A 72,089-nucleotide genomic window follows, 5' to 3' on the forward strand; every position below is an offset into this window, starting at 1 on the left:
ATTCCGACAGACTTTTGTGGTTGTCCCACATTTAAAGGAAGACTTAGTCTTACTTGGAGATGACTTTCTACGCTCTTCAAAAGCATTTATCGACTGGGGTACAAACACGTTTTCGATCCAAGCCGAAAAACCACTCAAGGTTTATGCAACGACCACCCAAGTAGTACCGCCTCTTTCCCGGAAAGTCATCGAAGTCGTTCTGGAAGTCCCAGACGGCGAGACAAGTCGCGATATCTTTTACGTAACAGGTTCTCAATCAGCTATTGCAGGGTACCTGTTGGAACTGCAACCGACAGTCATCGATGCAGGAACAAAGACTTTCAAACTTTTGGCTACAAACTTTTCCTTGAGGCCATCCAAAATACTTGCGAGGGCATCTTTAGGATCAACAGAAAAGGTAGAAGCTGTTGAAGCGGTTGACTTGTCTCCCATCGAATGGGAATCAGTCCTGCAATGTTCCAGTTTTTCTGATCTTGAGAACCAGGAAGATGTGCCGAAAGTCCGCAACAAAACGCAGCAGATAATAATTGATGAGTTGAGCTTCAACGTGGGAGCTTCGCTGAACTCCGAAGAGCTGGAGGCAGTAAAACAACTCTTGATGAAATATCGTTCTAGTTTTGCAACCGACACTGCACAACTGGGATCTTGTACGATAGAGAAACATTCCATTTCTACTGGTGGTGCAAACCCGATTGCACAATACCCAAGGCGAATTTCACCGGCTCAAAGAGATTTGGTGACGGCAATGATAAAAGACCTAATGGATGCAAAAATTATCCAGCCCTCCAAAAGCTCCTGGGCATCACCACTGGTTCTAGTCCAAAAAAAGGACAAGTCAACAAGGATGTGTGTAGACTACAGGAAGCTAAATGCTGTAACTGAAAACGTTGTCTATCCACTACCACGAATCGATGATGCTTTGGCGGCATTGAGTGGGAGCAAGTATTTCTCAACATTGGACCTCCTTTCAGGATTCTACCAAATAGAGGTGGAACCTGGCGACACCGCTAAGACAGCTTTGTTACGCAGTGGGGGCTGTATGAATTTCTGAGAATGCCGTTCGGGTTAAAAGGGGCACCGGCAACGTGTCAGCGAACTGTAGATGCCATTATCGGTGATCTAAAGTATCGCAACGCACTGGTCTACATGGACGACTGCATTGTTTATAGCACAACGTTCCAAGATCACCTTCGACAACTGGATAATATTTTCGCGCGTTTTGAGGCCGCAAATCTCAAGTTCAAACCGCAGAAGTGCCATTTTTTTTTGCACCAGAGTGACTTACCTTGGACATATTGTATCCCAGAAAGGTATTGCACCTGATCCAGAGAAAGTCGATGCGTAACGCGATTCCCCGTTCCTAGAACTGCGGCTGAAGTTCAATCGTTCTTGGGACTGACGTCCTATTTCCGAAAGTTCATTTGGAACCATAGTGCCATCGCAGCCCCCTTGAGAAAGCTCCTGAGAAAAAAAGAAGCTTTCACATGGGGTGCTTCACAAGAACACGCCTTCCATGAACTGAAATCTGCCTTATGTGGACCTCCCGTCTTGAAGCACTTTTCAGAAGACTCTAAATACGGCCTCCAGGTCCACACTGATGCTTCCAGAACCGGCCTCGGCGCCATCCTCCTCCAGGAAGATGAAACTGGGGATTACAGGCCTGTTGTATACCTCAGCCGTTCTTTTCACGGAGCTGAAGAGAACTACATATCCACTGAACTTGAGGCCCTTGCAGTTAAGTGGTCCCTGAACAGCTACGTCCCTACCTAATGGGCAGAAAGTTTCATGTTGTTACAGATCACCATGCGCTCTGCTGGGTTCTTCGTTACAAGGAGGGAAACCAACGCCTGCTCAGGTGGTCTCTCCTGCTCCAAGAATTCGACTTTGAAGTTGTGTACAAGTCTGGCGTATGTCACACTGCCCCCGATTGTCTGTCCCGTATTCCAAGCCGCTTCTGCTCAGGGGAACCTTCGAGTACCAACGGCTCGGGAGAGACTGGGAGGACCCGCACTTCCGATGTGTTTGAGGTCAAAGAGCCCAACTTAACCTCCGAGCAGAAGGAGGACCCGTTCTGTACAAAAATCATAAAGATACTGGAGAAAAAGGCTGGTAGAAAGAAACAGCAGAAGAGAGCAAGTAAACAATTCGTGCTTTTTCATGATGTATTGTACAAAAGGGATGCAGGACCAACGCATGAACGATTTGTGTTATGCTTGCCGGCGACGAAGCGAGCGGAAGTACTTCACGAATTTCATAGAAGTCGATTCGGAGCACACATGGGAATCCGTCGCACATACGAGAAAATCCACAGTAAATATTTCTGGCCGCGACAGTATCTGGATGTCCAACGGTTCGTGAAAAGCTGTGACCTCTGTCAACGGATGAAGATGACTACGACGTGCCCTTACGGACTGCTGCAGCCAGTTGAAGTCGATGTGCCATTTCATACAGTTGGACTCGACATAATTGGGCCCTTCCAGGCTTCGCGAAGGTACAAGTTTGTCATAGTTGTCATAGACTACCTAACCAAGTTTGTTGAGGCGAAAGCTGTTCGTAACATTGAGGCTTCCACGGTGCAGAAGTTCATCGAGAGGAGAATTATCCTCAAGCACGGATGCCCCACAGTACTAGTTACGGACAGGGGCACACAGATGACTGCCAGATCAACTTCCGATTACCTCAAGTACCGTGGTATACGTCACGCAACGACTACAGCTTATCACCCAGCTGCCAACGGCCTCGTCGAACGAGCCAACAAAACGCTCAAACAGATGATGCGAATCACCACCTCATCTGGAGAGAAGTGGGCTGATGTTTTGCCCTATATAGTGTTCTGCTATAACACAGGATATCAGGACACAGTTCGTACTTCTCCTTTTTTCCTTCTGTATGGACGTGACCCTGTTTTCCCCTTGGATGTGGCTTATAACAGGAAAGAGCTGCAAGAACTGCAAGCAAGCTCCGAATGCGCGGTGCTCGTGCGTGAGCGCTTGAACGAAGCGCGTAGATTGGCCGCACGACACATCAAGTTGGCTCAGGAGAAGCAGAAGAGACTATTTGACGAACACCGAACTGACATAACGTTAGAACGAGACCAGTTGGTGCTGTTGAGGGCCCCGCCAGTAGGGCTTAAAAAACGGACAATGTACACTGGGCCTCATCGAGTTGTGGCCAAGCTATCGCCGGTGAATTATGAAATAGAGTTCGGTGATGGTTCAGGGCGGGACATCGTGCACGTAGAAAAACTGAAACCGTATCTAGAGCCTGTTGCAGAATTTTCACTCTCCTAAAACTGTTCAATAGAAGACCGTTTTATACTTGTACAGGAGTTGCAATTACCACGTGGACGATTTTGTCGTGTCGGTACTTGAATGTTGTATTATATGTGTACAGGACTTGCAATTACCGCTTCGGACGATTGTGTTTTATGTGGACTTGAATACTGTTTTATACGTGTACAGCACTTGCAACTATCGCGTGTTTTGTGTGTGCTTTAAGTGTCTTCATAACACCAGTTTCTTTGCGTGTTGTGTGCGTCGGGTCGACGCCTTTTTGAGGCGGCGGCATGTGACGGTGTCGCGTGAACGCTGGAAGAAGGAAAGGAAGAAGAAGATCGAGCTGGAAAAGAAAAAGAATGCCACCTCGCCTCAACGGAGCCGAACATTAAAAAATATATTTCGACGACCAATCGAGCTTCGTCGCAACGAGATAACAGCTCATTAGTATTGGGTAAACATGTCAATGTAGCCAAATGTGTGGCTTTCCTAACGCACAGAGACAAAATGATGCAACAGGCTTGTAATGAAAAAAACAAACAAACAAGATTCTTATATTGCGTAGAATGCTTCCCCAATAAAAAAATGACGTAGTTTCTCTTAATTGCAGGTTGAAATTAGAGACCGTTTTACCTAGAAACGTTTTTAAAGCGTTGTAAATATCTATGCCTATTATATTGAGTAACAAATTATGTACCGACGATAGACCCTTAAGTAAATAATAATAAAAAAAAACTCGTTTGCTCCATTCTAAGAAGACTGCGATATAATAAGACACACATTTAAAGTAAAAAAGAGTGGAACGTGATAGCGTAATGAGGCCCCGTTCACATCGCCTCCAAGATTCAGTAGCGTGTCCGGCCCGCAACCCAAGGGTCGTGTGTTCGAACGCCGCCTAAATTTTTTCTAAACATTTTCAAGGCAAATTAATTGCTTTATCAGGTAAAATCATTAGAGTTATACAACATTTAATGCGCATTACACGTAATGTTTTAATCACTTTAATTCCCCGCGTGTACGGCACGTTTCACGTGAGCCTTGTTGGCTGTTTGAAATTCCCGCTCGACGTCATGTGACCGTGACGTCACGACCCTTTTTTTTAATTAGGATTTTCGCGTCACGGACGCCAGCTTGTCTGCGACACGAGCTCCTTAATGTTATCCCGTAAAAATATCAAAATAGTCAAATATGCTTTATAAAAATCAGCTTCTAAAAACGGGGAGAAGAAAAGAAACAAACACAAACGAAACTCCCAACTAAATTTATAACTTGAAACAAAAACAGAAGAAATTATATAGACAAATCATATCTTCATCCGATAGTGTCCTTCGGCACACATATACACACATACAAATCATCCCGGCTGTTTTTTATCAGGCAAAACGTGACTTCAAGTGACATCAATATTACCGGACACTTCATTGAAGGCGCCAGGCACGAAAGCTCTTCTCTAAAAAATGCAAAATATGTCTGTCTTCCCCCATTGACAAATCTCAATTGTATGAGAAATGTATGTCTAATAAAGGTATATGAATCATACAAGATATATAAGAACATATACGAATTATATAAGAAGTATATAAGATCTATACAAGACATGTGGGAACATATAAGAGCCATATAAGAAATTTGGGAGAAGTTTCTTGTAAATTTCTTATAATGGTTCTTATATGATCTTATTTACCTTATATATTTTATATGATTATTTTATGGTTCTTATATGTTCTTATATATATCGAATGATTCAAATATTTTTATCGGGCACAAAAAAAATTATGATATGTCTTTTTGGCAAGGGCCACAGCTAACCCTCAAACATGAAATATAAAAAAGCCTCAATAATTTTACTTGTGCCCTCCCAGGACCCTCACAACAGCGAAGAAAGGCTGGCACAACCAGTTCCTACAATGCAAAGCCAAAAGGCCACCCACAGTTGCTTTGAGCCAATACGTGTGCTTAATAAAGTTTAATATTAACCATCCTGCCCAGTTTACTTCTTTCTAGTCAATGGAATTAAGTGTGTGCTTTTTGAAACGTAATATTATTAGACGGAGACGAAATTTAAATGTTTTAATGAAAAACATGGCGACTTAATGTAAAATACTTCACTTCATTAAAAAAAAAGAATCCAAGATGTTTTGTTGAATTGCGCACTGAAGTGGCAAAACCTTTTCATTTGGACATGTTTGCATTTTTGTAAATATTTTATTTATAAACTAGGACAAAAATTACATGCAGACAATAAAATTTTATGTCAACTTTAAATGAAAAAAATATTAAATGCTATATCCTAAAAGACTAAGAATGAATAAACCACAAATATAGCGTAAACACTTTGAAGAAGACATGCTTGCATATTCTTGATACGCGATATGTGGCCTTCATAATGGATGAAATTGTGAATATTAGCACTAGAAACAACTATCTTTATAAAAAAATTGAGTTTACTATCATTTGTTCGTTAACTACTATGAGCCGTCAAACTTGCCTCAAAAATACACCTGATATTTTCCAATAGGTAGGTTCTGCGATTCTAAAAGTATGGTTTTTGAGCTTTTAATAAAAGGTTCAGACACACCAGAAAAGAAAAAAAAAAGAAATTGGGAGACTTATAATGACAACAAAATATATAGATATTGAATACTGCTTTAGGTTATATTGGTAATACATTTTTACCTTTTCAGGAATGTTCCAGCTTTATCACGTGAGAGCCAGGCGTGCTCTAAAGTATATTGCTTACGAAGTACTAGATCCAGAACTATTTTTTTTATCTTCACGCAAGCTTCAAGACTATTGCTTTTTCTGTTACCTCAAACAGCTTTATGGTGCATGAATGATTTTCACATTGGTCTATATAACTTTAGCCTTATTTTAAAATATTCAAGTCTTTGCTCTTATATTACTTTGTTCAATTAAAGTTTCTGCTTCATTGGCTAATGTGTTCCGATGAATACGTGTAAGCTTGACAGCATTTCTGGCAAAGCTAGACCACTGCTGGGTGTGTAATATAAGCCCCCCAGCTGTGAGATAAAATATAGAGTCCTATATTAGGTGAGCTTCACAATACAGCTTATACCTTAAAGTGAATGTACCTTAAACAAACATACTATGTGACTTACAGGTTAAAAAGCTTGGGGCGTGGTTTAATGTGATCACTTTTTTATTCAATTCTTCTTCACGTTGGTATTGGCAAATGCCGCAATCTTGTTGGTTGTAATGCGATAAGGTCATCGGAAGAAGCCAAGCCCAACATTCCTTAAGCTCTCGATGAGCACATATTCTGGTAATCCAACAGCTGAATAAGCAATGTTCATTCATATTCTTCACAAGATCATAGGTAAGATATCTGCTTATATTAGAGGACACCATATATTAGTTATTTCTCATAGCTCTGTTTACTTCATCAAGTTTTAAAGATAACAAGTAACAAGAACCTTAATATATTTGTAGTTTAGATAATAAAACAAGTAACCCAAAAATACTTTTGAAGGCAAGACCAAATCGCTTGATTCCTTTTGTAAGCCGTCCTCTGCCTTTTAAATTTCCTCATTGTTAACAACCCAAATTTAAACACAAATACAATGAACTCAGTTTAGCTATGTTTTAGACAAGAATGAGGCTGTAAAACTCGTGCGTTTTTTTTTGTCTTGCAAGGGCAGTTTTTTTGTATAAAAGTGAACAATGCTTCGACGCCGTTTACCAAATGTTCTTCCAGCTGTTCTAAAAATCATAATTTGTTGACTGTAACAGTCAAATTAATTTCAGCATGTTATCATCATAATCAGAAATCCCCCACTGGTTCGTTCGTCTGCCAAAATGGGACTAAACAAAATAGGACGTCTGGTGCTCTTCTGAAAGAGAAGACGTGTTCATTCTGGGATTTCGCAAAGTATTTTCTCGATAGAAATGTTCCAACCATTGCTACTTTTTTTTTGCTGTTGGTCATGCCAACAACTAAATCATGGTATTTTACTTTAGCTTCATTTATTATATCTAAACTTATTTTGTCGGCATCCGTTGTGATCCTGAGAATAGATTGGGCTCAATGTTATTCTGCCAGCAAAACTTTGGGATCGCAAACCCAAGGGCTGTCTTACCGTGTCTTCGCATCATGTTTCTTTAGTATTCGGTAATATTTCCTGCGAAATTTCTATATTTGTGAGCGTCGTTCAATGTTGATGATTTTCTTTTGTTCATGGGAGTTACCCAATTTTTGAATCTTTAAAACAATCTAGCTGTTGGCCCATATTGAGATTTTTGGTTAAATCGTACTGCCATTTAATTGCAAAAGAGCGCACAAATTTTAATTTTTTTTTCATGGTGTAACATGGATTGCGCATACAATTCATTTTGGCATGCACAAATCAAAAACGCACACTTGTATTTTGTTTAGAAGTAGCTTCATTGGTAGAATCTAGATGTGACATGTCATGGCTTAAGGTTCGAGTTATAAAGGAGCATAACACAATTGTTGTGAAAATGAGAAGAATGGCCACTTTTTAATTAACTGTACGTTACTTTTGCTTTGCATATATGAAATTGTTTTTGTTGCCTTTTTTGTTTTGTAAACTGCCACCATGTATATGAAATTGTTTAGCTCCTTTGTAAGTGCGAATAGCGGGTTCCACCCATTCCACATATATAATGGCGAGAGTTTTAAATTGCTTTCAATGAGGGTTGGTCGTATAGGGCACTCCGAAACCATACAACATAGAGCCGGGTTAGAGTGAGAGAGGTGATTTACAAGTATATTCAAGTAGGCAGCCCTGCATTGCCAGCTGTCGTGTACATGAAACTATTGCTTCTCGTATGAGATAACGTTTTTATGTCTGGCAATTTCACTTACTACCTACCATATACCAAGACAAAAAAGTTTATCCTAACCCCGCGGGGCATCTGTCTTAAAAAATGAATACACATTAAGCATTTGAGTATGGCACCTTTATGTGCGTTGGTTCAAAATCTTTCATACTTACTACTCAGATCCTTTCAAGCAGAATACTACATATACTATACTCAGGTCGTAATAAGTGATACAATATAATAAATATTAAGAAATTACTAAATCAATGATTTTCATGGTAAAATATTCGCCACGATAACTTTTATAAATTTACTCCTCAAATAAAAATTTAAATCGTAGTATCATGGCCGTTGAGTTTTGGTCTCAATTGCAAACCTCGCTCTAGGGTAATTCGCTCTGTCGGATTAAAAGATATAAAAGTAATAGATGCCCTGATGTAGTAACATCATGCTGACTACGGCAGTCGCCTAATTTTATTATACTTAAATAAAGCGCTTAAAAATGAATCGTCACTATATGTCGCAAACGAGGAACATAAGTAAAGTTTTGGCCATATAATAATCCTTAGTAAAAACAGGCGTTTTTGGAGATAGTAGGTTCATCTATGATTATGGACAGTTCATTTTTTTACGAAGGATTCAAGTAAAAGAGTGGCCAAGGACAAGCGGTTTTCGTTTTACTGCTTTACCTTCGTAAGTTTAAAATTACTGAGCTGTCCACGGTGACTAAAATTCTCCGGTTAATTTGTATCTATATCGCTTTTTTTAGATCGCGTCGAAGCTGAAACTCATTCTAAAAAAGGTTTTATTTTAAATTCGATTTATGTGTGTATCTCCCAAAAGCAACAAATGAATATAAAATTTCCTCCTTGGAATCCTCAACCCAATGTTTGCGGAACTCCACTTTGACGTGTCGGCGGATATTGATTGCATTAAAATCGATGCCTGCAGCCTGCCAGAAAAAGCAAAATCTGAGAAATGTTTGACAAGTCTGCAAGTTTGCCTTTAGACTAGCTCGAGTTTCCTGCCTCTTAACATCTCATTCACTCGTGTTGACTGAAGAGAACGCTGCCGCCAGTCACATCCATCGACTATAAAACAGTTACGAAATATACGAAAAACAATATTCAGAAGCTCAATGCTACAAGTTTCTGGAACAATTTAGAAAACAATATAATTGAATTTGTATCCACTTCACACACGATAGCCGGTTTCGGGGGTTAATTACATGGGTTATCTGATCATGTGCTTCGCTTTTCAAACTCGTGCGTTTGGCCGTGGATCTCCGATGTACTGTCGGGTATTCGGGTTACATTGTTTCAGAAGTTGTTCCAGTAAAGTTGCGCCGCAACACACTCACAGCACCAGCGAGGGATATGTTAAAGCATAAAATGCCTCTTAACGAAGTTCACGGAATCCCCAATCTATTATATCTCTTGTCCGTCTGCCCATTCCTCCGTTCGTCCGTGCATCTTCTGCTCAGTTTAGAGGATAAATGGAAGCACTCAGATGAAGATTTGGCGTCATGTGATGGGACGTCACGGGACCTATGCATCTGTAAACTTTAGGCGCTAAATTTGGCAGGTAAATTGACGCTACATGAACTGTACACCAATTCAGTTCCTCGCCAAATTTGGTTGCAAAACCAAGGAAAAACACAATTTTTGTTTTCTTTTTTACTTTGGCTCAGTTTCTTCTGGTGAAAATGCGACTTGGGAAGTAATCCGTTACAAGTAACGGATTACTTGTTATCCGTTATTTTTTTAAAGTAATTTGTAATTGTCACGTTACTTCTTTTTTTGGAAGTAATGTAATTTTGTTACAATACTGGTGAAGGATTATTTTTACAAAAATTAGCATAATACAGTAACTGGAGCAATACGAGCAGAACATTCATAAGCATAAAGAGAGGAAGTTTAAGGAAATAGAAAAAAAACACCAAGAAGGGAAGAATAGTCGAAAAGAAAACACGATTTTTTGTTTGACCGGTCACTAGAACTATCAGAAAACCCGGTCAACTCTCAACATTAGGGGGGGGGGGGAGGTTAAGACATCTAAGGAGTGCTGACAGAAATACAGAGAGAACGCGTAAAAATGGTGTGATTCTGTATTGTTTTTTTGGTGAGACCGATGGCCACCACATGCCTCGCTTTCTATGCCCTCCCGTCCCCTGGCCTCCGTGAAAGTGAAAACCGATAAACGATCCATAACCCGTAACCGCAACTTTTTCTCTGACTGGTCAAATTTTCGATCATGGAGTGTCGGTCTTCTCTATGGCATTTCTTAATGAGCTGTTTGATGTTCAGGGCATTAAGGAAAGTGAAATCCTAGAATATCAGTGCATATTTTGCTTGACAAAAAATAACAAAACACGCAGACATTGTTATCAGCAAAAATAAATACCTATAATTTACGGAAACAGATCAAAGTAAGATGGCACACCTGCATTTTGCATTGGTTATACATTGTAGTATTAGAACAAAGTTGTTCTTTTCTTGTCAATAACAGGCGAAATGCTCGAGTCAAAAGGGAGCTTTCGTGGATTGCTTTCTTAGCTTCGAATCATGTAGCGGAGGTAGACGCTGCCACTGGGCATGCGCACCGCTAGCATTGTCTGCACAATTCCAGGGATCATTTTGGGAGGCCGTAAGCAAGCGGGATGGCGGGTGTAGTTGCAGCTTTCGGGGCCTTGTCAGCTTACAGGTGAACTAAGTGCACCTACACTCTTTCTCTTAAATGCATTTTATTTTTACAAGGACTACCATAATACGGGCGCATAAGTAGTGTTGCAAAATATTTTTTAAAAATATCGATATTGTTTCTATTGTTTTCTGGATAATTGTACTTAAAAAGTAGCGTAAAAGTGGTTTGTAATGTAACGAGTAAACTAATCTGTTACTTTTCAACGAAAGTAATTTTAACGGTAATCCATTACACTTAAGACTAGGTTTTTTGTAATGTAATCTATTACAATTTTTAAGTAACGAGCACAAGTCTGGTTGATACTAGGTTTTTTTTTTCAATTACACATTCACAACACTTGAAAGTTTATTTTTATTTTTATTTTATTTCATTTTACGTGAATAAAAACAACCATGCAGGTCTTCTCTTTGGTGCACAAATATATAAATATAAACGGAAAAGAAAGAAAAACTTTATTGCAGGTTTTAAACACAAAGAAACAAACACACAATATTTAAAGTTCGGCAGCAAGCACTTTAACTTGGTTGCTGAACGCTTTAATGTCACTGTGCATATCAAGTTCGACATTTCCAATATTGATAAACAGAGAATATTAAATCCTTGACAGAGCAGGTGGTTTACAAACGGTGCGCATGTTGACTGTACTGCGGGTCATAGTCATATATAGTCATATAATCATATAGTTGAGACGTCTTTATCGTGCGCGTCTCAGCTAGAAAGCATGTAAACAATCCGAGAAGGCTCAACGTCAGACCGAAATCGGCGTCGCACGACAACAACTTTCAAATACCTATTTGTCAAATTTATAGCCGTTATTCACAACTTCCGACAATAGATCTGTGCTGGAAAAATTACTATACAGGTAAGGTGTTCAAAACATTTTCTTATTTTTTTATCTGGAGAATTGGGTAAATATAATATTTTTGTATTCGCGTGCATAATAGCAATACACTAAGAAAATATGTGCGTCCGGGGACAATAACCTTGCGCATAAAGTATTTCAATATTCCTTAAGCTGTTTAATATTATTGTTAGACTATCTTCACTCTGTTGTCTTCAGTGTTCTTTAATTTCAAATTCAGAATGCCCGAATAGTTATTTCCTCAGAAGCGCAGGTGCACGACCGGCAGGCGGCGTGCCTTCGGTGGCCAGAAATTGTTTTCGTTCGGGATCAAAGTAATGCGCGTTTTCCCGCCTGTCTCTCGAACACGTCCGTTTCGTGGATCTATTGGACGGCTAAAATACAAATGTAAGGCTCCGCAAACAGTAAGTTCCGAATAGGCAATCTGTCTTCGTTGTTTTCACAGCGCATGAATAACAAAAACATCATCTGCAGGCGTACGAATTTGCTTTCGGGCCGTTCTTCGATTTCAATTTGTTTTGCAGATTCTGACAGGCAGACGGCGACGTTCAATAAAATGCTCCCGCTAAATTTGGCAGCATACGCCAGTTTAGCACAGCTGGATGTAGGATCCTTGAGATCTCTTGGTTTGTTTTACGGTGGTAGATGTGTACGATCCGTGATGCCAGCCCACCGGTGGTGTGCACTCGTCGTCTTAACCGGGCGGTTTGGTAAGGTAATGGAGGTTGATAGAGAGCAGCGTCCCCACAGACGAAAAAGGGTGCAGCTCGAGTGACCTCACCGCGCTGGAATGCCACGCAGCACCTAGTTGGCGGCGCGTGCTTCACATGACTGTGGATGAATTTAATTGCGCAGCCCGCCGCTTGCCAAGGCGAATTCTAGAATGACCTAGGAGTTGCAGTGAGTATAAAGAAGGAAAGCATGGAGTCAACGCAATTTATCATACAGCCAGTATGTCGCAGAACCAAGTTCACGATCCGTAAAAAAAGTCCTACAAACAATACCTAAAAAAGTCAACGCTGATTTGCCGGGCCAACCAAACGCCTGTATAGGAGGCCACTCGTAGTGAATGTAGGAACTTAGTGCTTAACTTCATTGAACATGTGGGCCTGTGATGCTGGGTTTGTGGTGTGGTTTTCGTTTGAGACCTAATGGTCGGAGTAGATTTTCTGAGGTACGAACATGCGATGTGTAGGAAAGCAACGCGGTGACGGCCCCCCTGTAGTTTGCATCATACGGCAATGAACTTATCAATGTATTGTCTTTGGAGTACAGGATAGTTTGAATCGAGTATCACACATGTTGAAAATTTCTGCTAACAAAAATAGCCTGCACTGAGGAAAGATCAGTGCACACATCGATAACCTGTCTAAAACAAAATTAGTGTGAATAATACTTAGCACACAGGGAAAGAATATTAAAATATCATTAAATAAATCTAAAAAAGGAGTTATATGTTCTCTACTTCTATAGCTAGTGCTTATGTTGAAAGGTGCTTAAGTCTCTGAAAAAAGTGTGGTAATAATAACTACAACTTGAATAGTTGTACAATATAGTTTTTTGGTATGTTATAAAATCTATTTTAACGTGCACTTTGTTAGAAAGAAACATAACATCGGTTGTATGTTACGAAACTGTTATTCCGGAACCTTTAACTTTATAACCAAATACGGAATAAAATACATCTGTAAACAATATCTGTGATATGATAATACATGGGGGTAACTCACACCTTGCATACCGATGCTTAAAGTTAAAAACCCAAACAATATTGTTTTACTACTAGTAATTCGTGTTTTGTTGGTTGGGTACTACGATCAAACTTCTGCATTTTTTTATATTGCTATCTGCTTGAAAGCGACATATACAAAGAAGCGAGATGCACATTTGGGTGGAATCCGTTGTCAGCTTGTGATAGCGGCCGGTTTGGTTCAAGCAACAAAAAAAATCCCAAATTAGAAGAAATTAGGCAAATTGAAATTAATTTCAGGTAAGTCGTCGTTATTGTTTTAAGTTGTTTTCAATAGTTTTCTTTTATGTGGACAAGTTCTTGATTGCTTACTTGCCTTGTCGTATTATGTGCCGTCGTTCAGAATTCCTCGGAGACCACATATCCCAAAAGGGCAGTCAAGGTGTGCCCCACGTTTTGGAGATCCGTAAGGTCGCAGTAATGAAGACCGAGAACTAGAACACCTAGCTGTAACTGTCGAAGTTGCACCCCCCGCCCCTCCCCCGGCCCCTACGCTTTTTTTTTCCTCTCTGGTGTCTTAAAAAAAGTGTTCTTGACACGTTTCCCAAACCCACGGGGAAATGAGCGAAAGTGTCTCCCCATTTTGAACTTCTGCTTTCGCGTGATCTTCGAAGCAAGCTCGGCAAAAAAGAGCACGTGTGTTTTGTAGAACTTATTTTCTCCCAAGGTCTAAAAATGAGGATAGATGTTGTCATTCGCTTGAAACATTACCGTCGGAATCACCTGGAACATGCGCGCACATTTCGTGCAAGTACGCGATTTGGATTCAGCGCGGTACTCGAACACTTTCAGATTGCGTGCTTGCCTGGGAAGAAACAAAACGTTTACCAAGAAGTTAACCTCAGCAGAGCAAAAAATGAAATTGGTTTTGCAATAAACAACGAGGCCGGTTGCAGCTGTCCCTACCCGAGACCTTGGAAGAGTAAACGTAATGATGATAAATGAGGACACTGACAAGTACAAGTGGCAAACTTGTTCGGGTGGTAGCACTAAGGAAGCGTAATTGAGTTTTTCTTTGTATATAAAACAACCTATACACAATGACAGCTTAACAAACGCACGGCGTTGATTATATTGCCCACGCTTCTCGCCTAGAGATTTAATCCGGCGTTCTTATTATTTAAGGCTGACATCTCACTGGACGAGAAGTGATAGTAAGACGCTCGGGAGTTGAAGCCACCCGCAATTTTTAGTTTATCATTAACCATTAAAAAAACATTTTACTGAAAAGAAAACAGTTATATCCAAAACTTCTGTTTTCTCTATAATTTTACGGAGCCTTTACTGACGCGATAACGACAAGGATTTTGTTCTCTTCAAGAAGGTGTGTCTGAGGCTTATGTCGGAGCTTCGCTGCTCACAATTCGAAGACAATTTGAAAAGGGTACGTGAATTTTTAGTCGGTGATAAAAGAATCCAAATAAAAACATCGCCAATTTTATACCAAACTTTAATCATTCTTCCTCTATGCCACATCCCCAATTGGAACGACACGAGAGTCTTTAGGAAGGGATATTAGTTTCATTCTAATGTAGTGCAAGCGCATATATATTCGCCCAAATCAAAACAACCAACTATGCATAAAAAACAAAAAAAATCTGCTCGTAAAACAACTCTTGTGTGTTTTTCGTCTTGTTTATTTTTGCCCCCCTAAAAAGGTATTTTAAGGACCCACTGAAGGGATCTTCGTTAAAAACCTATAAAGGGTTCTTTAAAGCTCATTTTTTGTGCAAAGTGTTTTTGTAAAATACTTTAAGATGTTTTTGCTCTTTTTTTTTTTTTGAGAAATCAGTTTTTTATGAACACCCGTTCAAAAGTTAATTTAATCACCTTTTATAAAACGGTTCTTCATCAAAAACCTTTGAGAAGTTATCAGCTTGTTTTGCAATTAATCAAGTCACCAAAAAGAGACCTTATGAGTTTTAAGATCTTTTTAGGGAAAACTGCTCTTCATAAAAAGTCTGAAGAGATATTATAAGCTTTTTATCATAAATCAGTTCTTTGTTAGGCACACTTGAAGATATTTAAAACAGAAAACGCTGGACAAAAGGGCAGAACACAAGTATAGCTAGCTGGGCCAGTTGGTTTTGCATCATGGTGTAATGCGCCGAAACAACATGGGCGAAAATGAAGGGAGAACTAGGCAGGACGCGGCGTAACTTACAACTTAATGGTTTATTTCAATGACAGAATTTTAAAAATAAAAAAGCAGTCACACTTGGCAGAACACAGAGATATAATTTAAAAACACCCACCTCCCCTCAAATGCCAGCTTCATCGGTTCTCCAAATAGTAGAATTCGTTATCAGATACGGAAAAAGAGGGTGCGCTTACACAAGAATTGGCGTAATGGGACTTAATCAGGAGGGCTTCGTGAATTTCTCTGGCAGTTCTTGTTAACGGGAAAAATAAAAAAACAGAGTCTTATGCCTGAAGTTAGATTTATCGATCTTAGGGAAGAAAGTACTATCGTCAAAGAAGGTCCACCTGAAAGTTTTTTTTCCATAGCTAAAACTCACAAGAGTGGGTTTTAGGGCTATAGTGGGTTTTTTCAGTTACGAAAAAGGATTCGTGGCAGGTGGAAGTTGGGGGTTTTCTACGCAAACACTTGTCTGCGTTGGGGCTGGGGTATTCTTTCCTGGTCAGGAATACTGAAGAAAATTTAGAGTTCCTACAGGGAGGAATCTTTGAGGGGACAATATGTTTTTGAATTGACGTGGAGGACCTTTTCTATTCGGTCCCTCATGAACATCTTTTCTAAGCTGTCTGATTTTGTTCTGCAAAAATTTAGAGGTCTCTTTTTGCAATTCGTGCGGTCTCTCAGTCGAATGTTTTTTGGAGCTGCTGAATCACTGCCTTAACTTTACTGTCGTTTCCTTCAAGGGGAGCTGTTTGTGCAGAAACGTAGCATATGAATCGATTCCTCTGTAGCACCGGTACTGTGTAACATTTTTCTCGCAAATTGTGACAAGCGTATATCTGAAAAAATGCAACAGAAGTAACATGTAGAAGTTTTTCGTTACGTAGACAATTATTTTGTGTGTGTCCCGCCCTGTAATTGCAGATGATCAAGCGATCACGCGGTTTTTAAAACTGTTCGCAAGCTGCACTTTCGGATTAAAATTCACCCACAAGACGTGGGTTTGTGGTCAGCTGCAGTTTTTGGATGTTGGGTTCTATTTCGGTGCGGAGCGTTGAAATACAACCCAAGAAAATCGCCATATTTACCGGGCCTATGAGCCTCGTTCCAAGAAAGGAATGTTGTCGCTCAGCTCGGTGCACTCCAAGTTGGTGAAGAGAGGCATTGCTTCATCGTGCCTGGGGACCGCGCTAAGGAAATCTTGCCCACACCGGATTAAAACTGATTTCATTCTCAGCTCAGCAGATTTGAAGAGGCAGGGTACCCCGGTATGTTCTTCGAGATGTTTTCGAGACCTTAGAAAAAAAGATTAAAAAAAGACAACAGCGCAATGTGGGAAATGGCTTCCAGGAGGGTAGTTACGCCTGTTGTCTTGTCTTACATTTACAAGACGTCCCCTAATCTGAAGAAGGTGGCCCATTGCTTTGAAAGCCCAGTCGTTTTTTCTTCACCGAACAAACTATCTTCGCTGTGTAAAAGGATTAGCAGATTGGGAGAGGAATCGGTTGTACCGCAAGATTCCTGCAAAGAACCACATGCAACTAAGGTCCCCGAGAGCGCCTCTAGCGTCACGTACAAAATTACGTTGTCTTATTGTTTAATTAGCTACAGACCACCAGCGTACCATCAACCCTATCGGTCATACATCTCCAGACATAAATAAACCTGCGCCAACGGGACCAGCCCTTATTTCCTAAAGGGGTACTCCAGCGTTTTCTTCATAGTCGCCGATTCGCCTAAAAACTTGCTAAACACACTATAGTAACCAGCGAGAGATGGCACCACCTCTGTCTCTCCGCGGTGCCGCGAAATTTTTCTTCAGGAGTTCGAGTTTCTCTCTGTGTTCCTCGTTATCAAATGTGAAGGTAGTGTAAATTCGTCTACCTTCTTCTCCGATGCAGACGATAAGTGTTGCTGCTTGCACCATGTCAGGTCGGTCTATCAGGTGTGTTGCTACCGCAAGCAGCTCGATATCCGTTAGCCACTTCGTCCATGCGTTCCAAGGTTCGCTTGCAAGGTCTAGCAATTTCGGCGGCGGCAGCACGCTTGTCTTGGTGTCGCTGTTAGCTCACTTCAGCGTTCTTCGCGCTCGGCCAATTTCTCATGGCCTACTGTCCAGCGTTGCTTCGATTCCTTGAACCGCTACGAACTAATTTGGCTTAAATCGCTGCCACCGTGTACGAAGCAATATGCATCAGCCAGAATGGAGATTCGAACGTTTCTCGGAATGATCACATACTTGTCGAGCTTCATACCACGATTTTCCGAGCGTGCGGCACCACTATGAGAACTGCTGAAGAAAGAGATCGCATGGGTATGCGCGGGAAAGTGAGCGTTGAGCGTCACCATCAACATGGTTAGGGTATCTAATTTAGGTAAACGGTCAGCTAGAACGAGAGGGACAAACACAGACAGGGAGAAACAGAGACATACACACCGCTGACTATCAACTAAGACTTTAGATTTCTTCTTCATCACTTCGACCCACAGATTCACACCTAAAGTAAATGAATGATCCTAAATCCTTACAGTACACTACTAAATCAAAATACTGATTAAATAATATGAAATTAAAATTGAAACTAAATAATTACATTAAATTATTAATTATTAATTTTGGTCCAACCCACAGACCACTGCCGAAACATATCCCTCCTAGTCCCTTTCACGGCGCCGTGCCACACTGCAAAAACTGCCTTTCTTTCTTGCTGACCGTGATGGAGGGCATGCTCACGCAGTCGTCGCCGGTTTGCTCAATGGCCAGGGCCTCGAGGATCTCGCGCGCAAAAGCATTCCTGTGTCTGTTAATAATGGAGACGCTACTAAACCGTGGCCTGCACCCGCACGTGCGGCAATGGGCAGCAAGGTGCCCAGCTCCCGTGCCTTGCACCGACGCCGCGTGCTCCCTGACTCTGTCGTCAACGCAGCGTCCCGTCTGCCCAATGTAGCAGCTCCCACATGACATAGGAATCTTGTATACCACACCGGTCTGGCACATGGTGAACTTATTCCTGTGTGCAGTATTGCAGGTTGGCTGGCAGTTCGTGGCCCGATTTACTTGGCGGCACATAGAGTTCCCTCTGTTCGGTGCCGAGCACACCACCCTGACGTTTTGTCGCGCAGCGATCTTTTTGAGCCGGTGGGTGACACCGTGGACGTAGGGGACTACTGCGAAGTTCGCTCGTGAAGTCTGTCTGTCTCGCTCGGTACTGGGTGATCCTCTTGAAAAGTTCCTGCAAATTGCCTCACATACGGCTCCAAGGAGGACACCTGGGTACCCGGAGTCACGAAGCCGGGCCATCTGCTTCTGAAAGCTGGCGTCAGCTTGATGGTTGCATGACTTGCGCAGCGCTGACACGAGTGCCGTGTTGGCAACACTCCGTTTTACGGTTTTCGAATGGCAGGATGCAAACGGAAGAAAACCTTTACTGGAGCGAGGTTCGTACCTCCAGCATACATGTCCATTCTTAAACTCAAGTGCGAGGTCCAGGAACTTAGTAGACTTTCCCACGGGTAGTTCATGAGTGAAGAGCAGGTCGGGGCAACATTCGTGGAATGTTTTCATGATCGTGCTCCTGCATCCGTTTTCTTCATTTTCGATGTCTGTGCTGCACGCAGCACAGCACATCCAGCACGATGTCTGTGCTGGATGCAGGAGCACGATCATGAAAACATTCAACGAATGTTGCCCCGACCTGCTCTTCACTCATGAACTACCCGTGGGAAAGTCTACTAAGTTCCTGGACCTCGCACTTGAGTTTAAGAATGGACATGTATGCTGGAGGTACGAACCTCGATCCAGTAAAGGTTTTCTTCCGTTTGCATCCTGCCATTCGAAAACCGTAAAACGGAGTGTTGCCAACACGGCACTCGTGTCAGCGCTGCGCAAGTCATGCAACCATCAAGCTGACGCCAGCTTTCAGAAGCAGATGGCCCGGCTTCGTGACTCCGGGTACCCAGGTGTCCTCCTTGGAGCCGTATGTGAGGCAATTTGCAGGAACTTTTCAAGAGGATCACCCAGTACCGAGCGAGACAGACAGACTTCAAGAGCGAACTTCGCAGTAGTGCCCTACGTCCACGGTGTCACCCACCGGCTCAAAAAGATCGCTGCGCGACAAAACGTCAGGGTGGTGTGCTCGGCACCGAACAGAGGGAACTCTATGTGCCGCCAAGTAAATCGGGCCACGAACTGCCAGCCAACCTGCAATACTGCACACAGGAATAAGTTCACCATGTGCCAGACCGGTGTGGTATACAAGATTCCTATGTCATGTGGGAGCTGCTACATTGGGCAGACGGGACGCTGCGTTAACGACAGAGTCAGGGAGCACGCGGCGTCGGTGCAAGGCACGGGAGCTGGGCACCTTGCTGCCCATTGCCGCACGTGCGGGTGCAGGCCACGGTTTAGTAGCGTCTCCATTATTAACAGACACAGGAATGCTTTTGCGCGCGAGATCCTCGAGGCCCTGGCCATTGAGCAAACCGGCGACGACTGCGTGAGCATGCCCTCCATCACGGTCAGCAAGAAAGGCAGTTTTTGCAGTGTGGCACGGCGCCGTGAAAGGGACTAGGAGGGATATGTTTCGGCAGTGGTCTGTGGGTTGGACCAAAATTAATAATTAATAATTTAATGTAATTATTTAGTTTCAATTTTAATTTCATATTATTTAATCAGTATTTTGATTTAGTAGTGTACTGTAAGGATTTAGGATCATTCATTTACTTTAGGTGTGAATCTGTGGGTCGAAGTGATGAAGAAGAAATCTAAAGTCTTAGTTGATAGTCAGCGGTGTGTATGTCTCTGTTTCTCCCTGTCTGTGTTTGTCCCTCTCGTTCTAGCTGACCGTTTACCTAAATTATGTACCAACTAGCTCAACTTCAGCCAGTTAGGGTATCGCTGTGATGGCCTTCAGCGGCACCGCTGAGAGAGGTGGCGCTATCTCTCACTGGTTACAACACACCAACAAAGACCGCTGGAATAGTAACTCAAAATATTTGGCCAAAATAATTTTTTTTTCGCGAAGTTATAAAATTCGTAATTTTTGGTCCTCATAGTGTTTTTCAAAGTAAAAAGCTCTACTGGCAACATTGAAAAAGTGACTTCATAAGAAGGCAGGGGTTCAGTCTTTGGGCTCTAGAATTTGTTCCCAACTGATTACAAACAGTTTCATGGTGTCAAATAAATGCTTTGGAAGGTCACTGCAGCTCCCGCTCAGCAGCACGAAACAAATGCTCGGCATAGTTCATTTTCAGACAGCCCGCTCGAGCCGGAAGTCTGCCATCCCGTTACGTCACCGCAATGAGAAGCGCGGGTATATTCGCATCTTGGTTTTGGCGTCATTTTCATTTGCCGATTTCACACTATCGTGAATTTCGCTATACTAAATATCATACCGGGAAGAGTGGCGGTTTCGAGAATATAGTTTGGAGGGGTGGATAAAAAAATCGCCAGAGTACTGCTTTAAAGGGGCCCTGCAAGGACTTTTTTCCTGGTTTTTAATTTGCACCGAACCTGAGCGCACTGAACGTAGTAACATAATGAAACCTTCTTTTCATAAATTTTGCGTTACTTTGAAAGTTATAGGCAAATTAATATTACAAAACCAAGCAAAAAATAACGTCTTTCATGACGTCCTTTGTTGCTTCTGTGGGCGTGAACTAGAGGAGGGGTAGTGAGCTCAGCGAGCGCTCACGGCTGCCGCACTCCTTGTCGATGGCTCGAGAGGGCGCCACTAAAGCATGTTCTGGATAGTCTGTATAAAGTGGGCAGCCAGAGCGGCTCGCATTGTAGTTGCTTTGCGAGTAGACACTAATTTGGCACGACACTTTGTTGGCCACAAACGACAGCAAACACGGGGTAAAGATCAGTTCAGAACTGACGCCACTTCGCGCTGCCATGCCGCCAAAGGGCCAAACCTCAAGCCAAAGTTGCTCGCCGAAGGCCTTAGGAACGCCCGGAACCGATCCGCGACTGCAGCACCGCCGCGTACTTCCGGGACATTTCTACGCTCGCCGCTCGTCGGTGGCAGATCCCACTAAACCTTTGCAGTATGCGCCGTCTTTTCCACCGCTTGTTGGCGGGTATGTCGACGGCTCATTTCATGTTTTCGTACTTTATAAACTGCACTTGTTCCTTTTCTGACCTAAAATACTGAACAAAAACTACTTTTATAAATAATTGAAACGGCTCGCGCCACTTATCTGTTGTATTTCGACTAAAAAGACGCTTTTAGCGGCTCTGACCAGTACTAAGCCAAGGACCAAAGATGTCACAAATCGCGCGCTTTCGGCACCGCGAGGCGAAGGTGAAGGAGGTTTCCGCGTCGTCCGGCTAAAATATGACGCACTGATATTTAATTACTCTCCGGGCCAGCTGGCTTGCCCGAACCCCAAAAGACGTGGAAATCGCAAAAACGGCAGACGCTCAAATATGATTGGAGGGCCCCTTCAACAGTGGCATTTGCTAGAGAATTGAGGCCCAAAGACGCCATATGCTAGCCTAACTACCAGACTGTGAAGCCTAAATCCGACAATTGTTTGGCAATGTGAGACCGTAGAGCGAAACGATCAGCGAACGTTTATGCAGGAAGCCTCCCTCTTGAACTTGTTAGACGATTGAGGCCCAGAAATATCAGATTACAGCAGATCTACCTGGCAATGAAGTATAACTTTGGCACAGGTTTGGCTATCTGGGCTCAAAGATGCCAGCTGGGAGGCGAACCCCCAGGTGGTAAGCCTAACTTTGGCACTTTTTCGTCGGCTTTGGACCATAGCTGACAGATGACAGCAGCACTAAGGAAGTAAAGCTTAAAGGGGCACTGACACCCCAAAGGTCGTATTTATTTTTATTGTCTAAAACGATGCAAGTTGTAGTCATAAACACGCAAAAAAAAAAACCGCATCGCGAAAAAAACTTTTCCCGCGCGCGCGCGCGCCTTTTTATTTTTGGCGTTTGATTTTCCCGCCTCCCGCCTCCTTGCTTCTTTTGATCGGTGACGTCGAAAATCAGGAAATTTAGAAGCTTTGTAGGCGACATCTCTATAACATTTAATTACGGCAATCTTAAAACATGTTTTTTAACGCAATTGCGAACGCACTACGGCCCTTCTTTTTTAAATACCAAAAATCGGGAGGTCGTTGTGGTGCCGTCTCCTGGATTTGTATCCTCCAACGGAAAACAGGCGACACCGCTCAAAACCGGTCCGCCGCAACGCCGGCGCTAGCCGGCGCTCGCTCCTATCCTCCTCACTTTGGGTCGCCATGGCAACAGCAGGGAGTGGTGACAGGAAAGTGGACTCTCAGGTCTCTTCAATTTTTGACGTCAAGGCACCGGCGCCGATCGCGCGGGAACTTCGAATTCGGCATTTGGAAATTGTTTTTTTACTTCACGAATACTGAATTCCCAAATCTCAAATTTTGAGGGTAATGTCCCGGCATCGTTTTCAATCGTTTCGGATAATAAAAAAAATATGATTTTGATGTGTCAGTGCCCCTTTAAGTTTGGCGCTTGCTTTCCTTTTCGGTTCAAAAATGCCTGATGACAGGATAACTACCAAAGAGTGAAAACGAGCTCTTGCACTTTCTTTGCAGATTATGGCCAAAATATCCAGTTTCTTGCCAAAGAAGATCAGATATGGCTCTATTTTGGCTTCTTCTCAATGCCCAATACGTCGAGACAATTGCATCACAATTGTTGGGCAAATAGGCATAGCATTTGTTCAAAATTTGAACAACTGCGCTTAGTCAAAGCTTTTCATTCGGCATTATTCGCATTTTTATTACGGTGTTTTTAGGGTTTTTCATTTCGTATAACGAACTTAAAAAGATAAAAGACCGTTGATGTGAATGAAATTCTGCCAAAGTGGGGAGGGACAATCCGGCATTTACAAAGCAGAAATTTCTGTATAAAGCACGGTCTCTGAACTAGTCAAAGCAGAACTTCTGAAGTTAGAAGCGTGCTACAAGTTCCGAGTATTTCACAAAGTGAGAAATAGTGCAGACATGCCTTTTGGGCTAAGCTTAGATGATTTTCCGACTGAAGTGGAGCATGGTCAAAATGCGCAACGACAGAACAATTAGTACAGATCAGTGCACGTGGTATTTTAAGTAGCACACGTATGCTCATTTTCCGTGTAGTAGACGCCATCTTGAATCGTGGAACTTCCGGTATAGGGAAAATAATGTGGAGCGCAATATCTACTGCTTCTTCTGCAGGCGTTATGGTGACGACAGAACATTGAGCTCTGACTGTTTCTGATTGAAAGATAATGGCTAGACTGCAAAGCAAGCTGCCTCGGGGTCTACTCACTATCCCTCAATCAGAAACAATCAGAGCTCGGCGTTCTATCGTCACCACAACCCCTGCAATAGAAGTGGACGAACTTGCGATCCGCATTGTTTTGCCCACGTCAGGCACCTCGAATGAGTTCACGCTTCTATCATCCTTGCCAGTGCTTCTTGACTTGCCTTTTATATATTTGTACGTGTTCCAGGTTGTATTTTCTTGTAATGTCTTTGCTTTTAATTGCATTATAATTGTAATGTCTCGTTAATTTTTCACCTGTAGCGGTTAGATGAACTACGTGAGTGAAGAGTAAGGTAAACAAAAAAATGTCGATGGGAAATAAAATTTACGTTACACTTCACTGCCTTAACGACAGCACGAGCTCGAGGCACAAGCGCCATTGGTGATTTATCTCACATGAGTCACAAGTAATTAAACTATTTCGCCGTAGACTCGTGTCTTAAATGTGTGCCTGCACCACCCTCATTTTGGCGCAAATGTCCAAATTGTAGACCCTGCATTATGGTATTACGTTTGGTACGATGTTTAAATTGCGGTACTTGAAACCTACTAACAGATAATGAGTCGCTGGTTGTCCTTTTTCTTTCAATTGATGATCTCAAGGCCCGGGGTCACTTATATGTACTGTAAGTTTTGTGGATTTAATTTTAACGTGAACATTGAAGTAACGCAAATTGATATAAGATGACTGCTGTGATACGATAGAAGAAATAACTGCTTTTGCTTAGCACCGAGTCTCTTGAAAAAAAAAAAAAAATTATCAACCCAGCACCGTCGTCCACAGCCGCCACATTTTGGAGCGTTTTTAAACTGTCCATTCATTTCTCGCCTTGCTCATTATTTTTTTTTTCTTCTTTCAAGTTAAACACTTTTTGGGAGATCAATCAGAAATTCTCCGAAATTCAATTTATTCCCGTCATGAAAACACCCCAAGGGGATCCATGCCCCTGCGATGTGGATGCTGTTTATAAAGATCCAGCTTTCTTGGAAATAATTTTTATTACTTAGTTTTCGTTACTATAATATTTTCGCGACTTGAGGCCCCATCATTAACAAAGCTATGAAGTCATTCGTGGTATTATTTTCACAGTGTTTACTTTTGTTTTTATATGCTTTTTAAACTTGATGTAGTCTAGAAGTACGTTAAGTGAACCTAGTTTGGGCCTATCAGAGACAAAAGCGATCTGAGAGGTATACTCCATCATGAGTTGATGACATGTGCCACAAAAGCGCTTGACACTTTAAAGTGCTGCTGTTCATGCCTATTAATTTCTTAACAAAATACAGGCATCTTATATTTCAGTTTTTTTCAAGTTTTTGTTGCGTTGTAATCATTAGAAACACAATTTTCTTTAAGAGGAAGTCTATAGATAGGTTCATTTTAAGCGTTCTATAGTTAGGGTTTATACATAGTATGATCTAGGTCGAAAACTCCTAATTAAACCAGCGGATCAAAAACCTTGACACTCGCAGGCAGAAAGATCATTTTCACCCAGTCAACTAAATGTTGTAATATCTGGATTAATTCAACAAACAACCTTTTTTTTTAATCTAGGCAGGCTTTTCAAGTGCCAAGTAAACTCTTCATGGAAACACACCAAGATTCATGTAATTATTAGCGTATCTCGCTCTTATAAAAAGTGTTTTGCTGATATAGCTATTTTAGTAATCATTTTAGAGATTATAGTGCACATTTGTTAATAATAGTGTACGTCCAGCAGCGAAAAGTCAAATGCAAACTCGTTAATGTATTGAGAGACAAATAAAAGGAGTACATGCATTTGACCTAATTGCTGAATACCAACCTATGTGGGCGAAATATAATTAATTGGAATCACAAAATATTCATTTTAAAGGTTTGTTTCAAGCAGCACAATGAGGCACCTTGAGGCAACCTTCATTTGTTTTATTAATTGTTCAAATCATTTTGTTTTGCTAGTAGTTTTCACCAAAAAAAATATTCAAATAGATTTCTAAAATAAAATGTTTAGTGTAGAACAAACCTGCACGTTTTGTTCTACAGTAAGAACAAAAAGGGTCTGCTAGATAAAGTGGTGCGATTTAAATATCAAGTCCTCATTTATTTATGATCCTACGAAATACGTGTTCTTGCCTGGGAGCTCCTTCATTCTTAGCCAGATTCAAAACAATATTGGTTTTACTAATAGTTTTCCTAGTTATACATTTTTTCTCAACATTTCTTGCCTTTTATTATCAAGTAATTTTTGTCTTTTCTCGTTCACATGCAGTTCTAGCTTCCGGCAGGATGGACTTATCTATGTGTGGAACGCAGAGCTCATGGGAAAGTTCGTTTCCATATTACACGTGGATTATATTTTCGAGAAGGTGTCTGTCGGGTGCAGTAAAGTAAAAGGGAAACTGAAGAAGCCTACACGCAGTCGCTGCTGACCCCCCCCCCCCCCCCCCCCCGACAACGGAACAGCATTGGGTCACATCGGACAACTTCAAAAACCGTAACCACCTTTTCCTCCCGCACACCCGAGCAGGACACAAGCCGTCATAAAAAATGGCGGGCTCCTACCTGCTCCTGCAACGCAAGCGACGTAAGCGCTCCGGAAATGGTGTATTTTGAACAATGGTTTAGAATGATTGCGTGCCGTCTGTGCATGTTCAACCATGTGTGCAGTAGAGTTTAGCAGCTTGGCTGTCACTTCAGCTTACTTCCGGCATTTGACAAAAAACCAGAATTATTATATTTTCCTCGTTTTGTACTTCTAGCGAATTTGCCTTTATTCGTGTGCTATTTATTAATCGTCCTACTTACTTTCATGACATTTCAACCTGAGATTTGACTGCAACTCACTCACTCATCTTCTATTAGCTTGTTTGCTTACAACTGTGTAATCTATAGCGAAATTAATAGCGAATCTGATGCTCCACTACTCCAAACCCATTTACATGCAGTTTTCAAGCGGTGTAACACATGATGCGTTACTCTTAGCCGAACCAAGTGTAAAGCAATGCTTGTAACTCAAAGTAACTTGTTACCACCGCATATACTACCGCGGTACTTCTTCCTGGCAACTCGCAACTTCGTACAAATATCTTGATGTTAATATTTCCCATAACATGTCATGGAACGTTCACATTAATCAAAGATCACTGCTAACGCCAACATTATATTTGGTTACTTGAAATAAAATTTTGCATTAGCCCCCGTGTCATTAAATGACTTGTATCTAAAACACTGCTACGTTTAGGATTGAAACACGCTGCAGCAATCTGGGATCCTGGTCACTCAACACTTTTACCTAACATTAAGGCCGTCCAAAATGGCGGCGCATGGTTTATATTATTCTTTTGTAATTATCACCGTACCGCTAGTGTCTCGTCTATGAAACCTAACTTGCATCTGCCTCTTCTGTTTTTGCGTCGCAAAGACTCTCGTTTGTGTCTTTGTCATAAAGTGTATTTCTTGAACCCTACTCTAGGACAAAAGTTTTACCTTCCTCCCCCGCATGTTTCTGCTCGCCTTGACGATCAGTGCAAGGTAGGATTTGATCAGTGTCGTACCCATGTCTACATAAACTTCTTCATACCCAGATTGTCTACCGAGTGGAACCACCTTCCCGCACCTTCAGTGTCCATATCACCACCTGATTTGTTTAAAACTGCGAAGTCCAATCAACTTTGTCGATAATAACCTTGACGGCTCATGTTTTATATCTTTTGCATGTGATTTCGCTTTTTACTTAGTTTTGTCCTGCATCTCGCACCTCCTCTAGTGGCGCTTAGGGTACTGACGCATTTAGATAAATAAAATAATCGTATGTAATTTTGTACTGTGTCGCGCCCCTTCCCTCTCCAATACCCTAGTGGCGCTGAGGATACTAAAATAAATAAATAAATAAATTCTGTGTAATCAATATTTAACTTCTGATATCGTTTAATATGTATTGAACACTTTCACTCTGTTCGGAACACGCTTATGACAACCACTTTCTCAACCTAAAGCTTTTCAGTTAGACTTCATAGGTGCCGAAGACACCCTTGTTAAGACGAACTGGGTATCACTGTTTACATATTTGTCTCAATAACGGTAGTTTATAAGGGGTATTCACTGGACGCCATATTTGAGGGCGGTATTTAGAGCGTATGCTCAGAACGAGCTCGCATTAATAGGCTGGTAAGACCGACATTTTGGATAATGTAGAATGCACGTTACAAAAAAACTGTGAGAGTTGACTGTCATGACGCGCTCAGCGGTCGCGCCCACACATATTGCCACCTAAAATAAACCCTAAAAAGAACTGCAAGCATGCATCGCCGCAGGGGTGCCCTATACGTGCAATCATGTGTAGCGTGCGCGTGAACGTAGCTTTGGCATGCTTGTAATAGCACGCACTTTCTCGCACGATCAGAGTCACGGCAACGGCCAGATGCCTTGCTTGCAATCGTCTTTAAACCCTTAGGTTCTGGTTTTCTACAAAAAAGACACGACAAATTTTTTTAACCAGGAGCACAGCTGCTCAAACATCATAAAAAAGACGGTCTGCAATCGCGTCACCGCAATACCTGTGGTTCGAATGCATCTTATCAAGTTTCCACCTTGAACTTATTGCCATGCGGCACTGGAAGCAGGAATCTAGCGGTGTCTCGGGTTTAGATCTGCATGCAGACTGTATTTTCTATGGCGTATAATTGGTGTGACCTCGACATTAGGCCCTTCGTGTATCACATAGTACACAGGTAGTGAATGTGTTAAAGCTTCGATTGCCTTTCAACCTTATCCCGAAATTCCAAAATTGCGTCCGTCCGTCCGTTCTTCCGTCCCTGCATTTCCCTTTAAATCTAGATAGAAAAACGATGTCACCTTACGTATAAATGGCTTTAGTTTTCTCGCTAAATTTAGCGGGAAATTTGATGTGACAATAAATGTAGCAGGAAAATTAAAACTTAAAGAAATATAATGCATTTTATGCATCCAGCAGTTTAAAATAAAAGTCGCGGCCATTATTGTTTTTCGTTTTTACTAAGTCAAACGCGAAATGCTTTTAAGGCAAGATATCTTTATCAGCTGAATTTTATGCGAAAAGATTTTTCTATTGAAGGTACGGAACAACCGTTACACGCAGGTCAAAGCGACATGAAACATGAGGAGCTCATACCAGCGAATATTAATGCATTAGAAACGTATAGAAGCATACTCAGACAATAAGTGAAACTTTTTTCAAAATTATCAACAAGTACGAAGAAGCGTGGTGTGAATGAGACTGAGGAGAGCACAATTCGCAAAAAGACCTCTCCGCCCGGCGCAACTGGGAGAAGTAAAACACGAGAGCAATCATGCAGCTGGGCAGCACACTTTGACTGGTGGATTGGTAAACCCGCCAGCAGTAGCCGACTGTCGTCGAGCGCAGTTACTACCCAATGTCAAAGCCTAGCTGTCCGCGAAATCGCACGATTCACGTGGCCTGAATACAGTTATATTTTTTATTATAATTTCTTTTATCAACCCATGGTGGGCAGGAGTGTGTTGTATGAACCATCACCGAGGGTATAACAAACACCGGGCGAGTGCCTGGCTTACAAAACCTGTTGCGCTATCTAGCGCAAGAAAACATAACTATTATCGAGGCTTAAGAGGAGGTAACGTTTTGTCACTTTCCTCTTCAAATGAAAAAGTCTTCATTTGCTCTCGCTGAGTTCATGCTGATATTGCCTTATAGAGAGACGTTCCGCGACAAAGAGACAAACTCAAGCGCGACCCAATCCACCCCGTTGACAGCTTCGACAACTTGTTTTGGGCGATTGAGGATCGGCTGCCGGAATGAAGAATGATAAGTGGTTTTGAGATCAGTTCACTGAGCACTACTAATCCCGGTGTTGGAGCAGCAATTTTCTGAAAACCAAGTGGAGAGGAACGACAAAAATATAAAAGTTTGTGTAATTCCGTTTGTCACACAAATGATAACTCAGCTTTCTTCTGTGAGATATCACTAAATGCAATGTGGGAAAACAAATCAAGATGTTTTCAACCGGACCATTTTTAGTATAGTGACATAAATCAAACCTTTCACGCCGAAATATTGAGAAATATATTTTGATTTAATGCATGACTACCATTCAATTAATTTATGGGCATTTCATTTGTATTTAAATCAATGAGTCATAAAGCAAGAAATATATGTAATAGACTGAACACGAGCACTAAGCAGTGCTATTTTGAGTACACATGGCTCGGGGTACTAACGCTTATCATCCAAACTCCCGCGGCCTTAGAACAAAATCGAATGAAATTATGTCAAATCCTATAGGTACCGATTACGATATTGTCATATTGTCAGAAACATGGCTTCCTGACGGCCTTGCAAATAGTGAATATTTTAACCTCTCTTTACCGTGTTTCGTAGGGATCGTGATTATACTTGCGAGATAAAATATAAAGGTGGTGTGCAAATAGCTCGCAAACAATCACTGAATGCACATAGGTGAAATGATTTGGAAACCTACCAAGGATCCATCTGGGTCGTAGATATACCGTCTGGTGACAGGTTCAACTTTCTTATTGGAGCTTATTATTTCCCTCCTGCCTCAGATGCTTCTCTCCTTGTAAGCCACTTTATTTTTATTTTTATCTTAGGAAATGAAATAGACACGATTAAATATCGCGTGCAACAATATGGGGATTTTAATCTATTGAACGTTGACTGTATTTATGGTCGCATTAATACTGAAAGCTCCTGCACACGTCAAAAAACGTCCGGTATGTTTAACTTCATACATTTTAACGATTTCACGCAACACAACATGTTCAAATGTTCACAACAATATACAAATATTTCGAACGATGTGATTGGGCTAATGTCTTACAATGCTCCGATGTAGACTCCATGGTGGATAGTTTCACAGCCGTGGTCAGTGATGCCATAAACATGTTTGTTCGCCAGTGCACCAACCGTCAAGAGAAGTACCCTAAGTGGTTTTCTAAAGATTTGCGATATTACTTGGGATTAGAATTACATTACTACAGCAAGAAAGGCTCGGCTAATACTATAAAAAATGCATCTGTTGTGAACTAACAACAAAGTTGTGACGGCCTGGATCTGAGCCAGTTGGTTCGACATGCTTCCTTAAATGCCATTTGAGCGTAGAGGAAAACCGAGGGAGAGGAGTAAACAAAGAATGCTTCCTTGAATGCCAGCAGTGTGGGTCTCTGTTTTCTGCTCTCTTTCGCTTTTCCTCTACGTTCAGCGGGCATTCAAGGCAGATGGAGCATAAACTGAACAAGTGACCCGAAGAATTCTGAAGCTATGGGAAAAAGCACACCGCAAAAGACTCTAACACCTGTATTGAGTGAGAAATTTAGACATAATTGAGAGTGTTCAACGTAGATTCGTTCGTATTTGTTTGATTTTTATTTTCAACCGAATTATTTTTATAGTTATAGGATGATCTGTGAATTCGTGAAGTTAGACTCGTTGCACAACAGGAGAGCAATTTTTGGACTGACCTATTTGTATAAGATTGCAACTGTATAATTGATTCACCAGAGCTACTCAGTAACATCTAGTTGCACGTTCCTCGTAGGCCCTATAGACTTTATCTTTTGTCGTACCCTACTGGTTTTTACGATGCTCCGCCTATGACATGAATACAACTTACGTATAACCATTTAGAACAGATTTCGCGGAATGTTAATCTGGATATTTTTCATGAAGAGTGTAAATTTCGAAAGTGGGTTTAGACTATTCTTTTTTCTTAACATTTCGCTTTTATGGCATTTGAAATTTGACTACTAATTCACTCATTGATAAGTGCTCCTCTAAGGAGGCGTTAAGTTGTTAGTGGTAACTTAAAATAAAAACAAAACAAAACAATATAACTCTGTGCAACGGGTCAGGTATACCGAAACGCCCCCAAAATCTGTTTTTGAGTTGAATTTGCATAATTTCAGTTCATGGTTTTTCAATTTTAACACCCATTCAACCGAGACATGTAACAATAATTTGGGTGACTGTTTACGTTTACTGGAGTTACAGTTCATGAAGTGCGTTCAGGTATTGGAAAGCTTAATTAATTCTAAAATTTCCGCAGGTTCAAATGGTATTCCCAACATTATTGTAAAAAGCTGTGGCGAATGTTTTGCTCCTGTTTGTGAATAAGTTTTCAACTCATATAAACTTTGTGGTCATATCTTTTTTGATAAAAAAAATATTCAGTTGTCGTCCCGATTTTTAGGTCAAGTAATTATTGTTATCTTATGAATTTTCGTCCTGTTTCCCTTCTCAGTGCACTTTTAAAGGTGTTTCAGAAGATGGTGTAATATCGTCTGTATAATTCTTTTAAAATAAAGTTTGTTCTTGTAGAGCACGGATAAGGTTTCGTCACAGGCAGATTCGTCGAGACAAATATCTGCACATTTTCGAATTTTGCTTCGCCAATTATTCAGAGTCAGGCTCAAGTAGACAAAAAATTATCTGGATATATCGCAAGGCTTTCATAAAAGTCATGCATGAGTTGTTTTTTCTGAAACGCAAGGACTATGGCCTCACCCTGTTGGAAAATTTCGATGATGGAAAAAAGACGGAAAAGGCTCATACAAGCGTAACCGTAATATGGGACATCCTATACAAGCGAAAAAGGCGGCTCCAGTATAGTGGAATAAGGCGGAACGATACAGGTGGGCGGAACCATACAAGCGTGTCGTATTATGGGACATCCTATACCAGCGTAGTGGATATAGGCGGAACCATGTAGGCGGACGGAACCATACATGCATAACGTAATATGGGACTTCCTATACCAGCAAAAAGGTGATACCAGCATAGTGGAGCCATATGGCTCCAGCATGTTGGTTTCGCCTTTTCACTGTTGTAGAGGGCGATTTAGTTTTAAGCTTTACATATATGTTTAGAAAGGTCGTGAAAGCTAAATTAATGCGGTTTGTGCAGGCGAATTATACGGCCAGGCGTACGTAGTATAGGGACCTAGTCGTAACGATCAGTCAGATAATTAAATACAATTTGTTAATCAACTTTTTAATTAGTGAAAATGAAAATATGGTTTCAATTAGAAACTTGCTGAGTCATTGAAAGCCACAAAATCAAGTTTTTTTAGAAGGATATAATGCAGGGGTAGCGTTTTATGCGTTCTGTAAAAAGCTTTATTTGGACGAGTTTCTAGGTTTCAGTTTCTTATCAGAGCTCATCTCTGCGCCCACGGTCCTGTTCCCCAGGGGCTTAGACAAGCAACACACGTGCGCCTTGCTTCCCTTCATCCTACGAGGGAGGCGAGGGGGCGGCTTCGCACTGCGGCCACCGGGCAGCTGGACCGCAGGTGCAAAGATGCGCTCTGGTAAGAAACCGAAGTCTGGAAACTCGTCCTAATTGACCATTTTTTATAACGCCATAAAATGCTACTCTTGTCTTATATCTTTACAATGAAAATTGATTTAGTGTGTTTTGATGATGCTTAGCAAGTTTCTAATTGGAACCATGGGTCTATTTTCACTGATTAAAAATTTCACGAACATACTATACTTAGAGAGAGGCTGAAGCAGTTTTGTATTTGAGAAAACACTTTTAAATCTTCTTCATTCGACCTCCAGAATCTCAAATATCAAAATTACTTGCTAATTTAATTAATCGAGGCTGCATAGTCATTTTTAAAGCGCTGTGAAAGCACATCCCTAGAGAGCGACGTCACAAGAGCAGCTTTCAAAATCTTTGTTCACGCATCTTCAGCGCCTATCAAAGCTATGCATGTACATGCTATTTTTTAAAAGGGCAGAAAAATGTGTCACGACTGGTGCCAATGCCGGAGAATATACCTAGAAAACTTGCGATTGGACGCACGGCCCTTAAGCGACACACGCTTGGCGGCCGAAAGGTCTTCTTACGATGTCACTGTTGGTAGGATGTTTTTTGTGTTTTCTCACGTTTAGTTATATCTTTGAGGAAAACGAAAGGGATATTCAGATTCGCGGGATAAAACTACGCTAGAATGAACCTGCATCTAGTTTTCTGAAAGGAGTCTGGCACATCTCTGTAATAAGCCGACGGATCATTACAAATTAGCCTTTTATACTATGCCGCCCTGGCCATATAACTCACGTGCACAGACCGCATAAATGTAGCTTTTACGGCTTTTTTAAAAAAAATATGTAAAACATTGAAAAAAACACTCTGTAGAATGTCCCCCAATACGATACGATTGTATGGTTCCTTCCCCGCTTGCATTGTTCAAGAAAGACTTGTGGACATCCAGCGTTTCATTGGAATGCTGGATGTCAGCGAGTCTCTACATCAGTGAGTGGTTTCAAACAAGCAAGATGTTTGCACACCAGTAAGCTCTTATCCGAGGCTCACCAGGACCACTAAGAGCAGAGGCGAAATGTCGTGACCTGGTAAATTTGATTGCAGGTATTTATTTTTACAAGGACTGCATGCAGCAAAGCTTAACTTTGCTTAAAAGAAGATTATTAAAAATTCAATACTGAACAATGGTGTCCCTTGAGCTGTCAGACCAAACTCCCACTCTTGCCACTCAGGAGTTCCTAACTTGTGCGTAGAGGATGAGCACAACCCAGATTTGTGCTGTGAGCGCACCTGCAATATAAAAGTTGAATAAACATGAGATGAAATATGAGACGTTTACAATTCTCTGTAGCGTGAAATTAGAGCACAGATCTTGAAGAGGAGGATGGGAGGGTATGCCCCTCCCCCCCTCCCCTCCTCCTCTTCTGCTCCCTCCCATTTAGCGGGAAATTTCCCTGAATTTAGCGGGAAAATTTCCCCACTAAATTTAGCTGGTTAAGTTTCCCACTAAATTTAGCGCAGAAATTGATGTCACATGACCTCAACAGAAATGCAGTTTTTCCGCTAAAAGTAGCGGGGAAAATGACGTCGCATGACCGTGTCACGTCATCCATAAAAAAATTCAGTTTCTCAGCTAGACTTAGCGGAAATATTAACGTCACATGACCACAACATTAATTCAATTTCCTGCCAAGTTTAGTTGGGCGGTTACGCTGACAGCGACGCCGCGAAACGCGGAAACGGGTGCTAAGAGCTGCGCTAAAAACTAAATGCATCAGGTGAAATAAAGTGAACATTAGAGATACTGTAAGAAAAAGAAGAGAATCTAAGATACCGTTCTCAGATCCTTCCTTTTGTCCGTTCTCAAATGTTTTGATTTCAAGAAATGTTTATCTCTTTATTCATACCCAGAGAACCCCTCCCAATTTCAGCATGAATGCAATAAATCAATGCAGACTAGACCTTGTAAACTATAATCCACATGAAAATGAATGTTTGCCACATAGTCATGTATGAGTCAGTGGCTCAGATCTCTAAATACATTTGTATTGAGGAACATTCTTGAATAAAACTTCTGGGCTTCGAATTCAACAGTTTGTACTTCCATAAGGAACACTGTATGGCACTGATTTTTTTTTTGTGACACTTTAGAAACAGCACAGCACTGTCATCCTCGCATACCTAACAAGAATTTGTATTTTTTTTAGCATGGCATGTGCTATTCTAATGCCCATACAGCATCCTTAAACAAAATTTTCCTTTGTAGAGCTTTTTATTGGTTCTTATTTAGCTCGCACGACAGATTCGGTACCTTGAATTCTCACTCGGCATCAACAGTTTTATATATTAATGTAATAGCGAAAGACAAGATGTATGGACTTGACTACGGCTCAGCAAGCACAGATGTTGAGAAAAGTACTGAAGAAAACTCAAATGTCAAAATAAAAATAAGCTGGAATGTGGATACAATTATGGACATGGTCATGAATACAGTTAGCAGATTCAATATGAAGAATATGTGTTAGACGCACGCTCAAAGAAACCTGTTGCATCTATATTCATTAAAATGACTTTGCAGAACCCAGCGCAGCAGTCTCAGGTGGGAGTTCGCTGAATGAGTCTACTGAAAATGAGTGTAGACGGAAAAAGCAGTTTGATCTGCGATAATGAGCATTACATAAGTGACATGTCATTATTACTGTTACAGTGCCGAATGTTTCAAACTGTCAGTCGCATCATTCTGTGAGTTCCCTCCATACATTACAGGGTTTGGCTCTCTCGAATGCTTTGCGGGGAAAATGATGAACTGGAAATATCTAGAGTAGTTCTAGGAAAACTATTTCCAGAATCATATTTCAGCATCGCAAAGAATATAAAAAGTTTCTAAAGACAAGGTTAGTGCAGGAGTTGAATAAACTAAATACTTTGTTTTTCGAAACCATCTTGCCGTAGTAAACGTATGAAGTTCCCCTAGGTAGAGCTAGTCATTACGGATGATTGTGCCCATTGCGTACCATAAAAATTTAATTTGCGACCTACAATATTTACAAACTCAATTAACTCTGAATAAGTGGACCACTTGGCATTAAAGATTGGCCTCACCATGACTGTCTGCCAACATCTACATAATAATTTCCATGAACCTATGTATTTCAAGAAAATATTTGGTGCGAGCTGCTTAAAACACAATAGCACTTCTTAACAAGTGCTGATTGTTGGGCAAGTTGGTACGGTACGTTAGAAAACATGACTGTGCTTTGAAGAAGGGGACATAGGAAGGACAGACACCACAGAGTGCTAACTTTCAACTGATTTAATTCAAGAACCTCGGCGTAGAAACACACTGCGTCACCGCACCACATCTCAACCAATCCGTGGCCCTGCCACGGACCGCAAGTACGCCAACTCCTTATCCGCCAAGTCAATTGACGCCACACTGACACAACACGTGCCGGAACTATTTATAGCATCAGCCTCCATAATCTCTCTAACAGTCATATCTTTGTGCCTAGCAAGAACAGTAGACTGAGCAAATAATGGTTTGCACTCGCAGTCATGATCTGTCGTGTCACTGTCATGACTGCGGGTGCAAACCATTATTTGCTTCGTCTACTGTTCTTGAGAGGCACAAAGATAGGACTGTTAGCGAGATTATGGAGGCTGACACTATAAATAGTTCCGGCACAAGTTGTGTCAGTGTGGCGTCAATTGACTTGGCGGTTAAGGAGTTGGCGTACTTGCGGTCCGTGGCAGGGCCACGGATTGGTTGAGATGTGGTGCGGTGACACAGTCCGTTTCTACGCTCAGGTTCTTGAATTAAATCAGTTGAAAGTTAGCGCTCTGTTGTGTCTGTCCTTCCTATGTCCCCGTCTTCCAAGCGCAATCATGTTTTCTACCGCACTTTTTAACACTAATAGAAAGCCTGTAGTGTGCCACAACTTAAGCAGTTTTCACTTCATTATAAAGAGCAATTACACATATGTGAACCATGAATATATGCCTGCACTAAGTTTTTTTTCTTAAGCTGAACGTGCTATGCTCTGTTTACTATATAAATCTTTGCAGAGCTGACAATGTGCAAGTTCCTGTTTTTTTTATATTTCACATGTCCCGACTGGTGGGTGTGGTGGGGACATAAGATTGATGACACCAACGAAACACAATGATTATTTCAAGAATTTGTTTGGGTATAGCACGAGCAAGGCGATCTGCGGGAAGTTATTTCTGTGACACCGTCAAACCTACATCCGCGGGCTTTAAGTTCACATGTTAATCATGTCTGCAGACTCCTTTTTGTAATTGGAATTTCATCCAACCCAAGATTTGAATGTTTTTTTGCATTTTAGGCTTAGTAGTGCTTTTGCTGTTCTATTAATAGGTAAGAAAAATGCTTATTTCAAGTGGCATACCTAACACCTGGTGGCACGAGGACTCCCCTGTCGTGACGCTGATCGAAAGTCACAGGCAGGGAGATACTGCGATGCTCTTGTTGCTGGGATTACCTCCCCCATGGTCCTGGCCAGACCACAGAAAAAGATTGAGTCCAAGCTTGTGGCCACTAGGATCTCCAGATCTTGAGGCACCCAAGTAGCTGAAAATAAAAACAAATCACAATCAAGTACTTGGCAGGGCTACATTAGAATGGCTAGCATATTCTTTCGTGATCAGCACATAGATCCTCTTATTTTAGTCATAGTCACCCCTTAGGACAAGGCTACGTAGGCGTTAAAGTGATGGGTACCGAATTTAGGCGAATGATCAAATGCATTCATTTAACCCCCTTTCGCCCCAACCTGAGAGACTTCTGTCGAATATTCACATTCAACTGTAAAGACTACAAATAAAACTACTACTGCAATGCAAAGCCGTATAGTGGGAGAGTTTAGCCAGCGGGTGTGGCAACAAAGGCGCCGGGGAGGAGGAAAGGGAGGAGAACGCCGAAGGAGGGATAGAGAAGGCAGCAAAGAGGCAAAGAGATGACCGCCATTTTGACGCAAAGCTGTCGGCACGGAGCACTGTTGAGGCTATGAGTCGTCTGCTACGGGCTTACTTATTTTTTTTTTGGCCTAAATAAAAGTGCGTTCAAACATGGAGGAACTTCTTTCTTTAGGTTTTTAAGCCACCGAGGAATAACACTATATCATTTTATTGCCAGAGCCTGCCAAATAAAAGGAAAGAACCGAAATTCGAATATCGATCTCATGCCGGGCGAATGAATGAAAATGGCGGCCCTCCCCCCTCAGCTGGGAGCAGCCTAGAGTTCACGCGCATGCGCTCACGCCTCTTGCTCTGTGCCGCGGGCTGATCAGCTCACTCGGAAGGGAGACGTTACGGCAGCGAAATCATAGACTGCCAGACTCTCCCCATATATGGCTCTGCTGCAATGGAAACATTTTCCTACCCTCGTGCTCAGCGAGTGTCGACTGTGGATACAACTCCAGTTCATACACTCGCTGAACATGAGGGTAGAGTGTACCAGCAGAGGGCAGGTGTCTGTATACAAAGAGTTTAGTTGGCACACCAAGAGGCTAACGAATGAGAATGGGTACTACTCTGAGCAAAATGCCAAAAAAGCGTGGATCTCGGCTTGACACTAACAGTGGCACACAGTATCTATTTTACTGACAAAGGGGTACTAAATCATTATTTTCAGCTTCCTAACTAAACTAAATATTCTTCCCGGCGTACTTTTTAGGAAAATCTCTAAATTTACAAGAACTAATAGGACAACGGCTCAAAAAAAAAAAAAAAGCAATGGCAAAACCAGCAATCGAATTCGCCTGCTCTCCAGTAGCACGACATCTATGGCAGGCGGACCTGCAGAATGAGCAAGCAGTTTAAAAAACAGAGTATGTCCTATGTATAATTTTTTTTTTATGCTGCAAAGCAAGCGCTGGAAGGAGGTTTCACGACATTAACGAAATTTCTTGAAATCAGTTGAGAACAAATTACAGCAGTGAACTTGTCCTTGCTTCTGGCATAACGTTTTGGTGTTGCCCATGGAAACTCACATAAATTTGTAAATAAAAACAAAAAAGACTAACCTTCATAAAAAAATGCTGTAACTTTGGCAAAGAAAAGTTACCTTGAACAAAATATGAACAATACAGTTGTACAGTGTCCATTTGTGTGCTTAACCAATTTTGAGGCAAATCGGCGACAATGAAAAGAAGACGTTTGAGTACAATTAAGGGAAAGACAGAAAGGATGCATACCTACAACAAAAAAAATTTAGAACGACCACGGGCAGGAAACTCTGGTGAGGCTCTCGGAGCGACTCCCTGATATGGGCCTGCGCAAACCACAGAACAAGATCGGTCAGAGCTTGCAGCCATAAGGTGCTTCATACCATGAAGTTACAGAAGCGGGTGCAATTGGAAGCAAAGTGCATTTCATTTCTCTGAAAAACAAAGAGTTTAATAGCTCGTATGCATTCATAAGGTGATACAGTCATGAATGCACAGACTTTTCAATGCAGCGCTATATCACCAACTTGTTAACCATGCCGGGCAACACTAAAAACTGAGAGCATTATTTTAAACTATCTCAGCTTAAAGTTAACCACGACAGAAGCTTCAAGCCATCCTTGCAAATTCAGTGCACAAAGCAAGCCATGTGACCTTCTAGTTGGACGCCATGGTACGTCCAGCTTATAATCATGTGTCATGCTGTTTTAGCTGCAATGGCTTGTAGTGTCAAAAGTGGTCCAGCTTAAAGAGACTAAAAGTATAGACGTTTATGAGTGGGGCCCTCACCTCGTCTGCAGCTAAATTGCGAAATAGGACGTTCCAACCGGGATGTTTGCTGCCTGTAACCACACGATCAGCTTGTGCCCAGCGATTGTTCCGAGCTGAATAAATATCCTCGACAGTGCCATTATTTGACAAGCATTTCTAAGAATGTTAAACATGATTGACTTACAGAGAGACTCCATCTCAACGACCAATGACTTGGGATACCTAACTGAATACTGATATATCAACTAAATGCAAAACAATTACCTGGCAAGCATTAAATTTTTCAAGAGGCTGGGTCGACTCTGCATTAAGTTGAGGGAGTCGATGAGTAATAGGACAATACAAACAAAAATATGCCTTAGAATTCCTTTTGCACCCCCAAAATGATGTGTTTTTGAAGGTAAGGTACACAATGTTCTTGATTTAGAAAGTGCCTCAGCTGTACAAATGCATATGCAATAAGGGCACTTGCCAAGCCTATTCTACTCAGCTCTGTGCAGGTTAAGCTAAGTTAGAGTATAGAAGTACACGCTCACTGACACCATCAGAAACGCAGGGAGAAGTCTCCGTTGTTCCACCTCCAGCCCGTCTGCTACCTTCGATGACGTTTCAGCGCCTGATGAGCCTGGAGCGAGCACATCTGTCCAAAGTGGGGTGAAAAGCACAGGCACGTCCTGGAGGACGCCCAGCCATTCTCTTTTTGTCATCGGCTATACTACATATTTTTAGGAAGACATATTTTTAAGTGAGGAAAAGTACTGCAAATATGCAGTCCACCTTAAAGATAACAACAGCTGCCATTCACCATTTCCCAAATAAGTGCTCCCACCTATCGTAACATCTACACATATGGTACGTGAGTAGGTTCAGGACTGAGAGGCTAGAAAACGAAGCACTCACAAGGCTTGTCTGGCCCTTCCAACCATGCGGGTACATTCGTTGCAAGTTCCCGATTTGTAGACAAAATGATTTAGAATGAGCAAATCTTGTCTACGCCCGAGGTAGAACATTGAATTGCGATTCCCCCATATTGTGCGAACCATCCTTCAAACTGCGGTACCACCTGCAAATTAACTATGTTGTGCTGCGGCACGCGTCCATGCTGCCTGCTTCAGAGGAAAACCACTGCTTGTGTTGAAGACGACATCCCACAGTGTACAGGCAACAATGTTTAACGAACTAAAACAAAATTGATATCATTCAATAGACACAGATAGGCTCACAAAGTGTCGACACCATGATTGTTGTTGTTGGTTTTACTCTTGCATACAAACAAAAGTGACTTCCTCCCTCCTCCGATGTACAGTAAAACCCCCTTATCTTGGTGGCCCCTATTTCTTCTCGAATCGGTCACAGAGGACATAATCGCAGCCACAGAATTCCGCAAAATTACAGGCCACGAAAATTAAAGGGTCGCCAACATTAAGGGGTTTACTGTTCTTCTGAGTGTCACATGATGTTAACATTTCAAGGAGGCTGAAGGTATTGCTTTAAGAAAAAAATTGACCTATGAAAAAAAATGCCCTTCTCCAGGTTAGGCACAACGAGGTTCTTTTGCACTACCTATAAGGCGGCAAGTTTGTTTCTTTTGGTAAAACGGAGTCACAAAAGCAGCTATACTTGGCGTCAACTATTTTGTGCTGCATTATTAAGCTAGAGTAAATTCCACAGTGTTTCGGCACAGCGCTGTTTGTTGCGAGAGCATATGTGGTTTATTGCTGCATCCCATTTGCATGATCTAGAGACACTAGCGCTGACAGAGTTGGAGCACTCCAAATATTAACAGCCGACTGTAGAAGCATTGAGAGATGCACACATGCGAACTGTGCATTACTTAAAGGTGGATTCGAGCAAAGGTAAAAACAATATCTATACTGACGGCGGCCATACTTGCCTTTCCCAAGCACGACCACTTTTCCGTCGGTAGCACCATCCAGTAAGAAGCACCAGCAACACGCCCATGAGACGCCGCCGACTCCTGGATTGAATGACGACCCGCCTGAGGTCTTGGAAGGAGATCCGGAACACTGCTTTAGGTCAGATGTTGTATCTGGTGGGGCAGAGACTAAAAGTAAAAATTAACAAATTTATCTGAAGCGCTACATTCCTATAGGATGGCAGTATTTCTTTTAGGCCAGTGATGCGCTTTAATCATACACAAATGGTTGGTTTATATGATGAACCAGCAGCCCCTATTTTGCTTAAGTGTAACGCAGTGTCTAACGTTACGTCCGATGGAACCCGAAATAAAAATTAAAGTTACGCCCAACGTAACTGTCAAGCATTCGAGTTACGTCCGACGTAACCCAAAATAAAAATTAAAGTTAACATATTTACTCGAAAATAGGTCGAAGCCTATTTGTTGGACCCACCGAAAATAAAAAAATAAACAGTTCAAATATATGTCGACCTTTTTTTTATTTTTTAAAAACGGGGGAAATTTTGGGCAAAAGAAACAAACCTTTATTTACATCACTCTCAGCTAAATCACGGGGCGATGCCAAAAACTTAATCACCGTCAGAACTTCTGGACATGTCATCGTCGTCCGAAGCTTCGTCAGCTTGGTAGACATCCTCGCAAATTCGCAACAATACTTCACTGACACCGTGGTAAAATGACGACAAGAAGAAACGAAACAGGGTGCGAAGCGACGAAAGACGAACTACAAAGACGCAAGCAAAGCCGCCGTGTCGCCATGAGCAACACGCGAGCCGAGCCGCCTCAAACAACAAACAAAAGTAACTTATTATCTTTTTTTTTGTGCGCGTTTGCGAGGATGAAGGGCAAAGTGCATGGCGCATCGCGTTTCTTTCCTTCCCCGTTGCCCAGCAAGGGGAACGGTAGTGGCTAGAGGCGCGATGGCGAAACCAGGCGCCCGAGAGGCGCGCGATAGCGGCACCTGCCACCGCGGTCGTTTTCGTGCACCAAAAGCGTTTTGAAACAAGAAGCGGCGCGGCTCTACGGCAACTCCGGCTCGCTGACTCGATAGCTCCATGCCTCCGGTAGGGTCGCAAAATTTGGTCACGAATGTAGGTCAAAAATCTTTAATCGCAATTTCCGAAAAAAAACAAAATGGTCGATTTATACTTGAATGAACACGGTAGTCAGCCGCGCGACGAGACACACATTATGAAAGCGATTGGTGCGAGTGACCAAGGCGATAAGCGACGTTTTCTAGAAGCCCAAGAACCGAGCGGCGCAAGCAGCGAGAGTGAGAAATCTTCGTCGCTCGGCGCCGGCACTCGTAGCTTCTCGCCGTCGCTCGTCTCGTTGATCGCTATATTGCTTACATGCCGTTCAGAAAGGCGCTCTAAGTGCTTACCATTGCATTGGGACCAGCCTCGCATCCAACCGTAACCAGTCTTGACTTTTTTTTAAAGCCGCCGAGGTAGAAGTTAACATCGTACATGCATCGTTTTCAAGCATGGCTCCTCGTTCATTGCTCGATTTATATTTTCCGTAAATGACAAACCGCAATGAAGCACAATTATTCTAGTTCAAAATTGTTACAAACACTTGGCACGCATGCATACGCTGTAGCGCTCCTAACGTAATTTAAAAGTAGAACGAAAACGGGACGAGATTCGCTTACCGCTTCACGGAGACAGACGTCTTCGGATCCTAGGCCTCACGGCCGAACTGGGAAGCAGTGTTGCCAACCGTAGGGTAATTACCCTACTTGTAGGGTATTTTAGGCATTTTTGGTACATTGTAGGGTTGTAGGGCCGTCCGGCCATTTCCCCGCCAAAAGTAGGGTAATTTCAGAAAGTAAAAAAAAAAAAAAAAAAAAAAGCTCTTGTGCAGGTTTTGCACAGCTTTGATAGCTTTGCAAACTCGTGTGCTGCCACACCATGACATTATGCAGAACGAAAGTATCCAAGTTGCAAGACGAGCTAACAGAGAGCACCACACACCAAGCTGGAGAGTAATGGAGAGCTGGAGCAACGAGCAAGTGGGAGAGGTGGGAGGAGTGGGAGTTGCGCGGAGGGAGTTTGGAGCCAGAGGAGGTATCTTCCCAGTGGACATGTTCCCGCCAATTTTTCTCTGATGACTCTGGTACATCCGGCGGTTCTTGTTACACCTGCGAAACACGTGGCACCACGGGCGAAACCACCGCGAGCCCACCAGAACCGGAAGCCACCTGTTCAACTGAGCTTTTCTACGACTAACGATAGCTGGAACTACCACTCGTCCTCTGCGCTCTTTTCTTATGGCGCGTTGCAATTAACTCTTTCCTTACCACGCCCATAAAGCGTCGATCACCGATGATCGACGAGTTTTAGCGAACGAAACAGAAGCCATGACGTTTCATCGAATGACACTTTGGCGAATACGGAAGAGCCGCCGGTTTCCTATCCTCCCCAATAGCATAGTTTGTCGGAATAGTACCTTAGTTCGACGAATCCCTAGGTGCGGTACACCCAAAGAAGCTAATATGCCGCTCGGATTAGCTTGCTTTTGTAATGAGCCGCCTTGTCTGTCGCCGCGAGTGCTGGTCCCATGTAGCCCAGTTTTTAATTTGACGACTAATCGGCTAAACATGTTAGTTGGGGATATGTGTGCGCTCGCTACATCACTGTTGTGCTGATTATACAGAGCGCACCTGAAAGCATGGTGTTCTAGAATAACGCAGGTGTGCGCGCGCATGCGTGCCCTGTCGCTTTGTACTGTATTAATATTACCCTGCATCATGATAATCTATGCAACAGTAATATCTGAACAAAGATTTGCCTCGTAGGGTAAATTGTAGGGTAATAAGAAACATTCGTAGGGTAATGTAGGGTTTTCTGGACGTTGGCGTGGGGTATTTTCAAAAAATAGGTTGGCAACACTGCTGGGAAGTCGCCTGCGGTCCGGCGATCGGACGAGTCGAGCCGGCCTGACACAGGTTGACCACGCCCGGTTAAACTATGAGAGGCGCCGTCGAGTTGAGAGCCAGAGACGCAGTAGAAAGGGACCGTAAAACATCTGTCCCCCAAAACTCAGAACGAGCCAGCGATGCCAAAACCGCCAAAACCGCTACGTCGCCATCTCCGCGACGACCGGAAGCGTGGAAGCCGGGAAGTCAGAAAAGGCGCGACAGCGGAAGCCACTGGGCGGAAGCTTTACGTTTCGGTTTCGCTTTTCTCCGACGCCGGGTTTGCGGCTGGTAGCGACGACGCGAGGGGCCACGAAAAGACGCCGAGTTGGCCGAGTACGGATCACGGCCCACGATACGAGCAACGGGCCGTTTGCCGCTGTCGACCGGCGATGCGGTATCCGCGGCTTGGTGTCACGATCGGTTTGTTGCCGTGCACGCTGACTCAAAGCTCGAAGTTACGCAGTTCCGTTCCGGCACCAGCCGCACCACGTTTTCCGGTGCATCGCACGTGGAGGCCTTTCGACGCATTTAGTGACCGTAAAGATGGTGCCCGCTGTCTTCGGTGCTGTAGAAGAAGTTGCGAGACGGAAGAAGCATCGAAACCAAGGCGTTTAGGACTCCAGGCGGGGCCGCCGGTTCACTCTGAACGAGAGGCGACATGTGTGCGCACGCTTTGAGGAAGCCTCCGCGTTTCGCCGCGCCAGAACTCGCCGATCGCGACCGTACCCCGAGTCCGAGAGGCTCTTGCGCAGCCGGGAACGGCACCGAGGTAGGAGCTGCTCGTTCTGCGCTACCATGCAGTGCTCAACAGTGCTCGGGGCTCTCGGTGTCGTTCGTGCTTGCACCGATGTCTTTGTGACCCCTTCGGACACGCAAGTCGTACTTGGCAAAGGTTTGGACGGGGCCGCCCACACCGAGCAGCTCCGCTATATTCCGCTTAGTTATGATCACAATAAAAGCTTGCGTTTGTTCTCGGGAAAAGAAATTGCGGAACCGCTCTCCGCGCCGCCGACGAGATTGGCCGCCTCCATGTTCTCAGCTGTTCACTCGCTCCCGCAGCGAGCGCCTTCCGATAATCCTCCCCGTTCCAAAATGCGATGCGATCTCCGTTTACATGGGCTGAATGAATGCGCACTCGACATCTCGATCCACCTCTGTCTAGCGACTTTAATGCGATGCGCTTTGCGCATTATGCCGTTTACATGACCGCATATGGAATGCGGCAACTGGACTCAATAGGACTAAGTCGCATTCATGTAAACGCGGCTTATGTTCTTTTTCGACATGTTTGGTGTATGTAACGATACCGGTGGTAAACGATGGACGTTACGTTGGAAGACGGCGGTCGTCTTTCGGCATGTATGCTTTGGATATAACGGTGGTGGTGTGGTATAAGCGTTTTTTGTTGGAAAGATGGCGGTCGCCTACGTCATCGGCCGCAAAATCATACCAGCACACCAAATCGTATCGGCAAGCAAACTGGCTGCCAGTATAGACAGACCCGGAGTCATAGCGGTGCCGGTATCTCGAGTTATGCAGAAAGCCGAACCAAACTAGCTGCATACGTAATAACAAGAAATTATGGTGGTGTCATACCCGAACTGTACAAGCAGCAGGTTTGTTTCTTGTACGTTTTTCCAATAGGGCAGTGCTCAGTACAATACTTGGTTTAGGAGTTATCTTCATAAAAGGCAGAACTGTGTAAGCGTGTCTGGCTTTTTGTCTACTCAATTCATTTCTAAGTCAGGAGTGCCTCAGGGCTCGAACCTGGGACCTTTGTTGTTTCTTGCTCATTTAAATGATTTGTTGTCATCTGTAAAACACTGTCAAGTACATATGTTCGCAGATGAAGTTAAGTTGTTTCGACAGGTAATTTCGATCGCTGACTGTACTTCTTTGTAGATCGATCTTCGTTCAGTGGTAGGATGGTGCAGTTCTAACATTTTTTTTAATCCATGCAAAAGTATATGTATAGGGTTTGAAAAATGAAACTATCTGTCGGACCACGCAGATACGATACCTAGGTGTTCTTGTGAACGACCCTGTTTTTCTTCTGCCATGTAAACTTCGTTATCGGCCAGTCATTACGTTCGCTGGAAATCATGTCTCGCTTAACTAGATCATTTATAACTCATAGCTGTCTTTTGAGATAATGCAGTACCTACGTGCGTTCCAAAATATACTTTGAATCTGTGCGTGTGGTACTCTATCTCTATAACAGCGAGTGAAAGTATACAACAAGTACAAAAGCGAGTTGTGCGCATTATTTACGACATATATTTTGGAAGGAAGTGTTTTTATTAATATAATTTGATTTTAGCAAAATTAACCTTGAGCACCTTATGTTAAGTGTTTGCATAGGCTAATTCATACTGCAATAGACAGCCTTACTCTCCTGACGTCTGTTCCCTTCTGCATTCTAGGTAGATCAAACTCTTGAAATTCAAGAGTATCCTACCCAGACCTCATTTCCCAAGCATCAGCATTTTCGCGTACCCAAAATGTTTTAAACACTCAATTAACTGACATCGATATTTTAGTACAATCCTGCCTTTTTGGGAACGATAATTTTGATGCGTGTATATTTAATTGTCATTAGACATGCTTGCATATTTTTGCACAATTTTTTATTTTGTGTATATTTCAAGCGTGTGTGCTTAACCCAGTATGCTTTCGAGCTGTTGGTTAGCACAAGAAAAAATAAACATTAATTTGATTTTATTTTATTTGAAAGCCTATCCTTTAGCTTCCTTTCTAGCTTTCACTTATTTAGTCATTTACGTACTGTCTTACTGGTACACAACCAGAACGCGATGGAAATGCAGAAAAGCTAGTGAGGACCTACTGCAAGCAAACTGAATTGCAAAAGAAAGAACAACAGTTTTTTTTTATATATTTTGACTAAATCAAGCTCAATTTGTTCTAGTACGCTTGGTAATCAAAGTGTACTCTTAAATTACAGTATTTTTTTTCTCCATTATTACTAGCAGTGATTGGACGAGCCTTTCAAAAATAGTGATACAAATAAATATTCTCTTGCTAAAGCAATTTAAATCGAAATTATATTATTGACAACGAATAAACCTAGTTTGGATTAAGCGCATATGTTCTTAGATTTATTTTGCAAAAAAATTATTATAACTTCTTTTTAACTAGATCATCTTCAAAGTTACGTGCTCGCCTCGGCTTTTAGCATTTCGTCCGCGACTGAACAACGCATAACGACAGCAATGAGCTATTTCCTCATCAAACATAATTAATCCAGAAGAACGCGTGCTTTATGCGCAGCAGATTCTGCGCACGCTATTTTTACCATAATAATCAAGAAAACATTTTTGTTTTTACAGATAGCGCGGAGAACGCCTTTTGCAATACGTGAGAAAGCGTGTATTTGATTATTGTTGCATTTTAAGCTTAAGAGATGTACGTTTTAATTTATAAAAAAGCTTTACCTTTTTATGTACGTTTTACTTAATTTAGAAATCCTTTGTCTAAACTATATAAACGTGTAAAGATAGAATATTAATTTACTTGTAGCAATGGTTACGATGCTTTGGGCGGTATTCATGCAAAGGAGAAATGAAAATTAACTGAAAGCACTACTTTGTAGTGATTTCACTTTATTTTTAGTTTAGTTTAGGCCCGAAGGCATTACAGAGGGGGAGAGCAAAGTTGGGATCAAAACACTGTGATGTATGGATATTCACACTCAATAAAAAAATGATTGGTTAGAGCAGACCTGAAAAGCACACTCTCGGTTATGGATGCAATAGGTTCGGGAAGGTGGTTCCAGTCGAGGGCTGTCCGAGGAAGGAAAAAAGATTGTAATTTAGATGTGATAGCGACTGGTACCTCAACTTTGTGCTGATGATCGTGACGAGCAGAAATATAAAAGGAACGAGTGATTAATTTGTCGCGAAGCACAGAGTTATGAAAATAAATTTTGTGAAATAAAAAGAGGCGTGAAAGCTTACGTCGCAGGAAGAGGGGCGGAAGTGACAATGTAGTTTTCATAGAAGTTACGCTAGATGTATAATGATAATTTGAAAGAATAAAACGAGCGGATCTATTTTGAATGCCTTCCAACGCGGTGATGAGAATGGCCTGCCCGGGATCCCGGAAAGAGGCAGCATATTCTAACTTCGGTCGAACTAGAGTTTTATAAAGAATTAGTTTGAGGGAAACAAGTGCCAATGAAAAGTTACGCCTGAGGTAGCCTAACATCCGGTTAGCATTAGATGTGATATACTGTACATGTGTTTTCCATGAGAGATTAGAAGTTATATTTACACCTAAATATCTGTAAGAACATATCGTGTCAAGCTGAGCCTGATTAGGAAAGTAGTTCCGAGTTTCACGTGACTGCCGAGATACACGCATGGACTTGCATTTGTTAGTATTAAGCGTCATAGACTATACGTCACACCACTGGTAGATAGCGTTAATGTCAGACAGAAGTATGATGTTATCGTGATCATTATGTATCTCACGGTCACGGTAAATCACATAGTCGTCAGCAAATAAACAAAATACACGAAGAAATCGATGTTAAGTTTTGATGAGGTAGGAGTCTTAGATTTTAGATTTACATCATTCCTAACCAAGTGGATGTCCGCCGAATTGTTTGCATTCAAACATTTGCACAATGAGTATCGACATGTCGTCGTCCCGCTTGCCAAATAGAAGACAACGGCAAAGACAAAAAATGACCCGTGTTCCAGAGGCCGAGCTGCACTCGAAACGTTGGGATCTCTATTATTTCTGGTTAAAACCTTACTTCTCTACATTTATATTATTTCTCAATAAGTTGATGTCCACCAAAATGCTTACGTTCATACACGTGACCTAGTAAAATATGTTTGCACCGATATTTATTTTAAAGGATAACCAATAGGTAGCCTGCACACTGATTCATTTTGTAATGCAATCCACTACGCATATCTTCCATGAATATTGTGATCAATTTCACATCAGGAGGAAAGAAATGTGATTTAGATTCTTTCGATATCATTTACAATGCGCGTTTTGTCTGTACAAACCGCTAACCAAGCATCGCTAATAAACAAATAACATGGCCAAGAGCCCCTGCAATTGCTTACAGTATGCTCCATCTGACAACCCAAACGATAACGTTTGGGTTGTACCAAAAGCCATTGCCCGCCTCAGAAACATCCCCTAAGTGAGAAATATCGACTAACTTACATTTCACCACGTCTAGATGTCAACGGAATATAAAAAGAGAGAAAAAAAACAACTGAAGGAAGTCCCTGTCTTTTGTGTGTTGTTTTATACTTCCCGAATATAATCGCCTCCATGGATAGGTGTGGCATACTTTAATATTTCCACTGTGGGTGCGCGATCATTCGCGGAAATCATTTATTTATACTGGTGCAACAGTTCGTTAGCTGGATGCACTAATTAAGCAACTTCGATCGCTAGCCACTGAAACCTAATAAGGATGACGTGCTTCCGCTATTCATGCTCACAGAAGGCCGCCTATTCTTTGAATAGTTCCGAACTCTTTTTGAGCATTGTTGGCAGTTGCGTTGCCCTGGGAGTTCCGGAAAGTCGTAATTAACCCGGTTGGATGGGACGTGGGCAAAGGAATGCTCTCAACGCAGTTAGGCGAGCTCCTAACTTATTATGTTTTCTGCTGGCGTTTATTCAACAAAGCAATAGCGTCGCGATTTCTGCCACACCTATACTTTCATGGGCTGGGTTTGACAATTCTGTGGGAACTCCACAACCTTGATGTTTGCTTGGTAGCCTTGTTGGTGTGTTAACTTCAAGAGGGGTCACTACTGAAGGTGAAGAAGTACCGTAGCTTCGGTTAGGTCTGATTAGCTTCGGTTAGGTCTGATTAGTCAGCTCAAATTATACTAATTCAAAAGAGTTTCGCAACATTAATTTGATCAAAAACTATGACTTCAAGAAAATATGTATGCTTCTTACGGAAAGCACTGCGTTTGCAGCATTTGTTACAATGCACTTGACTGTATGTTCGAGGTAATTTGTTTTTAAATTGGTAACATACATTCTGGCAGATAGTTATATCAAAATATACCCCAACCATAGTCGAATTTGTGACCCTACCGTTTCTACAAATAAATGGGACAACAAGTCAATAATACTTGACCTGGTGCTTCACGATTCAGTTTACTGAGAAGTAACGTTTATTTCTATTAGGACTGCTGACTGGGCGAGCTGGTGGTTTACGCTATTTAAGCTTACAGTGCACCAAAAGGAAAACACTCACAGACACAGGCATACTAAACTCATCAGGGAAATGATAGAAGCAGCAAGCATTGAAAAACAAATTAACAGGTGTGCCAGTAGCCCATTTATACCTCTTTCAAAAAGGAAACTAGAATATTTGTCCAAAAGGTATCGCAGGCAGCAACAGTGAGAATACTTTAGTAGATTTCATTTTTTTAGTTAATAATATTTATTTTTGCAACATTTATATCTGTTTTTATTTTTAAGTTTTATTAATTTGTAAGATAATTTTATAATTTATAAATTTTTCGATTGTTAGATTATCAGGTTGTTCTCAGTGCATCGCAAAGGAGTTGCTCATTGTAAGTAAAATATAACCAACACAAACCAAGAGATGCGAGTCAGCATTAAGCCACTGTGTTATTTTCTGCTGTACCTGTGTCTGCAAGTATTTTTTTTCTTTTGGTGAGCTATAAGCTCCTTTCTACCCAACCCGTACCTAGACTGAAACAATAATAACAAATTAGATCATACTTATTACACAAATATCTACAGGGAAATTTCGCACTCGATGTGCGGATCTTTTATACGAAAATACAGGCTGCTAAACATTGCACGATGATAACTTTTCAAAAAAGTTTTGAAATAATGCAACATCCATTTCATTAGCTTTAGTCCCGACGCAGTAGACGCTGCGAGGTAATGATGAAGCGTTAAATGCAATTATAGTTAAGGCCAATCATGAAGCGTTAAAAGCGCAAGTAACTAGGCCTCTTCTGTTTATGATCGGTTCAGCGATGATAGAACACTGCATAAAACACGACAGACACCAAGATTGCGCGTGTCTGACGCTGAATAATTGGCCACATCAGCTTGTAGCGTAGGCTACGTCAGGACTTCAGGTGAAACAAAGTATAGTGTAGTCACGTAGAGCTTAAACACGCAGGGTAGGGCAACTCCCGATCATCTTAATACTGCTCCGCGTCCAATTAATTTGTACCATAACACCCGGTCACCGCCGCCATCTTTCCAGTGCGCCATATTAGTGATCACATGACGTCAATATGGCTGCGCCCAGAGGAGGAACGAGTCCGGCGGTGCGGGTCGCATTTGTCCGCGACGATCGTGCTCTAGGAGCTGATTAGTATAAAATCGTGGTCGTGCCACGTTTGTCTAGGCGGACGGTGAACAGATGAGACTCGCTGTGAACGTTTGGCTATGGCGCCTGGAGCGCTTCTCCGACTGGTGTGTTTATCGTCCTATCCCGCCCATACATCAAAAGTGGTCCCAAAATGGCAACAAATCACGTCACCGAAGCCGGAGTGTCATGCTGCTGCATGCCGCGACTGGCGGTTTGTCCTAGAAATGCTGGCGAAAACCACAGGCGAACGCGAGTGTCGCTGTCGTCATGGCGTTCCAGGCGTCCCAAGTTCCGGCTGCTTTAGCTTCCGTAGACTGCCGCATTGGAGAGCGACCTGCAGCAGAACCGGCGGCTGCCAGATACACCACATCTATTGGGACGCCGTCAGATTCGCGACCGGCGACAGCATGACACTTCTATGACGTCATCAGGCGGAAATCGAGGGACCACTTTTTCGGACCCGGCAGACACACCAGTCGGAGACGCGTTTCAGACACCGTAGTTTGGTAACACACCTTACCAGACATCGCCACCGATACGATAGAATCGGTGTGTGACGTACATTGTAGTAGCGCTCAAGCAACGCATGAATAATTTTTGCGTAAAGTTTCTGCATTCTCGTTGCACATGATTATCCGGATGTTGAGGAAACTTAACGAAAGTCAGTTTGCGAGATATATGCTGTAGCTCTAGTGAAAACAGAGAAGAAAGGCATGATACCTTTTTGATCTTTCGCCTGACTGGACACAAGGGTTGATGATATTTGGATGGCAAGGTCTCCGTACAAGTCTGTAGGAACTTATCATGCTCAACTAAATAAAAAGTTGCACTATCGATACTCCACCCACAACTACAGAAAGTAAACCGCAGCCGGTTTTCATATTTAAATGCCACATGAGAGAGCATTTTTGCTCTTCTTAAGGCCAAAAAGTGTCACCTCAAGGAGCTTGTCGACCCTTTTCGGATCGCAGATTATTTCGGAATACAGGCCGCCAAAACAACTTGTTGGAAGACTGGGTATCCACAGGAACCCAAGCCAAGACAAACTACAGCTGGTGTAGGGTAAGCACTTTCAAAGACAAAGACAAAAGTATTTTTTTTTATTCACCACTTTTTTTTTACCGAAATAAATGCTACAGGAGAGCAGAGTATAGAATTTCGGTTTGACAAAAGTGTGACTTACATGAACGTCAGCTGCTATTAGTGTGAAAAGGTTAAATTAGGCATAATCTATGCGAAATGGCTTTACTTGCATGCCATGGATGTACACTTGTCAGGAACCCAATGCAAATTCATATGCGTTGTACATATCTATTTGAGAAGAGCTTCTTTTTATGTGCATACAGTACAACAAACACTTAAAGCATGCAAAGGCTGTCTAAATTTTCTTTTGTATCGCACGTTATTGCGCTAATGGAAGGGATAAATACGTACATCTATGTATGGCGATTCATCTCACTTGTCAAGACACAGCCGCGTGGTACATAAAACATTTTTCGAATACGGCTTGCAAGATCGTCTGCTCTTTGCGTACCTTGCGTGTACGTTTACCATACGGATGCGACGAAGTACATCCCTCCTCTCCCCTGCCCCCCGCACCACAACGTGAACTATTGACGGCCCGTACTTGGCGACTTCGTCCTCACGGGTTTCCTTCGAGATTTCTGCGTTTAATTTTAAATGACGCTATCCATCTAACTTTCCGATGTGGCAAAGACGTGTTTTTAACCACATTCTCGCTGAGTGGACACCGAGAAGTAAAAGCTGTGTCTGCTTCGTTCTCTTAGTTCCACGCTTCACATCTCAATGAATAGAGAAGCATCGCCAACCTATATTTTTCGAGAGTGCGCGTTATTCTTTTATTCAAGTTACTCCGTATTAACCCACGAAGATTTTGATTCAAAAACGGGGTTTGCAGGCTAAACACTTTTTATATGGTATGTTCCAGGCTAATGATATGTGATAAGGCTCTCTCATAAAGCTCTCTTCTCGCAATAAATGTTTTCCTTCTTTCCTTTCTCCTTGTGTAAAGTGAAAAAAGTGTCTTCTTGGGGGCATCTGGACGTGATTTGCTCAACATGCAACAAACCATACCTGTGGTACCGGTTTCAATTGAGCTGATTGGTACAAGGTCACCTATGGACACTTGTTCACACTGTGAGTAGACGAGTGCTGCGTTGGCGTTCTGCTGGCAGTTGGTCGGCCAACTTCCGTTGTTTGCACCTAACCGGATATGGTTTAGCGCCAGCGATATAACACACTTCGTGTTAAAATCCGGAAACTGGTAGTTGAAAAAAATCATAAAATACATAGTACTCAAACAAACAATGACCGCGGGTTCCAGTTTTCCACTGAAAAAATAATTTTTTAAACATGTCAGGTTTGGCTAATAGAACTCTGTAAATCACCCAGACGAGAAAAAAAAAATAGTCGCTTTGTCTGACGAAAGGAAAAGTCAAGCTCCTTTAGTAATTCATGCCGGTTTCTAACTACTCGACGGCCGAAATGTTTGCTTATTTGAGAATGTTTTTCTTCTGACTCCTTTATTTTCTGAGGTGAACGTTAGCAATTTTTATTTTTCTCTCAACTCTGAGCTAGCTGTTTTTAAGGGATCTCCAAGAATGTTGCCTGAGAGAGGCTCATAGAAATGCAGAGAATTACAAGAATGTATTCGTTTGCCCAGTGTATTGTGTTAGAATTGACGCGAATCTTTTAAACATTAGTTGCCGACGATAACGAGATTGTGTGCGTTAACTACATAAGTCGAGACTACATGTTTTATTAAATAGACCTATCTTTAGAATAACTTCCGCAATGTCTCTACTACGAAAGAAAATACCTTTTTGACCTGGCGCGTGTAGTATCATATCTTTTTACAACCAAAGTTTTGGAAGACAGACGACAATTCCTATCAACTTTTTTGCCTTTCCAAGCATTGATCAAACCTTAAAGATGATGTGTGTGAATATTTGTATTACCTTGTTGTTTTGAAGAAACACTGCAGAGTTTGTTATTGCAAGTAATCCTCCATTACGCATGACACTGCTTATGGTATGGCCTAAAATATTTGGCAGCATCAAATTTAGTATGGAATAAAAATCCTAGGCGAATTCTTCTGATTTTGGAGTATTTTGTTTTTTCCAAACACGCTTAAACAACATGTGTCTTATTTCGCTACACAATCGCGATACCGGATAATAAAAAAGCTACATATGAGCTGATTAAATTCAGTTGCAATTATTTTAACACTTTAGTCTGAAGCAGGGTGGATACGAATCATCATATTTAGAATTTTTCTAGCATTTATCCAGCACTTTTTTTAACCTTTCATTACTTTTCGTCTGCGTTTACTGTTTAATTTTTATTTGTATTGTATAATTTGCAAGTCCTTATTTGAGTGTCTATTTATTACACTGTTTATTTTGTATTATCTACTTGCATTTGTTTATTATATATTACACGACCACCATGCCCACCCCTTATGTAATACCCCGCAAGGGGTCCTTAAGGTATGAAAATAAATAAATAAATAAATGATTACCTTAAAAATCAACATAATTACAATTCATTCAATTTAGGTCAAACTTATATGATTTAGATCAAATGGATTGACTAGTCGATTCGTCCTATCACTGATAACAATGCGGAATGAAAAATACTGTAAATTTAAGGTACTGTTTATTGTACAACTCTTTTATGTAACCCCGCTACGCAAATCGGAAGAAACAAAAACAGCTTTATTTTTTTAGTCTTTTTAGTCGTTTTTTTAATATGTTTTTCATTGCACTGGACATTACTTTTCTAGTTTAAGATTTTTTATATCGCGTTCTGAATTGATCGCAATAGGACGTTAGGTAACCTATTAACAAAGCGGAAGGTAGAATTAAAGCTCAATGCTTCGATTTACTCAGAAGGGGACTGCTTCCTGCTGGTTTTCGTCCTGATATAAATACTTCTTGCTTGTTGTTTCTTTGGTTTTAGTACTAAATAAACTCACATAGAAAGCGTTTAATGATATATAAATGGTAATTAAAGACTCTCTTCTGTATTATATTTGTTGAAAAAATTTAGTTCAAATCAAAATGCTAAGATATTGGTCTGATTTAAAGCAGAATTTTAATATTCTTGTTTTTTCTTACACACCCTGGTTCCTCCAGGAGATTATACATCGCTCCACCGGTGCTGAATTTATCTGGCGATCAAAACAATAAACTGTTTTTCCTAAAAAAAAAGTCTTTAAGAATTTTAGCAGGTTTTTTTTTTTACCCTATTCTAGCTAAGAGCCTAAAACAAACTTTTCCCAAAAAAAACAGAAAATGAGCTATGTGACCTTGTATTGTAATGAAAGGAAACAAACAAAATCTCACACCATTATAAAAAGGGAATCGAAGCTCTTCAAATGCACAATGCTGGGAAATATTTCACTCTCGGCTACCGTCTTTGCTTCTGGAACGTCAGTTCAAGTTTATTTCCCAGTCAGTGCTCGAGAGACATCAAGTAGTGTTACAGTGGGCCCGTAACTCAAAGACGCACAAACGAGACGATCTAAACAACGAAGAGCGATGCGACAAAAATGGGCTAAGAAAACACGCATATACAACGACATACGGCCCTCCTATTTTTCGGGCCCTTCCGTTGCGAGGCGCCCAGCAGCACAAATGTGTGCATTTTTATAGTCAGAGAAAACTTGAGAAACGTCTGGGGTGGAGAATCCCGTGCTATTTGTTGGGACCAATTAGATCTCAAAATTAGCTACTAAAAGTATCAAAAAGAAAACAAATTAAGAAGCAGCGTTTCTGAGAGGGACAGTGACAGGGTATTAACGCTCGCCAAAGTTTTTATTTTTACATGATATATGAGAGCCCAACTACCCAGAACACAATTTACGGCTCGAAATTTGTTTCTTTCTGCCCAAAAATCGCCCATCGAGAACTGGCCGGTTTGATAGGCCCTCACTCTCTTCAACGCGATCACGTACCGTTCTCCGTGGTTTAGACATACACAGACCAAATATAATCGAAGTCGTGGGTCGTCAAGGGCACACACTCAATATAAAAAACATATATATACAAATTATGACACTCATTTCTGTGGCTTCTAAATTTCTACAAATACGTTGACTGTAAAAAAAATTGCACAGGAAATGCAAGCAGTTCCCGCATTCTTTGACAAATTTTCAGCACAGCGTTGTATCGCGGGAGTCGTGGGATGGACGGTTGAACGAAGCGAACTAGGCGATGGCGGCTGACGACGGGCCCGGGAGTTGTACTTCGGAACTGCTTTTCGTGGTACCGGCGAAGCTGCCTAACTTTAAAAGAGAGAACGTTTACCGAATATAGAGATTATTATTTATTCCATGCGACACGCCATACCACAAAGCCGATTAAAATGCAATTAAATGCAAAGGTGCAAGCCAGCTCGGCATGACAGCTCTTAGGCCCCCGTTTCCGGCTTGAGCTAGCTGTGATTGGAGTTTTATGTTTGTCCTTTTTCCCTCTTCCTCCCCTTCTCCAGGGATTATATTCGTTACTAAGTTGATTCACACCAAGAAGTTGTTGAATAGTCGCCCCTTCTGGCTGAATACATGGCTGGTCTCACGAACACGAATGATAAGTGCTTCGAAAACGCGCAAACGTCAAGCACGAAGTGCTTTAAATTTTGCGTTGTTCGTGCGACGTGCGCATTTTTTGTCTGCTGTAGCGACGTCTAGCCACATGACTACGTGTGTAGCCACGGGACTTTAGGCAAATCTCACGTTTAGATTTCATCTTCTCCCCCCGTTGAGTTTCGGTTCCAGTTTCGAGAGTTTTTTTTTTTTTTTTTTAGTTTATTGAAAATATACGGTGAAGTTTTATAAATATATTGATCGGGTTGTCTTCTGACACCATAATAAATCGTCTAACGAAATAATACAAACTACGACGAAAATAATCCCTGGAGAAGGGGAACGAGAAGTACAAAGGACAAACACAAATCCAGCTCGCTTGCACCTTTGCATTTAATTGCATTATAATTAATACAAACTACTTTGGGGGGCGTCAGTGCCCCTTTTGTTGTATTTGACTTGGCCTTGTCCCTTGAAAGAAGGCGAGACGTTTTCTCCAACTAAATAAAACAACACTGGGTGAAAGTATGTTCACTCCTTGCTCACCTGGTGTGTTTGTTTCCCCCCAACGTCAACCAACGATGGTTGGAGCTTGGCTGCCTCGTCATCGCTCGTTCTCTACGAGTTTTCCATGTTTCCTTTTGAATGGTTTGCCCGTCATTTTCTTTGGATGCGCCAAATACAAATTATAAAATATTTGTTGGTCTATATATAGCAAGTGCTATAGAAACATTGTTAGTCTGATTTGGCCCTGTGAGTGAGACACAAGTTCGCGAGCGAGTATAAATCAGGTGAAATATACGATTCCCGAAAAATATGAAATCCCAATGAAATCTGTATTCATTGGCATCAAAAGGTTCGCCTTATTCAGCGACGACGTGGTGTGCTGAAATAGGTGTTAGAGAACAAAAGTAAAGGAATATTTTTAAGTTGTTTTCAACGTGATATGTAGCGATTTCGAACTCGAGGTGATTCAAGATAGCTGAAAAATGGCATCTTTCATTAGATTGCACGGCACGCTTTAAGGGAGGTGGAACAACAGTAGGAGAATTTGGAATTAAACATGAATTTAAAAAACTATTTGAAGGATAGCGGATTTTCAATCGGCTGTGACAATGCCAGTGTTTAAACATTGCTGGAAATGAATAGAAGTGAAAAGCTGGAATAATTTACCATTTTTAATTATTTTAACGATATACCATCTTCCCGGGCAGCACAGTATGACGAAATATTATCAATTATCTTTGCAGTGCCGTTACTTGTAAATAAAATAGGGGACATTGACACCAGCTGGGACTGACAAAGCAAAGAAAGGGGGAAAGTGTCCTTCGTAAATACCGATGAAAAAAAAAGCTATTGGACATAAACCCTACATCAATGTAGAATAGGCACTCACCCGCTTGGTTTGTCAACAGAGGAATAGTTTGGGATTTAGTGGGATTCATAATTTTCAAGAACTTACAGTAATTTTTTATTAAATTTATAAAAGTTTACTCCAAAACAATTGTATTTTGATTTCTTTTGTTTTCTTAATATGTCTAGAACAAATACCATATTCAGAGCAATCCCTGTCGTCATACAATGCTTTTTTTGCTTCTTGGAACTGCCTTTTTGTTTTCCAATATGTGTTTTGGTGTGTTTTTGAACCACGGTGATGGAGAGTCTGATTCGACAATAATTTTAAAAATATGAATTGGCACTAATTTGCAAAAAGCGTGCTTAATGAGACTTAATTTTTTATAGGCTCTTATGGTTTAGTGTAAAGTCTTCCAAAAAGGAACTGCCAAAGATTCATAGATTTCGTATCTGCCCGAGCGTAGTTAAATATTTGTGTGCGATGAATTACACTTATTTCGAAAGAAAACGTTTTGTGAAGATGAACAAATGCATGATTGCTAATAAAGTCATGAATGTTCATGCCACTTACGAGGTGCCAATTATTAAAAAAAAATATATAAACCTGGTGTAGTGTCACCGGGGGGTAGGGAAATATACAAGTTTTTGCAACCAGAAACAGTCTGCCAAGGCAAGAAAATTATCGCAAAGGCCAAGATTTCTGCAGTTTAAACATGGCTCAAGGGTAACCTACATCGGTTAGAGTTTGTCGGCCGTCAACATGCACCAATTTATAACGTACAAAAATCCTGCTGAAAACTCACCCACAGGGTTTTTAGCAATGTGTCATGAAAAAGCATCGCACACCTTAGGTTTTTTGTTTTCTTTAATGCCGCCTCTCGCGTTAAGACAACCTTTTGGATATATACGAGTATAGTATTATTTTATCAAAGTTATATCTTGATACTTTACGTATGTTGATAACCACGTTTCAGTTTCGATGGTGATGTTCGGTTCGCAAGGAGCAGTGTGGCATTCAAAGTGATCTTGTTTTGACAGCGGACTCCGAAAGAAGAAAGGACAATGGCCGTTCAAGAGAAGGTTTGTGTGTATTCCGGAATTTTCAGTTGTCAGCACGGGCAACTACACGTCTCAGTAACAGTGTCATACATGTACTCGTCGTTGCCGCCATGCAGTTTATCAAACGAAAGTTTGCACCTTATATGATGCGCCCTGAAACCGAGCGGCAAACTCTACCAATTTATTCCGCTGAACGCGCTCTTTTGAGAGATGTCCTCTGAAATCTAAACCCTCGGCGAAACGTTTCCTTTATTTGTTTAGTTTAGAAGCATTTGAGTGCGCGTTGTCTATGTATTTAAAATGCAACGCCTGACAATAATTAGACGGTTTGAACCAGCACGTTTTTAACCCAGACGATGCGCTCTTTCGATTTTCCTGACATCTTGTGTAAGATGTCTTTAATAAATGTTGATACCCGATGTTCAGGGCAACTCCAGGTTTGATTCTTACGTTCTGGAAGACCGCCAAAGATCACGTTGTTTCTGCGCATCTGACCATTTATGTAATTTAAATTGTCCATTAACAGAGAAATATGCTCAGGCACACTAACAGCTCTACAACATCAGGCGTTGCAGTGACGCTACCCTGTTGTTGTTTTTTTTTGTTCTTTTTTTTAGTTGCCCGATATAAAAAAGAACTCTAGCTTCTAAGCTAGTTCATCGTGTGTCCAGGTTGGTAATGTTCTTGTTGATTTCATTTAGCTTGCTAATGTTTAGCCCCCGGTTTGGTTTGCTACCAGCGATCAAGCCATCAATAGCTTCTCCTGATTTTTGTTTTCCTATTTTTTGGGGGCCAGGGCCGGGTTGGCGCTCAACGTCACTAGCTGACGCAAGTGAAAGTAAAAGAACCGTAAAAATACCGAGCACTTTCGCATGGGTGAACACTACAGAACCAGAAAAATTCAACTGGTTCTGTGGTACATTAAAAGACTTTCCTCTCGAGCGCATTAAAACCTTTCAAAGAGTATCTGGTACGTAACAATGTTAACACCCTTGAGTACACATTGGTGGTATTAGCAGCCAAAAATACCTTAAAATGTGTTACAAAATGTAACGTGTACGAACTGATGAAAGATTGGCGACGCGTTTAGTGCTTTGAGACGCTTGGCTGCAAATCCCAAGGCGATTCTTGTGTCGACTTTTTTTTATGGCCCTCTGACGTTGTCACGTGGTTGTGACGTGAAGATCAAGTTAAAAGGTGATGGTAGCCGCTGGCGCTCTCTGCTTGATTGACGAAACTTGAAAACACGAGGCTGTGTGAGAAGCCGAATTCCGTCTTTTTGGAACGATTTTCGCGCAATGGCAGCCGGGGTTGTTGTGAAGGACTGCTTTGACACGCTTGGCTGCAAATAAATTTCACTTACAAATTAAAGCAAATGCAAAAAAAAAGTTAGATATCGTTGAAAAACACGGTCTTGCTGGCTGCCTATGCTTAAGAAGTCGCAGTATGGCGCTTAGGTTCTACGCTGTAGAATAACCATAAAAGTAACAAAAACTCTTGTAGTCATTAAAAAATATTACACCAAATATTTTAGCAGGCGCCATTTATTTTTACACAACACAGCACAAATAATGATCCCCGAATAACAGTTCATTTGGTGTGTATTTCGGGAGAACATTTTAGGTGTATGATTTCACCTTGGGTACTATATTGAAGTGAATCATCGAACTGACATAAAACTGAATTAGACTCCCACCATTCCGGGGCACCAAATGGGCCATGTTAATTACTTCGTGGCCTCTAAAGCACCGAGTACATAAATTTTAAGTTTGAGAGATCACTCAAAAGAAAAATTCAGACATTGAGATTTTTGTCATAGCAAGGAAAAGGGGGGAGGACCTTAGATGGCTGCGTTGAGATTGGATGAAATATTTTTGCACGCTGCAGTTTTTAAAAATAAAAGATGCCAAAATGACCTATTTATTTTAAAGTGTCATCGAGATAAATGAATGAATATATTTGATCATGTTGAGATAGAAGTAGATGGATTACTACACGAATTTCCGGGTGCACTAATTCAAAGTTTTTTTTCTTTTTTCATTTACGAATATTACAGCAAGTAGCTTTATTTGACACAGCCGCGGAGATCCATTGAAAATGTATTGACATGACGGTACTCTTAACGTTCCTTTATACCGCTATGAAAGGCAGGGACAAGTTCTTCTCTGCCGCCGCTCTGTGCTCGAAATCTTCCGAGTGCCCTTGGCGGGTCATGTCACGTGACCATCCAGATAAAGTAACGCTGGTCACATGTAGGTTTTTGAAAGCTAAGGTACCAAACCGTTACCAGAGAATGAGGACGAGTAAAATCCGTCATGTTCTTCGCAACCGCAACCCAAACGCAGGCACGGACCAATTGGAGAGAGCGTCCGAGCATGAATCGCTGTCGCTACTTAGCAAAGTGTTAATTGAGGGACGACACGTTTTCTGATGTAAACTAAAATCAAGAAAGAACAATTGCATGAACGTCTTATCTGCAGAAATATTGTTATTTTTTTACTGCAATTTTGTTTCTTGCATCGCAGTGTTGCCTATGAGTTTGATAGCTGTCGTAACTGTCAAAAGCAGGCCGTTTTCGTTCAGACAAAGTCGCTGAATATTCTGCTTTTCAGGGCAGGGTGGACGTTGACAAGCCTGACAAGCATTACTTAAGACGTGCCATTAGTTCGCGAAAGTGTTCTGGAAAGTGACTAGTACTCTTTATGCAAGTGCCCTTGATAATGTGTTGGGACAGTTATTTATGCAGTTTCGAATCTTACGCTCAATTAATGTCATTGCAATTATGTGTACCCTCCTAATATTTTTTTTCAAATCATGGCTATATCAACCATTCCCAATTTCGAAACTCCGGATCTTGAAAAGTACTTCGTATGAAGAACAGATCTGGCTGTTCTAGCCATCGAACGCTAAAGAAACGCTCACCGCAGTCTATTATGTGCACGGTCGTTGCTTCGTCATTCGCTCCTCTGCGTATTTTCGGCGGATATTGCAATCTCAATGGCTGTGAAGCATTGACGATTTGATAGGAACTGCCCACAGCGTGTTCCTACTGTAAGCTGCAAGTGACAATACTTATTTAGTTCTACTTAATCGGTCGAGCTTTTCAGTCTTAATTACTTTTAGAATAATATTTGGAAAATATAAAAATAAAATATATATCTGAAAGATAAAGCACCGTTTAAGAAGAGTTTCGGCGCGTTCTACCTGAAGCTATTAAAACAAAAACTACATTGCGGCTTTTCCGTTAAGTATTAGAAAACACTAGCTAGCCATGAAACAACTTACTCCTGGAACAAATGGGTGCGAGATTAATCGCAGGCGAACACAACCGAGTTTTAGCTAGATGAAACCAAGTTCAAACTTTTTCGTGAACTGCTTTGCGTATGTACTTAAATCACAAATATATACGAATGTGAGTATATCGGTACTCAATTTTTGACACCGTTTTTGGTTTCCCATATGTGGGCGAAAATCAAGGTTGACGCAACATGGATATTTAAAAGTGAGCTTATGGAAGCTTCAGAGTAGCAGACGACATTGACTTTGGTCGTGTACATTGTATCCTCATTTTCATGTTGCACAGGAAGCGTTGCTTCTTTGCACATCTCCGGCAGCCACTCTGAGGTTTTTAGGCTGTGTATATTGTAAGTAAATCCTACCACTTCGGAGTACTTCGTCGATTTGTTAGTTTTAGTAAAGTAATTCCTTTACAAAATTTTCCAGATAAGAAAAAAAAAAACGAAACAAACGTGGAAAAACATTTTTTAACAGGTACAATAACTAATTTTATGTGTTTCGGTATTAAGATTGTGTGAGGTGTTTTAGCCAGCCATGCCCGGATTATCAGTCCTACCAAGTTTGGTTTAGACACAAAAACCTAACTTTTAGACCTTACTTTTTAGGAGCACATAATGCACAATGCGTTAGAACCCGCACTTGAGCCTAGGGACTGTATAATTTTCGCGAGTCACAAAACAAACGATCGGACTTTCGAAACTGGGCCCCGCAAACCTCGCCATCCGCAAAACTCGACACTTCAGTGCGTCCGCATCGGACTTTTAGTTTATTGGAGACATCGCATAAAAAAAAAAAAAAAGAAAACATTGGTTTGACATAGAGCTTTTTTTTTTTCTTCACTGAAGAAAATGCGGTGTGTGTTCTCGACTACTCCAGAAAATATTATTTACTTATCATATGATTCACTATAGTCGCTGGAAGCTTAAAAAGTGCAAAGCGTGCAAGCCCCCGAGCATTGTATTATTGTTCCGAAGGGAACGTGATTGGAACATTGGCAATTTAAAAGAAAGAAAAATAATCACGAATCAAGAATCTTGAAACTGATATAACTATGTCTAATTCCGCGTTCTTTTTTTTAAAGTTGCGTTTAGTTATAAAGATTATGTGGTTATGACAGTTTCTAAATAAAGTAAGCCGACCGGAATTAAGGGGCATTATGATTTTTTTTTATTGGTATAGTGTAGTGAATATGTGACCATATTTTTTTTCCTTGCTGACATTCGGCGAAAAAAAAAAAAAAACCTACTGGGTCGAGGGCGATGGCAAAACTTGCTCTTGCTGACCATGGCGATGGGGTCAAGCAATGAAACGTTCGTTCCGGGGTACGCTCGGTCTTTTTCGGCTGTTTAGTGGCAAGGGCTCTTCATTTGCTTAAAGACGTGTAGCACAAATGAATTCGTATTCGTAAAGTTGTCTGCCGAAACGAGAGTTCGTCCGCGCCAAATTTGGCATACTATGGCCATAGTTACCCCTGCGCCACTAAACTGGAAATCTTCATCCTTGTCATCATTTGCACCGAATTAAAAGGAGATACAAACACGCTTAGTATCAGCGCGATGCAAACACTATGAGCCGTGGCTGTATGACTCTACTTCCTCTTTTAAATAGACGTATGCTTGTGTAGGGGTAATACGAAGACGCGCGACTGCTACTTAACGTCGGTGGGGTTGTCTGCGCGGCGCGTGCATATATGCTTCACTTCCCGTATATCTAGTTTCTGCTCACGCGCTGTGGTCACCCTCGGTGTGACAAAACACACACCTCTTGGCAAACAGCCTGTTTGCCTATACTTACCTGTGTTTTTAACTTTACGCCATTGATGTACTACATGGTGCTGGCTGTGGAACAGGTGCAGACATTTTGCTGATTAAGAAACTGGTTACGCCATGACAGGGGCTGTAACTGTAACTTCCGCTTTCGTTGTCAGTACCCTGACATGTCGAACTGCAGAGCCAGGCATAACGGTGGATTATCCGCGGATCGTCCGCGGATATCCGCAGCAGTCAACTGTTGAATGGGGATAAAAACAAACCAGATTTGGCGTGACTGCTGAAGGAATGGGGATCGGAAATGGACGTCTGCCGGTCCGGACCTACATATTTGCCGTGGTTGACCCGTAAGCCTGTGCGACCGCAGATGTAGAGTGAATAAGTGGGATATACTACGACGAACATTATTGAATGTTTTGCTGGAGCGAATGAGGCGACTGCAAATGTTCGTGTGGTATACCAAGAACTTGCTAAAAAATTTTGAAATCTCACTTCTTCAACATGACCTGCATTCCATATTGAAGTGGTGTTACACTTGGCACAGGTCATTAAACGTTAAGAAATGTAAACACATGATAACTTCCCCCCCGGTGATTGAACAATCCTCCTTCCTATATTCTCAATAGTATTATTTTAGAGCAGGTTCACACTTACAATTTTCTGCGCGTTTACATCCCACCTAACCTGACATGGAAATCACATGTTCACCACGTCATTTCCAGTGCCAACCGCCCGTGCTTCGATATTAAAAACGTAATGCTTTCCAGACTTTCTTGAATTTGAATCTCTTTCTCTATAAAATACTATTTCGGCAAAACTTCAGTACGCTTTTGCTGTTTGGGATCCTAACACTGAGAGTCTTGTCGCCTCCTTGGAAGCTGTCCAGAATAGATCTGTTGTTTCATTCTTTCTAATTACCATTGTACATCAAGCGTAACCTCTAAGATAAAATGTCTACCACTGCCTACTCTTTTCTTACGCCGAAAGTCTTAACAACTATGTTCATCTCAGGAAATATTTTTCCACAACTCAATTCTTGAGGCTGAACTCTTAGTGGAACCATCCTGCAAATCATCACCCAATGATTTCATATATAAAGTCGAAGTTCCACAGTGACACACTACTACTTACAACAGATCATTCATACCTCGTACGTCTGCTGGCTGGTATCCTTTCCACATTCAGTGCCACAATTGTTAACCCTGTCGATTTTAAAAATACTGCATCTGTACTACTAGAACTTCATTCTTGATTTTAGCGTTCTATTAACTTGTGCGGCATAATTCCACCCCGCCGTCTGTAATGATCCTGGGCCCGGGGGTACCAATAAATGAAATGAAATATGGCTCTCATAAACAAAAGTTTCAATTGGGGATGAAATTGTTCTTTGCGTCAAAAACACCTGATTCTCACGAACAATCCCGTCAGGGCCTTTTTACATCGCCAAAAACACTGTAACTAAAACAAAAAGTAAAAATCGCAGGGGCCTCAATCGTGCCGAAAACATGATTTCTTTTGGCAGGAAAGAAAGAGAAAAAGTTTATGGGGCAAATAAAACCCAAAACGTACAAGCAAACCCGTCGTGGAGTGTGTGTACTTTTGCTTTTCATACAGTTATGGGATTGCGTGTAAAACTAAAACCGTAAGGTGGTACTGGTCTTATTGAATAGTGCTATATTTTCACAGTGGTGTACTAGCTTGATACAAATGAAATACGAGTACTTCGATGCGGTGTGTAACCCTTATTCCTATCCTACTCTTTTACGTAGCCGTAAATAAAATTAAAACATTAGTATTAATACGTAATTTTTTCAATATCAACTTTTAAAAATGCGCGTCTGCTTGAAATGTAAAAAACAAAGATAAAAATATAGATATTAAAAATGTCTGTCGTGGGCATCATCTGGCTAGAGTTTAGCAAACTGCCAGGACGATCTCGTAGCTGCTATAATCTTTCTAGCGACGTAAGATTTCTCGGGTAGGAGAACCTCTTGTCATAAATATAGGTGTAATATTACATAATACGATAAAATGGCTTTCACCGTATACTGAGTAGAAGAGTTTTCTTCAACAAAAATAAACAAACAGCTTATAATGTACTATCAAGATGTTGCTTTATATATTAACGCTTCATTTTATTATGTAAAACGAATTCCCGGATTTCGTGTCGAATGCGCTTCCGAATTTAACGGATGCGGCTCGGATGCACATATACGAACTATGCGGATCGGATATCGACACAATAATTTAAAAACATTGCGGATTCGGTTAGGGTGCGGATTTAAATTCTGCATATTCGGATCGAATGCGAATTATCAAACTGTTATCCCCGCAAGGCACTAATAATCTGCCAGGAGCGCAAGCATTGGGTATGTAGGATGCACCTGCTGCATTTTAAGAAATTCTTGTGTGTCTACTTTCCTGCAGAACACAGGTAGGATCTATCATTAAAACCGGCAAAGAACGCTCGGCTCATGATGATACTGTGATATCTCTAGATGCAAACATATATTATGCCATGTAGAACTGAACGTAACGTTTCAGGTTATTACGTCATAGGAAGTGTTAAGTTTAGCAAACCATGTTTTAACTCGAAACATATGTTTTAGGTCTAGTTATTGCTCTTATTAGCCGTCCACTCTTTTTAAATGGCACTTATTGGCTCCCGAAGCTCGGTCGTAGGACGTGCGCAGACTATAATGAACATAAATAAATAAACTCTTTTCTATTGACGACGCACTAGGGGGCAGTGTAATATTTCTGAATATTTGATGCAGAAAAAACAAGAGAAACGTTTAACTTGCTTGCGCATTATCAATTGAGTACACGGTATAGCGTAGTTCTGCATTCTATTTCTTTCGAGCGCATCTTCTGGGCAGAGTGCAAAAATCGTTAGCTAGTTACAGGCAAAACCACGAAATACTTTGTTTTATAAGAGCATAGTCTTAATTTATTTGCATGGTTATTAGTGCAAAATATATTTACTTGGTTGTATACCTGCGTTGCTAACATCAGGGTACTTGCCGACTCGCTTGGATGATTTGCATTTAGTTTGCTTCAGGTGTTTTATAGCGACTTTCCTTTGGAAGACTCTACATTCGATGTTGTTTAAACTTGGATTTTTTGTCTTGTCATAAAATTATGAGTTAAAATTGTTCTCGTAAAAGAGTAATGCCGTATATCAATGTAAGTAAACATTTTCATAGCACTCTATGGGACGCAAATTAACTCCCGTGTTATACATATCCGCGAGGAATCGACTTCGTTGTAAAAGGTAAAGCACAATCGTAGTATAATTAACCCATACTAAACGCCTTCAGGGGTACCTCTGTTATCAAGCCTGCCTGCTTTGGTAAGATGGTATCACTGTTCCTGCAATTACTCCAACTATTAACCTAAATCACCAAGGAACATATAGTTACCGTATTCGCAGAGTTGCGTGGTTTTTGCAATATGATAGTATTTATACCATCTTGTGTACATTTTTTTTATATAATTACTTATAAACTGCTGTTGACATCCTATAAACATTTTGAGTCGACGTTCTTGAAGCCATTTACTACCTTTAAAAACAGTTCAGATAATTTTCATCAATCTTTTTACTTTCCGCGTACCGGCCTCCCACGACGAACTGACGACTTTTGTTGTAACATGACTGCAATTGAAATGTTTATATATTATTATAGCGGTATAAAAAAATACGTACGTTAAACAATGATTGAAGCAAGCCTTTATATCATCTACCGTTATTTGCAAAATATGTAATTTGTTTGAAAAAAAAAAGAAAAACATTTCACAGCCAGTATAAAACAGTTGCAACCACAACTTATAGTTCGCTTGATGGCCATTAAGGACACAGTGTCTGTTAAGTGCAAGCTGTTAAACAGAATATAAATATACAATGCCACTTTTTTCTTTCTCTTAATTTGCCCACAACACGCTCAGATATTCCAAATGTGATACGTTTTAGCACACTTTTAATATACTGTGTTTCACTGCATACAACGGAAATAAAAAAAAAGCATTCTCATGCCCGAAAGTGCAAAACAATATAATATTATTAACTTTGTATGCTTCTTAATAATAGAAAACATCTTAGAACTCCTAACTGTCACTGACGATGCGCGGAGTCCACACTTAACTTTAGCAAGTATTACCCAGTTAATTTTTTGAGCTCATAATATCCGACTAAATTGCGACTAGCAATGACTAACTTTACTGCAAAAAACTCCAAAAATGAACTTCTTGTAAAAAGAAGATAAGTTTGAGTTAGCGTAGCAAGAATTGAATCAGTCCGCCAGTCAAATAAATCATAAAACGTATATCGATAATTCTATGCGGTTACTCTGTTTAATCGTTCATGTAATTGAGTATTGAGAAATAGAGGCCACAAAAAATCAGAGAGTTCCTAGGGCAAGCCTAGATTAAAAATAGTAACCTAAACAAAAACGGCATCGCCGGCTCAAGGCCTCTGGGCTTCAAATTATAGTTTCGTAAGGGCTGGGCAAAGAAACCCAAAAGCATTCCGAAGTAAAAAAACTAACAATCATGTGTTTTAAAACCAAAGTACAAAGACTAAGATACATTGTACTTTAAGGCACGGGGGTATTTCTTAAATACTTCTACGAAAGCGGTAAACAAGCATTCCGGAATGCCAATATTGATACATAGAAATACATTTGTTACCATAAGGTGTAAAGTGGGAAGAGTGCAGTCGTAGCGGTTGCAATTTATAGGGTTTGTCTTTTAATTGTATCCGTTTATGTACCCCTCCTAAAATATTGCTGTCTTTCACAAGTACCACATCAAGTACTGCGAAAAACGTCGGAAGACGCTTAAATGAGTACTCCTGCATTTTGACCATTGTTCTCGATTTGCCTGGAAATGTTTTAAACGCAACAACAAACATTGCTGAAATTGTAACCCAAATACTGGGCTAGAATTCATTCTTGTTTTACGCGAAGTTATTGTATTTGCAATTTTTGTCCTCATCGTGTCTCTCAAAGTAAAAATTTCTAATGGCAAAAATAAAAAAAAGTTACGTCAGGGAAAGCCAGGGGTTCGCTCCTTGGCTGCGGATTTTGTCCCAACTGTTTACAATTAGTTTCATTATGTCAAATGAATGCTTTGGCAGCTCGCTCCACCACACGAGCAGCTGCACGATTCAAATGCTCGGCATAGTTTATTCTTAGACAGCTCGCTCGAGCTGCAAGCTTGCCTTCCCCTGCCGTAACGCCACTGAAAAGTGCAAGTATGTTTGAATGTTAGTTTTGGCATCCTTTTCACTTGCCGACTTCACTATAAGTATTTTGAATCTCACTATACTAGATAGTATAATGGAAAGGAAAAAGGCAGGTGATTCCGAAAATATCCTCTTAGTTAGTTCGAGTAGCTAAGAACATTGCCGGATTACCTCTTTAAGCTTCGCCTTTAAAAGTGGAACGCGATAGAGTTATCGAAGTCTCGGCCCCCTTGCGGCGAGTCGCCTCGTAACGCCTATCCTTCCTCTCCGCATTCTCGGCCTCAGTCTTACTTGACCGACCCCATCGCTGAAGAGGAGCAGACGTTGGTGCGGCATCCACATTCGTATACAACAACTCATGTTTACAAACAAGCCGGAGCGCCTCTACCGAACACCGCCGCGCATGCGCGATGGAGTGGGGCAAGATGCTCGCCGTTGCCCATAAACAGCCCATTAAAATCCAATGCTTTCGAAGTCGGTGTGTGTCTCCGCACTCTATTTCGCATTAGAATTTTTGATTCCACGTGTTTCTGGCAATATCTGACTGCTTAGCGGCATTAGCGAAATTGTCGTAGCTCGTTACATCGCAAAACTTCGCCTGATTAATCTGACATATGTCGATTCATTCCGCGTGGACGCCGCACAGTGGACGCTAAAGCCTAATTCGCATGATGAGATTCTGATCGATATTTTCAGTCAGGATATGTCGCTCGGGCTGCAAGATCGCGAACCGTAGCTAAGATGGTCGATGTTGATACTGAAGAATTGGACGAAGTGAATGAAGCATAACAAGTCGGTGACAGCCACTGGTAACAAGTATCAACATCTCCTTGTATCTACTGTTTAAACCAAGCCTAGTTACCCAAACGAACTTTCAAACCGAAATGTCGTTTTATGCTTGCACTTACTTCTTATCGCAATTACCGTGTCCGCGTTTGGTCTACCGACCGCTGTCGTTTAAACGAGCAGACGACAAGAAGCAGAAACGTTTGAAAGAGCAAACGACAATTCGAACAATAAGGCGGCCGTTCGAACTTTAAAGGGCAACTCCGGTCTATACTTTCGATTTTGGGATTATGGCTGTTTTTAGTGCAGCGCCCCCGAATCGCAAGGTGTAATTTTTTTCTCGTTATTGTGCGTAGTTTTAAAGATATCGACGTCTCAAAGTTTTGTTTGGGGCGCGGCCGACAAAACCGAAACTAGCCGCTCGAGGTTCCGGCAACACTGGAAATCAGCCGCTATGTGGACGTGACGCCAAGATCGTTCTCGTTCAGCGAGTACGCAGTCCAAGCGGCACCTACCTCTGTTGCGCTAGCCATCTAAAGATAGAAGGTAAGCTGATTTTGTTTTAATTCTGTATACGTGGTAGTTATCCAGCATATGTAGCAAGAGTTAGTGCGTATACCCAAGAGATAGCAACTGGAAAACCCGTCAACTCGTTCGGTGGCGTACTCGGCGGCCGCCGCCGCGCGTGCGCTATGCCGTGCCGTATCCGTTACTTGTATACCCAAAAGCTAGTGACTGGAAAACGAGTGAACTCGTTCGGTGCCGTACTCGGCAGCTGTCGGCGTGCGTGCGGTCTTCCGTACTCGTCGCTAGGCCTAAATTGTCATCGGGGCTCCGTGGATGGAGCGGCGTTGCTCTACGCCGCGCTGCCAGTGAAGTACAGTGCTGGCGCTTTCGCAC

Source organism: Ixodes scapularis, unplaced genomic scaffold (genome assembly GCF_016920785.2).
Source record: "Ixodes scapularis isolate PalLabHiFi unplaced genomic scaffold, ASM1692078v2 PGA_scaffold8__174_contigs__length_109621045, whole genome shotgun sequence".
Taxonomy (NCBI): Eukaryota; Metazoa; Arthropoda; class Arachnida; order Ixodida; family Ixodidae; genus Ixodes; species Ixodes scapularis.